This window comes from Apium graveolens, chromosome 2 (assembly GCF_009905375.1).
Source record: "Apium graveolens cultivar Ventura chromosome 2, ASM990537v1, whole genome shotgun sequence".
NCBI lineage: Eukaryota > Viridiplantae > Streptophyta > Magnoliopsida > Apiales > Apiaceae > Apium > Apium graveolens.
In genome coordinates this window covers 90359239-90431327 of record NC_133648.1, presented here as the reverse complement: position 1 = coordinate 90431327, position 72089 = coordinate 90359239, and the positions used below count along the sequence as shown (strand labels likewise).

The following is a 72089-nucleotide window of genomic DNA, read 5'->3' as shown; positions in this document are numbered from 1 at the left end:
GTCAAAGCTCTACCGACTAATGATGCAAAGGTAGTGTTGAGTTTTCTTCATAAGCAGATTTTCACAAGGTTTGGAACACCACGAGTTATCATAAGTGACGAAGGGTCACATTTCTGCAATCGTAAGTTCATTTCTATGATGCAACGCTACAATATGAATCATCGCATTGCTACTGCCTATCATCCGCAAACTAATGGTCAAGTTGAAGTGTCTAATAGAGAGATCAAGCGCATTCTAGAGAAAGTCGTTTGTCCGTCAAGGAAAGATTGGTCTTTGAAGCTCGATGAAGTTGTTTGGGCTTATAGAACAGCATACAAGACTCCACTTGGGATGTCCCCATTTCAACTTGTCTATGGTAAGGGATGTCATTTACCTGCGGAGCTTGTGCATAAGGCTTATTAGGCATTGAAGAAGTTAAACCTTGATCTAGATGTAGCTGGGAAGAAGCGAATGCTTCAGTTAAATGAATTTGATGAATTTCGACTTCAAGCGTACGAAAACAACAAAATGTACAAGGAAAATGTAAAAAGGTGGCATGACAGGAAGCTATCGCTTAAGTTATTCATACCGGGGCAATAAGTTCTTCTATTCAATTCTCGTCTCTGACTTTTTCCTGGAAAGTTGAAATCAAGGTGGTCTGGACCATTTATCGTTAAAACTGTGTTTTCACATGGAGCGGTGGAGATTTTTGAGAACGATCTGGGCCAAGCATTCAAAGTAAATGGTCAGATATTGAAGCACTATTATGGGGATATGGCAAACCGTGAAGTGGTTAGTGTCGTTTTATTGTCAACTTGATCGCATAACTCCACTTCAAGCTAATAACGTAAAAGAAGCGATTTTTGGGAGGCAACCCAAGATATGAGACCATAGGAACCTTTAGAATATAGCACTTTATTCAAAAACCCAAAAAAAATCAAAAAAAAGTTGCAAAAATTTTTTTCCAGAAGCCTAGCAGGCGCCCGCGTGCTAGGAGCGCGCGACCGCGTGCTAGCAGGCGCCCTCCTGCTGGTGCTAGGAGGCCGCGTGCGACCCTGACTTTTGAAAAATCATTTTTCAGCCTATATATAAAAAAACAAAAACAAATTTCACAGAAGCCATATCACCTATTAACCCACGAATTATCCATATACTTAGCCACAATCCCCACTCCTAATTAAATTCTAACCCTAATTTTGCCCTATAAATACATACAACCTCTACATACACATCCCACACACTTTCAAATCTATGAAATCTCTCCCACACACCAAACACAAACTCTCTAACACTTATTCTCAGTTCTCATGGCCCCAAAGAGATCACGAACTGTGGGTAGCAGCAGCACCAATCCGACTGCTACTGATTCTTCAAAGAATACTGCTGCGAGGCCCTGATTGTTGGATAGGGCTGCTAAAGAAGAGTACACCAAGCTTATGACTAAGCCTATTATGAGAGAGAGAGGTTCTTGTCATCAGGGAGGGATGGTGAGTTGCTACCGATGATTGCTGAGAAGGGATGGATTACATTCTGCGAGTTACCTGAGGCGTTACCGATGAGTGTTGTTCGCGAGTTCTATACGAACACCAAGGCTGACAGGAATGGGTTTTCTGTTGTTCGTGGGCTTACTGTTGATTATCAGCCCGAGGCGATTCGCCGGGTGATTGGACAGTGACAAAGGAAACCACAGGATGAGAACTGGAATGCAAAGGCCCTGAGGACTTTGATTTGGACTTGATTATTGCTACTCTCTGTCAGCTGGGCACAGTGTGGAAGTTCAAAAGGGGGTCCAGCGATTATCGTAGTTTCCCTGTTGTCACGATGAACAGGTATGCTCGTGCTTGGAATGCGTTTATATGTGCTAATATTCTTCCTTCTTTGCATGCACATGAGGTTACAGTGGAGAGGGTGAGGTTGTTATGGGGAATTTTGAATGATGAATATTATGTGGACCTTGGTGAGTACATCTACCAAGGGATTTTAAAGCTTTTGAGGGGGAAATCACAATACTCTATCCCGTATGCCTCTATTGTCACGAAGCTTTGCAAGGCATGTGGAGTCCAGTGGCCTTCTTATGAGCAGCTACAGATGCCGACCGCTCCTATTAATTCATCGACTTTGAATGCGATGCAGGAGTGGACGGGTGGAGAGCCCGAGTCACATGGTTTAGGGTATCGCCTTCCGGGAGGAGTTCCTGCAGCTGGTTCTGCCATGGCTAGGCCCAGTCAGGCTCAGGGAGAGGCAGGCACTTCGAGAGCTCAGGGAAGAGATGGTTCGGGATTGGCTGATGTCCAGTACAGGAGGCTTTCCAGGAGGATGTATGCGATGTATGAGTCGCAGAGTCGGTTTGCGCAGGAGCTCACCCAAGCACTTGGAACTGTATTTAGAGGCCTTGGAGCTAACATCCAGTGGCCCGTTTATGGTGAGGATCCTGCTTATCCACCTCCTGACATCCCACCCTCTGAGGGTGATGATGATGATTCGTCTGAGTAGGTATACCCTATGTTCCTTTATGTTACCTTCACTGGGGACAGTAAAGATTTTAAGCTTGGGGGTGGTAGTTAAGGAACATTTTTGTGTGTGTGTCATGTAGTTGCATTTTTATGATAGTTTAGTTCATATAGTTGCATATTTTTGCCATATAGTTTTTTTTATTTATTTTATAGCTTTATTTATCATGTCATATAGCTCATGCATATACCATGATCCCTTTGTGTTGCTTTACTGTTTAATATGTGATATTGATGCGAGTGTAGTGATAGTGTTAGAGTGATGTTGAATCTTGTTAGGTTGACATGCATGCTAGAAATACTTGTAATTTCACTAAGTCTTAGAGTATGCTTAAGGACTAGATTGTTGTCATGGTTTGATGATTTTTGAGGTTAATCTATTGCTTATACTTAGAATGCATGATAGGCTCTTAATGATAAAAGACATGAAAAGATAAAAATTGGAAAAAAAAATTGGAATTCAAATGGCTAGTAGCCGGCTCGTATTGTATACGAGTAGTCTAGGGTTGAGCAAGATGGAGCGAAACGCACTTGCTCAGAAAAAAGAAAAAAAAAGGGAAAAAAAAGGAAAAAAAGGAAAAAAAGAGAAAAAAGAAAAAGAAAAATATGGTTAATGCACAATTGATCACAAGTGAGCTCTTTGGTATTCGAGTTATTAAGTTCTTAGGGGACTTTGTGCCTAGTTACCTAAGGCTTTTATAGTCTGGGATCCGCTAACCTAACTGTAACGCCCCCAAATCCGGTGTCAGAGGATTTGATCGTCACGATGAAACCTCAATCCAAATTAACCTGTTTGATCAATAAATAAATGCCAGCGGAAGATATTTATCATTTATGAGCCCAAACTAATCCAAGATCTTTTAAGGTTACAGTTCTAGAAACAAGATATCCAAATTTCACCAATAAATTTTTCACTTTCTTTCAAAACTCTTTTCAATAATTCAAAACCTTAAAACTTAACCCGCTAGTATAACTTCGAAAAGAAGTATACTAGGCCCAAATACAATACACAACTATAATTTAATATAATATAAACAACTTTACATAATAAAACTTACACTAGTTCGCAAACCCAGGACCAACCACCTCCCAAAAGCTTCTTCTTTGCTTCCTCGAATTACGCGGCTAAACAGCGCAAGTTAATCCTCACTGGAGGTTAAATCTGAAAAATAGGCAAGTATGAGCAAAAGAAATGCTCAGCTAGATCATTGTAATATATATATGTATATGGTATTTTGATATAAAATCGACATCTACATCAGAGCAGAACATTTAAAAATCATAATTGTTGAATCGAAAAATTTAGTTAAGGAATCCCAGAATTGATTCCTCCTTAGTATTCAAAATCCTTTTGCTATTTTTTTAAGCGAAATGCTTCAGTAATACTTTGAATCTTGACGAGAATAAAACTTGTAAAATTCTGTTTACGGAAATATCGTAAACAACAATAACAAGAAGCAATGATTATGGATTGAATCATAAACTTTATTCAAAACTGGACCCTTGATATTAATACTCATGTTGTTGTCATATCAAATTAGATATCAATATGAACTTTGATGCTCACAACATCCCATACTGAAGTCAACATCAATCATCTGCACTAATACCACCTTTGATATTTAACAACAAACTAAATATCCACATCAAGCAGAAACTGAATCAAAACCGCTTTTCATCTTTTATCCAGAACAGAACAGTTGATAAATCATTTATTCTATGAATATCAAAAATGATATGATAATTTAGATTGGGATTATTCTCCGACGGACGTACTATCACATGCTGATCAGCCCGTGTGATAGCACTGAGTCATGATTCATAGAAACATGACCCCAAAACACGAGTACTCAAATAAAAAGGCAATATACCTGCCTGTGGCAAAAATTGTGTCATAATATTCCATATGACACTTAGAAATAGCCATCCGCTGGACCGTCCGTCCCGGTCACTTACACATTTATGATCCAATCTTAAAACCTTTTATTGAAACGGGGTCATAATAATCGACAACCGAAATAATTTTATTCCCCCATTTACTTAGGTAGGAATATTCGCAACCAAATCATCTTTCTCAAAATCCAAAACATTTATAAAACCAGTAATTTGATAAGTAAAATCTTAGCTATTCTGAACATAGAATAGCAGAAGAGTACTTGTATAAACAGAATCATTTAATTCAGCGATATGTAAAACATTTATCTATTCTGGGGAAAATAATACTTGCATAAGAAGATTTAAAATAAATATCTCTTGAACAATAAGTGATGATAGGAATACTTTCCTTTGGGTTTTTAGTAGTTAGTCACACTCGCAATGACACATTTATTCTGACATTCTGTCTCAAAACATCACCGTCCTTCTTTTCAACACTTTACTGATATGTTGCTCCTGCGATTGCTAGAAGCCAGATATCCGATACCATTCCATCTCATTCTTTATCCAACGTCTTGTCCTGATCAACTCGAATGATCCGTATCTATAATTAAAAGATACAGCTTTAATCGTCTAAATGATAATTAATCAACGAACTGCACGTCAAAACCCTATCGTTTACCCATACGATAGCCAACACATATATAAAATAGTCAAACACGAGACTCTTGACCCATGTACGCACGTAATTCACATAGCATGTAAACACATAACTCATGTATCATATAATTCATATAACTCATGACTTGGTTCATCAAAACATTTGACTTGGCACTTTTAGAATCGAAATCGGGTCAAAAATATGGTTTATTGATCAATAATCGACTCAGAATGACTTGTAAAACAAGTGACCTTTAGAAACAAAAGAATTTGGGTCTCGAAAGTATTTTTAATAGAAGCGGAATATTTTTCTGAGTCTAGAGGTGTTCGTTTCGTATTAAACGGACAAACGGTCTATTTATTATGAATAAAATAAGAATAAATCAAAACAAATTATAAATAATTGGAAAATAATAAAAGATAATAATTTGAAATCGAAATAAATATTTTAGAAAAAAATTCGAAATAACGTCTTTGTAAAACGGACTTTTCCCGGGGTCATAACCCCTCAAAATCAATCTCAAACCAACACAATCCAATTGTACTCTAATAAAATTTATAAATTTAAAACACACAATAATTTATATTTGCACGTATAAACACCCCAGAAACGAAAAATACAGCCAAAAGCGACTTCTACAACAAATTCTGAAAACTATGAAATAAATATGTAAACACTAACATACTATAATATACGCAAGTACGAAAGCGGAATTTCGAAATCGTTACCCAAAATAAATTCTGATCACCCCGAAGAGAATATCTGATGTTCGGAAAATATCTCCAGAAAAATCCGAAGTTAATAGCCATAGACATATACACGTTGAGATGCCATGTGGAGTAATCAACACCGCCAAACTCCTTTTCTATGCCCCGAAAATAAATTAAAATGGAAAATATGCTCCACAAATTTTCTTCTCAAAACCTCGCAATATATATACATATGCGTAGGTATCGAAGCGCTGATCGTTTATATATATATAATAATTAAAATTTGGATGAACGGTTTGTAAGATATAAATTTTTAAAAATTAAAAAATATATAAATTATACGGAAACAGGAGACCTGAGACAGAGACAGGGAAGAGTAGAGACAGGGGGAAAAGACCTAGAGAGAGAAGAGAAAAAAGAGAGAGACGAGTGAGAGAGAGGTACAGGCGAGAGAAGGATGAGGGAGTATGTTTTTGATTTTTTTTTTATCTACAACTGCCACACATAGGTTAATCAACAGGGGAGTTGACACGAATCAATACCTGTGCTATGTGTCCTTAGTCTTGACCGCAAGCCCCAAATCTGTCATGCATTTCTCAATTAACGGAAAAATCTACAGATAAAATTAACCCAAAAAATTTCCAAAATGATTTTAAAATTGCCAGAATATTTAAAAACTAATAAAATAAAATTTTCATAATTTTAAAAGCATTTTTGAATCGCGCAATGTACCCGCATTTTATGATTTAACGAACCGAGCTGCACTTGAAACAAATTCAGAAAATCACGAAAATAGTCTTAAAATGTTACAAATATCCTGAAGTTTATAAAAACATAAATTTCGTAATTTTAAAACAATTTTTGAAACGCAATTTATACCCGCTTCTAGCAATTAAACGATTCAACGCGGGTAAAATTAATCCCAAAAATTCCCAAAATAATTTTAAAATTCTCAGAATATTCCAAACTTCAATAAATATAAGTTTCGTAAATTTTGAAGAATTTTGGAATTAAATATGGATTTTACAAATAAATAAAATTAAAAAATCATACAGGGCTAAATAATTGATGAAATATTGATTTCTAAATTTTATAATATCTCAAAAATAATTATTGTAATTATAAAGTCATAAAAATAATTTAAAAGATAATTTAAATATTTATGAAATTAAATTTTCAATAAAATCACTTTTAAAGACAAAAAATAAAATGATAAGACTCAGTATTTAATAATACAAATAATACTCAATCACTATTGAGTCCCATACAATTAATATTACATACAACACATAGCACACAGAATATCCATCCAATCCCTAATATTACCAAACGAACTCAATTTACCGATATCAATAAAATGATCGGTTTTCAAATAAAATTTTGAAAATAATACATTTAAGTAAATATTTTTAGAAATTAACAAGTATCGATATAACACTTAACAATTAGCACATTACCATTTAATAACACCAACTCGTCAAACAAGAATAAATATCCACCATTTTATTCCTTCTTAATCAGAAAATCACCTAAACATATTCAAATAATAATTATTATTATAGTTCTAAGAAATATGGGATATCACACTAACGCTCGCTAAATGGGTACCATTGCATAAGTCTTTTGTGGACCTCACTCATTGCACGATCAAATAAGCATTTATTTTATGTGTTGAATAAAACATGATTCCGTAGTAAACTCCAATAATCTTGAAGTGTTATAAGTCATTTTGTGTGTAGAATATATTTTTCGTATAAGCTTGTGATTGCCTCGAGGATAATTAAGTTATGGTAATTGATCTAGTTTCGAAGCATATCTGTTAAGCATTCGCACACACCACGTTTCTAGTTGTATGTTAGCTTGCGTGATTTGATTGATCTTTAGTCGCCTAATTGCATTTGTTGATATGTCATGTGTTGGTTGGTTTAGTCATCGTGAGGGGATCGCTGCATTCATATAGTTGCATTCATGCATGTTTTATTCTGAATTTAAGTCTGTGATGCTTGAGGACAAGCATCGATTCAAGTTTGGGGGTGTGATAAATGGCATTTTATACCACTTAGAGCGTCTCATAATGGCTTGAATTGGTGTCTTGGACTTAAGTATTTTGTGTATTTGACGCGTTTTCTAGTATTTTTGCATTTCAGGGTCTAGCTTGCTTATATAGGTGGTTTTCATCAAATAAAGCTTAAGGAAGTGCTTGGAATCAGTCTAGGGGTAATGAGCGAAGAAATCAGCAAAAACTGAAGCAGAATAAAGAATTCTCCAGAAAGGGAGCAGGCGGTTGCGCGCTAGGAGCAGGCGACCGCGTGCTGGCAGGAGGCCGCATGGAAGATGCAGGCGACCGCGTGCGGCGGATTTTTAGAATCTGGATTTTATTAATTTGAGTACGATTGGGCTTCTGTTGGCGCTGGTTCTCTTGGGCTATTATATAAACCTTATGGGAAGACGTTTTCTTCATCAAAAAATCAAGAGCGAGGGCAAGAAGATTGAGAAGACCGTTTTAGTACGCAACAACGAAGAAGAGGAAGCATACATTTATCTTGTGATTCTTTTAATTCGTTGTAACTGTGGATACTAATTTTCTTTATGATTTGAACCTTAATACTCTTGTGACGTACTTCCTTATTTATTAAGTATTTTTATTAGCCTTATATTGTTGTGTTATCATCATGCTTTCATATGAACCCATGGTGACGATGAGTTCTATTATGAGCTAATCGTGATCATGGGATTCTAGCGGATTTACTACGGATTTCTTTGTTTAATTGTTTAATACCTTGGTATGTGATGATTGTATGATATCTAGGATAGGTTGTGCTTATTCGTCTTATATGCGTCGCGAACGTGTAAGATAGCCTGTTAATCTCTTGTGAAGCGATAGTGAATCTTGAGATTTAGAACTTGCCATGCTAGCATAGGTTCATGTATTGTATGCATGATTAGTGGGTAACTCTAACCGTTTTACTTGCCCTGTGTAATCATCATGAATAACTTGTGCCTAAATCGTAATATTGTCAAATTCTGTAGACATATAGGGTCTCAACATAATTGATGCATATTCAACTTCTATCTTAATTGTGGATGCTTGGTAGAATGGTATTCATACAACGAAAGTTGGCGTTTATCAGTTTCATGTTGTTTGATTAATATCATCACCATTACATGCTAAGGTTAATGAAAATAACTATTGAATGAAGTAGTAATGAAGTTAGTATCGCATGTGTGTTTAATATTGTTAATTCAAGTATTTAATTCTCGTAGTTAATATTAGTTAACCAATCTTAGTTGTTATTGTCTTGGCATTGAAGAATAATCATACATTGGTGAGTAAGTGTTAATTAAATATAATTAATCAGGGTCTCTGTGGGAACGAACTAGAAATCATTCTATATTACTTGCGAACGCGTATACTTGCGTGATTAATTTAGCGCATGCTTTGTGCCTAACAGTCCCATATTCGCGTTTTGATTTTTTTCAAAGTATTTATGAATGATCCAACCATACGGATGTCAAGATCTATATATTTTAGTGATATGATAAATTTATTAGAAAAAATAAATATATTTGGTTTGTTATTTTAGCAGTTAACCAGTAGTTTGACCAGTTTTTCTTACAAGCGTTTAGTACCATATTGATGTTTTCATTTTTTTAAAAAATATTTAAAAAATGATCCAAGCGTACGGATGTTAAGATCTATATATTTTATTGACATTAAAATTATTTTGAAAAAAAATTATTTTGTTTGTTATTTTAATAATCAACCAATTGTTTTAATAGTACTTCTAAGTTATAACTAGTGTTTTATCCCATATTCATGTTCCGATTTGTTTTAAAGTATTTATGAATGATCCAACTGTATGGATTTCAAGATCGATATATTTTAGTGATATGACAAATTTATTAGAAAAAAAATAAATATATTTTGTTTTTAAGTTTAGCAGTGAATTAGTAGCTTGACCAGTTCTTCTAATTAGCGTTTAGTACTATATTGATGTTTCGATTTTTTAAATAATATTTAAAAATGATCGTACGGATGTTAATATCTATATATTCTAGTGGAATAAAAATTATTTTAGAAAATTATAAATTGATTTTGCTTGTTATTTTAACAATCAATCAATGGTTTGAATAGTATTTCCACCCAGTGTTGAGTCTCATATTCATGTTTCAATTTTTAAAAACATATTTATGAATGATCCAACCATACGGATGTTAAGTTCAATATATTTTAATGATATGATAAAAGTTTTAGAAAAAAATAAATATATCTGGTTTGCTATTTTAAGAATCAACCAGTACTTTGACTAGATCTTCTAACTAGCATTTAGTCCTATATTGATGAGTCGATTTTTTTAAAAACTTCTATGAATGATCCAACCGTATGGATGTTAAGATATATATATCTTAGCGATATGAAAAAAAATTAGAAATAAATAAATATATTTGATTTGTTATTTTAACAGTCAACCAATAGTTTGACCAGTATTTCTTACTAGTGTTTAGTCTCATATTGATGTTTCCTTTTTTTGAAAAAAATATATAGTTATAAATGATACAACCGCACGAATATCAAGATCTATAAATTTTAGAGATATAACAAAAATTTTATAAAAAATAAAAATTTATTTTCCTTGTTATTTTAACAATCAACCAATAGTTTGAATAATACTTTCAACTATTATTCAGTCCCTGAAAGGCATATGTCATAGCCTATTTGTTTATTCGAGGATTTAACTCAACTCAAATAAGGATGTAACAAGTAAATAGTGGTTCTATCATCAAAGAAATCTCACTAAGTAACATATATCAAAGGATTAAGTAACATTGTTCATCTACAGACTTGAGGACTTAATTCACTGGAAGAAGCTCAAGAAATTGATCAAGCCTCAGTGATATAAATCAAGATTGTGGATTTAATCAAGTGACAGAGATCTCGTCAGGGTATCAAATATTTACAGGGATTTAATCTGAAGAAAATCAAGTTATTAAAGTCAAGACATGAAGAAACGTCACGGAAGTTAGTCACTCATGAACCAGACAGTACATCGAGTGTCAACATTGAAGTGTGGAATTGATTCATAATTATCAGAAGATTTTCAGAAGAATGGTTGATGTTCAAGAGTAGTATTAATTCTCTATTAATTAAGTAAGTCGTATAATTTAATTAAGAAAATAAATTATATCTGCAAAGATTAATTTATTGATTAATTGGATTAATTGATTAATTAATTCTAAATTAATATTATGCATTTTCAGAATTGATTTTGAATTTAAATTCAATATTAATTCAGCAAGACAATCTTTTGTACTAGTATGACAATCGGTATGACAATCAATAGTCATACCGAAAGTCATGCCAGTTCATTTAATTGTCTTACTGGAAGTCCTACCAGCTGTTGGGATTGTCTTGCTAGTTCATTCATTTTTCATACCGAAAGTTCTACCAGCTGTTGGGATTGTCTTGCTAGCTCAACAGATTGTCTTTCCAATTCAGTGAATTTATGTTGAATGAATATAAAAGAAAAACTCAGACAGAAGCTCATTAATTACAGAACAACAACCTGAAGAACAAATAGCAGAAGCATTTCATCTCTCTCAACTGCATTTCGAGCCTATTAATTTCTAATCATTAATGTTAAATTCAAACCACTAGAAACCATTATCTTGTTGTTGTGTAACTATCTAGCGGATCAAAATCCCTAGAACTTAATCTCAAATTGCTTCTAGCATTTGATCTTTTTATTTCAAAAATAGAAAAAGTTCATGTCGAATTTATTCTAGATTTGGAATAATTTATTTGAGATTAATCCCTTGTAAACGATATCGTTGTTGTAACACCTTTCAAGTTTAACAATAGTTTTATTTAACTTGAATTTTGTTTCACTTTTTTATTCTGCATTTTATTCAATTAAACAGTATAGTTTGTATTCAACCCCCCCTTCTACAAACATATTGGGACCTAACAATTGGTATCAGAGCCTTCTGATTAACGAATAAATTAAGATCCTAGACTTTTGTGATTCTTCCACTCCTTGAATTTTTATTTACTCAAAAATTCATAATGACTACACAAAAAGTTGGAACCGTTAAAATTCCACTGTTCGATAAAGAAAATTATATTATGTGGAAGAAGAAGATGCTCTTGTTTTTACCAGTTACAAATCCCAAATATCTGGACGTGTTAAAGAAGGGTCCAAAAATTCTGATGGTTATTGAACCAGAAGTTATAGAAGATGATGTTGTAATTACCAAAGCTAGAACCTATGTAAAAGATCCTGGGGATTTTTCTCCTGCTGAAAAAGAAGAAGCCTCCTTGGATGCAAGCCTTCAATTAATTTTAGTTGATTCCCTTGATCCCTTGATGAACAGACATGTGATGAACTGTAAAAAATTCCAAACACATCTGGGAAACTATTTAGGTGATTAATGAAGGCACATAGGAAGTTTGGGAGAACAAGTTAGAGATCCTAACCTCTGAGTATGAACATTTTATATCCAATCCAGGAGAAGGAATCACTGAAGTGTTTGAGAGGTGCAATGCATTGATCAACAACCTGAACATAAATGGAAAATATTATTCAATCAGGGAGGTCAACAAAAAGTTCCTTTTAACACTGCCAACTCATCTTGAACATAAAATCACTGCCATAAGAGAAGCGAGAGATCTGAATGAGATTTCTTTGGAAAGGCTCTATGGTGTGCTAAAAACCTATGAGTTGGAGCAGATTCAGCAGAAGGAAGTCTACGGGAAAGGAAGAGTGGTCAGCACGTCTACTGCTCTAGTAGCTGAAGAACAACAACAACAATCTCAACAGTCAGAGAGAATGGTACAGTCTTCCAAGGCTGAAGAAAATGTGATAGTAGCAGAATTTGATCCTCCTACTACAAATCAATCAGGAGATGATTTTTACTCCTTAAAAGAACTGGAGCAACTGGAAGATGAGTCAATGGCCGTGATTGTCAAGAGATTCTCCAATGTCAGATTCAAGAGGAATCCCAAGTTCAAGTACAAGTCCAACTACAACAGATTCCAGAAAGGTGGATCTTCATCCTCTAACACCAGCAGTGGGGGATACAAAATAGGGATGGTTGATCGAAGCACCATTCGATGCTTTAACTGTAATGAGTTGGGACAATTTGCCACAGAATGCAGAAAGCCAAAGCAAGTTAGGAAGAACTCTTATGATTCTAATCAGAAGAGTAAATCTGAAAGGGCTTACCTGGCAAAGGGAAGAAGCTGGGATGATACTGACAGTGAAGATGAAGAAGTTGGGAATCTTGCTCTTATGGCTAGTGATGCAAACACCTCATCGTCAAGAAAAGAGGTAAAATTTACTGATGCTGAATTAGTTTATCATCTAGGAGGCTCCTTAGATTGTGCTCGTCGTGATAATGAAATGTTAACTCAACAAATCAAAGACCTTGAGAAAGAGGTCAATGAATTAAGACTTGTGCACATTAATCAAGACAAACTAAAAGAACAAGTATCTTTTCTAGAGAATAGAGTTGACTATTATAGACAACTCGAAACTATTCTCAAAGACAAGATCACCGGTCTTGAGACTAAGGTCAAAGCTTACTTTAATTCTTGCTCTAAGGCTAAAGAGTTTTATAATAAGCAAGCTATTAATCAAACATCTGGAGTAAGTTATGATTACAATGTTGCTATTGGAGAATTAGGCATAAACTCCCCTCCTCATGTTTGTGCTAAAGGTAAGGAAGTACCACATGTGCTTAAGGGTGTTGATAAACCCCTCTATAAAAAGTCAATTGCTGAATCATTTGATGAGACCTCCTTTATTATTCAAGAAGAAATACGTGCTGAAGATCTTCCTAATGAGAAGGTTGTTTCCAAGTCAAGTGTGTCGAAAGTTCCATTCAAAGTTGTGAAAGCAACTAAGACTAACTCAGAGACACCTGAGTTGGATAACAAAAATGCCATGCCTACCATGCATAATTTGCCTATTGATAATTCCTCTCATAAAGTATGTGGTGTTCCTAATTGCATGTCTTGTGCTTTTAATTTGATGGTTGCTTATTTTAATGGTAAGCACGTTTCTAGTTATAAGACTACTCCTCGTCAGCATGTGAATAATAAGAAGCATAATAGGTCTAAGACTGATAGTCCTCCTAAAGCTAGAAAGGAGACATTTGTGCCTAAGCCTAAACAGAAATTTGTCAAGGCTGTTTACAAGGTCAAATGTCCAGTCGTTGAGAAAGTTGAGAACATAAAAGTTAAGAATGTTGTTTTGCCTGATAAAGGCCAATTCTACAAGTATGTCGGACCCAACCAAGTGTGGGTTCCGAAGAAGGTCTAATCCATTTGTATTGCAGGGCATTAAATAGGTGGAATCGGTAGTGTGGATTCTTGACAACGGATTGTCAAGACATATGACCGGAGATAGAGCCCTGCTATCAAATGTGGTTGAGAAAGCTGGCACGATGGTTACCTTTGGAGATAACAGCAAAGGTCTAACTGAGGGATATGGTTGTTTGCAAGCTGGTAATGTTATCATTGAAAATGTGTATGTTGTGCAAGGACTTGAACACAATCTGCTTAGTATTAGTCAGTTCTGTGACAACGACTACAATGTTTTATTCGACAAGCTGAAGTGTCAGATTCTGCACAAGAAAAGTGAAAAACCCTCCTTGATGGGAATTCGGAAAGGAAATCTGTTCGTAGCTGACATGAACTCTGGAAGCAATCCTGAAATCAATTGTTTCTATGCTAAGGCATCTTCAGATGAGAGTTGGCTATGGCACAAGAGACTTTCCCATCTCAATTTCAAATCAATGAATTCTCTTGTCAAGCGAGAACTGGTTAGAGGTCTGCCTCAGCTGGAATTCTCCCCAGAAGGACTGTGTGAGGCTTGCCAGAAAGGAAAGTCAAAGAAAGCAAGTCACAAAGGCACTGACACATCCTCCATAACTGGTGTTCTTCAATTATTGCACATGGATTTGTTTGGACCAGTTAATATTTTTTCGATGTCAAAGAAGTGTTACTGTCTTGTGATAGTTGATGATTATTCCAAGTATACGTGGGTTTTATTCCTTCACTCTAAGGATGAAACACCACAAGTTGTGATTGATCATATCAAGTTAATCGAGTTAGATTCTAATGTCCCTGTTAGAGCAATAAGGTCAGATAATGGAACAGAATTCAAGAATTCACTTCTCAATGGATTCTGTACAGACAAAAGGATTACCAGACAATTTTCAGCTCCTAGAACCCCTCAGCAAAATGGAGTGGTAGAAAGGAAGAATCGTACATTGATTGAAGCTGCAAGAACTATGTTAAGTGAATCAGGTCTTCTAATGTACTTTTGGGATGAAGCTGTCAATACTGCATGTTATACTCAGAATCGAACTCTAATCAACAAAGACTTCATGAAAATTCCTTATGAGATTATGAATGAACAGAAACCTTATATCAAATACTTTCATGTATTTGGTGCCAGATGCTTCGAGCTCAAGGATGGAGATGATCATCGTGGTAAATTCGAGGCAAAAGCATATGAGGGTATTTTTGTTGGATATGGAAGAAGATTATACAGGGTGTATACCATTGATCAACACAAATTAACTGAAAGTGTCAATGTTACATTTGATGACACTAAACTCCCTAGTATCCAAACTGAAGATCCTTTTGAGAAGCTGAAGTTTGATGATATGTCAGATTCAGAATCAGAACATGATCAAGAACCTGAGGTTGTTGCTGGTGAAGAACCTGTTAATCATGATGATACTCAAGGTAATGGTGATGGAAACATTGGCAACAATGGAGATACTACTGCTACTGACGAAGAATCATCAAGTCAGCCTGGCAACAACTCAAGGGGAGATGCTGAAGGATCAACTAGTAGGACACAATATCCCAATGAATTTCAAGGTGAATCATCAAGATCAAATCTCCCAAGACAGACTATCTGGAATAAAGCTCATCTTTTTGAATTGATTATTGGTGATCCAGATGTTGGAGTCAGAACTAGACGTGCTACTCAAAATGAATGTATGTTCTCAGGATTTCTTTCTTAGATGGAACCTAAGAAGATTGAAGAAGCACTGACTAATCCAGATTGGGTGATTGCTATGCAAGATGAACTCAATCAGTTTGAACATCAACAAGTTTGGAAACTGGTACCTAGACCTACACACAAGAAAGTTGTTGGTACTCGGTGGGTATTCAGGAATAAACTAGATGAAGATGGTATGGTTACAAGAAATAAAGCAAGACTGGTAGCTAAAGGATATTCTCAAGCTGAAGGCATTGATTATGATGAAACCTATGCTCCAGTAGCTAGACTAGAGGCCATCAGGATATTTCTGGCATTCGCAGTATTCTCGAACTTTAAAGTTTATCAAATGGATGTCAAGAGTGCATTTCTGAATGGAAAGCTGGATGAAGAGGTGTATGTAGAGCAACCTCCTGGTTTTGAAGATCCAGATCATTTGGATTTTGTCTACTTTCTTTTCAAGGCTATCTATGGTCTCAAACAGTCTCCGAGAAAATGGTATGACACTCTCTCTGAATTTTTTATTGAAAATAGCTTTATTAGAGGTGTCATAGACAAAACTTTCTTTTCTAAAAAGCATAAGAATGATACTATATTAGTCCAAGTCTATGTGGATGATATAATATTTGGGTCTACTAATGATAATCTCTGTAAGAGATTTGCTAAGTTAATGCACAGCAAATTTGAAATGAGCATGATGGGAGGGCTGAAGTTCTTTCTTGGATTACAAGTAAATCAAAGGTTAGATGGAACTTTTATTTGTCAATCCAAGTGTCTCAAGGAACTCCTCAAAAAGTACAATCTAGAGGATTCTGCATCAGCAAGGACTCCGTCAACTACAGCTGTCAAGCTTGGACCATGTGAAAACTCCATTAAGGTATATGTCACAAGCTACAGAGGTATGATTGGCTCGTTACTCTATCTTACTGCAAGTAGACCAGATATTATGTATGCTACATGCTTATGTGCAAGGTTCCAAGCGAATCCCAGAGATATTCATCTTGTTGCTGTTAAACGAATCTTGAAATATCTTAAGGGAACGCCAAATCTAGGTATTTGGTACCCTAAAGAATCTGGTTTTAACCTTGTTGGATATACAGATTTAGATTACGCAGGAAGTGTTGTTGATAGAAAAAGCACCTCAGGGAGTTGTCAATTCCTAGGAAGCAGACTAGTCTCATGGTACAGCAAGAAACAGCAAACAGTTTCCAATTCAACGGCCGAGGCTGAATATATTGTTGCTGGAAGCTGCTGTGCTCAGATCTTGTGGATTAGGAATCAGCTACGGGACTATGGCTCTGTATTGAACAAAATCCCTATTCTATGTGACAATACAAGTGCAATAGCCATCACCAACAACCCTGTGCAGCACACAAGGACCAAGCACATTGACATCAGGTATCATTTTATTAGAGAGCACGTCATGAATGGTACTGTTGAACTATTTTTTATTCCAACAGAAGAACAAATAGCAGATATTTTCACTAAACCACTTGCTGAATCCACATTTACCAGATTAGTTGGTAAATTGGGTATGTTGAATAGCTTTAGTGATTAAACTAGTTAATATCTGAGATTTGTTCTTGAATGAATTTACAAATGAATTTTTCATGAATGAAAAATTCATTTGCAAATTTATTTTATCATATTTACCATATTTCTTGCTTAATTCTATGTAATTGTTATTATCTTATCTTATTTATTTATTCAACTTGTTAATTTAAATATCTCAGAATATTTTATTTTATTTTCTCTAAAAATATTTTTCTATGAATTTTATTTGCTAAAATTCAACAGAAATCTGTTTTTGGAATAAAATATAATTATTTCTGAATATTTTAATTTTGTAAATATATTTTGTACGTGTAAATTCTGTTTATATTTATTTTATAACTGCAATGACAATCGACAAGACTTTTGAAATTGTCTTGCTGAAAGTCATTCCAGTTTATATGTGTTTAATTTATATTTTCAGTATAGTTTTATACTGGCAAGACAATCGGTATGACTATCAATAGTCTTGCCATTAATAAAATTTATATCATATATATTTCTTTTTATTTTGTACTAGAATAACAATCGGTATGACTATCGATTGTCTTTCTAATTTATTCGGTTAAATTCATGTATTTTATACTGGTATGACAATCGGTATGACTATCAGATTGTCATACCAGTTATTTTTATTTTCTTTAAAAAAAATCCAACCGTTTGCCTGGTATAACAATCGGTATGACAATCCCGGATTGTCATACCAGTTGTAGTACTTAGGCTATTCTATGAATAGTTTTAAAATCATTTTCAACAGCCTCCTCATTTTATTCCTTCTTCTAACCGCTGTTTGTTTTCTCTCTCTTCGATTATCAAACAGTCGCCATTATTCCTATTGCTCGAGTTTTTACTCAGCACACTTAATTGTTATATATACGTATTCGTGTGTATACATATAGTGAGGAAGTGCTGCCAATTTTTTTTTACTATTTCACTTCGTTTTTTTTTCTTTCTCAAATCAGTTTTTTTTTGGTATTTCAATTTGGTTTTGTGTCTTATGAGATTGCAAATCTGATTTTGTGAGTTAAGAACATTAACGAGATACATTTCTTTCTAAATTTTTCGGATATAATTGACTTAATTCGAATTATTAATTTTTTTTTAATTCGAATTTTCTTAATATTATTCTTAAAATTCTGAAAGTGTGTGTTTTATTATATTTTTAATGGCTCTCAATTTCCAAATTGTCTCGCATAATCATGTTGGTTATTTTAATCCAGAAAAGTGTGATGTGGAAAAATTTAAGCCGTGGATTAGATTTTTAAATGACCATTCGATTGTTAGCTCTGCTATTAAATCAAATGTGCTATTAAATGTCGATCTGCTTAGACTGATTTGCACAACCTCTACTGTGGCCGATGATTCTAAATCTTTTTCATTCACCGTGGCAAACACACAGTATGTAGTTGATGAAATAGTCATCAATCGAGCGTTAAATTTTCCAATGGACAATTTCTGTAATTTACCCTCTGAAAATGAGATTTCAAATTTTTTCCATGCCATTCACTATCAGGGGGTGATTAATTTAACCAAGCTGTCTAAATCCAATTTGGTTTCTGAATGGGATATTTTCTTCGATACACTTTCCAAAGTGATTGCCAACTGCACTAAATCCAACTTTCACAACATCACTTCCACTCTGCAGTATATTGGTCTTGTGGTTGTTTTCAATCAAAGGATCAATTTTGGCAAACTACTTTTACCCATTCTTCTGAGATGTCTCACTACAACTTTGCGTGATCATTCTAAGAATCGTAGGGTTTCGTGCTACTACGCTCGTTTTCTTATGCTTATAGCAGAACATCTTCTCACACCTGAGCATAAGGCTCTTTTTGCTAACTCATCAGTAGCTGAACCCCTTCCGGTAAGCAAAAAGATCTACACATGCCAAGACACAACCTTCAAATTCATGCAAGTTCCAGTACTTGTATCTGCTTTCATGGCCACTTTCATTCCTTTACCAATTTTCAATCTTCCCGGTCATGAACAGCAAGCTCAACCTCCAGTGGTTCAAGCCACCCAGGCACAAACATCTGATGCTCTTCCACTGCCGGTAATAATTCCTCACTCTCAAACTATTCCTACTTCTGTTGAAAGACCCCTAGTGGTTGATAGGGCTGACCATGAAGTTATAGAACCGCAGCTTCAATCCCAGGTCATAGAGCCAAACACAGAGTCACAACCTGTCTCAAACTCTCCCCCACTGTCTAAAATGTTACCGAGAAGGTTAGTAGGAAGTAGTGTATTTCTGGATGTGAATGAACCCTCGGCTCTGCCTCCTCCCAAGAAAAGAAGAACACTTACTGAGGCATCTGAAATCCCATCCTTGTCCTCCTAATAGGACATGGACTTTGAAATGGCCAATGAACAGTTACTAGAGACATTCTCTCAATGGGATGGATCTATTAAAATTCGCCATAGGGCCATAGCATCTTGTACTGAGTCAAGCACACTTCCATTACTCACAATGGAAGCATACAGACCAATAGATGATACTCAGGACACAAAGAGAGGAGTGCACATTGAGTCGGTAACAGTGCCTGCCATAGTTACGGCAGAAGAGCAGTCACATGCTTCTGAGGGAAAATCTGACTCTCAGCCACCTCTAATAGAGTCATTTTCTCCCCTCCCAGATCCAACACCTCTGGCTCCCTCACAGGATTCTCCACTCGCAGATTTATCTGGAGAAAGTGGAGGGCAACTCGGTCAATCTATCCCTGAAGCAATTCAGACATCTATTTCACATGAACAGATAGGTTTGACTGAGGATCGGGACTCACGAATTCCCATTGTACCACCACTGATCTCTCTTGAAGAGGCTAGGGTAATTTCAATTTCAGATACAGAAGACCAGCTATAGGATGGCTCCTCACGAGTACTTATATTGAGAGAAACACAAGCACGTGAGTTGAGTGAACCAAACAGGAGAGATATTCAGGTGAGCGCACACACAGACACAAACACTGAAAATCTGTTAGCTCAAATTGCTGCTCTGAAAGAACAACTTGCTAAAAGTCAGGCTGAGGCTCAAACATTCAAAGCACAAGTAGTTGAACGGTCTTCTTCTTCCACCTCTGTCAACAATCAGCTGGCATTCATTAGAAATGATATCTCAGATTTCAAGACCACTGTGATACCAAAGCTTAATTCCATTCAGGAATCTCCAACTTTATCAGCCGACGATATTGCAAACTTCTGCTCTCTCCATACTAGAATGAATTCTCTTGAAGACCTGGTTGAAATGAATCATTCACTAGACTCTTCCAGATTCGTGAAGATAGAAAAGGGCATGGAACATCTCAATGAAGGGATGAAGCACTTGTATTTCATGATAAAAAATTCTCACTGCCCTAATGAAGAATAAAGGACTTTCTTTGAAGGGTCGTCTGGTGGAGGCTCAGGCTCTGGAGGTAATGGAGGTCAGGGAGGGTCTAAAGGAAAATATGTAGAGGATTCCTCAACTAAGGGGGAGAAGCAAGGGAGAAGTGGAAAGGGTAAAGAAAAATATTCTTCTGCTGGAGACACAAGGAAGGCTGATAATGTCTACTATAGTGGAGAACAAGATGACTTTGATATTTTTAACGTTCCCACTGAACCAGTCTTGGAAGATAAAGATGGTTTCTTTGAAGCTGAGGAGGAAAGTAATTTTGAAGAATGGGAAGAGGAAGCTCAAGTGGATCATGTTTTTGAGAAAGAGTTTCAGCAGCAGCAGTCAGAGTTGAAGAGAAAAGAAGCTGAACTTAAAAAGATATCTTAGATCATTGACATGTGGAAAGACATCCAACGAACAGAAACTCTTGAAAAGCAACGTCTTCATGACATTAAAGCTAAAGAAAGAAGAAGAGATGTCAAACTGAAGATTGGTGAAAAATGGGATGAAGCAAGAAGAGTTATTGATATACCTCAACTGAGTATAAACAATGATAGGGAGTTTCTACATCTTCTCGACAGGCTGGAAATTTCTAATCCAAATAATGACGTGTACATGAGTGCTATCAAGACTGAAATCTCAAGGATCACAGCTGCTTTTGACAGATCTCTAAATGAAATGAGCATATTTATATATTGTCAGAGTGAAGGATCTTTCAAGGTATCACTTCATCTGTTTGAGAATCGTTCTTTATCAGAGATTTGGATTCTTCTCAACAAAGTCAAAAGAAGCTCAGAATTGAATGAAGTCCTTCGTGAAAGGCTAAAAGAGTTTGCTAATAGGGCTAGTCCTCAAGTGGTCAACTTGCCCTTTCAAGTAAGATTCTTTAAGTCGGACTGTCTTCAAATCTGCCAGCTCGATTCATAATCTCTTAAAGACTACTCTGCTAAGCATCTTGTCTGGATGGAACATCACTTAAGAACTGCTGGATACTCATCTGAGTTGAAAACTAAAGCTGCTGATTTGATTCAAGCTTATTGTGAAAAGAATATTAAAAGGTATAATCAGTTTAAAAATAAGCTGAAGTCAGTTGGAGTTCAACCAATTAGACTAGCCAGCTTCACTTCAGAAAAGGATCGTGTCTTTGACAAGGAGCTGCTTCAAGATTTGGAAGAAGGTGAATTCGGAAGGGAAGACAACTGAATTCAATTAGCTCAACTTAATGTAATATGCTTAGAGCTTTATGAATCAAGATAGACAAATGTAGTCATATGTTCAGTCTAGAGGAACATCTATCTTGTATTCACTTGTAAATTTCTTTCGGAATATGGAAAATGTTAAATATAATCCAGAACTTTTCTGCTATTTACTTTGCATTACTGTTTATATCTTTTTCTTATTTGTTAGTTGAGTTATCCTCTAGGTATTTGTTGTTATTGTCTAACAAACAAATAGGGGGAGATTGAAATGCATATGTCATAGCCTATTTGTTTATTCGAGGATTTAACTCAACTCAAATAAGGATGTAACAAGTAAATAGTGGTTCTATCGTCAAAGAGATCTCACTAAGTAACATATGGCAAAGGATTAAGTAACATTGTTCTACAGACTTGAGGACTTAATTCACTGGAAGAAGCTCAAGAAATTGATCAAGCCTCAGTGATATAAATCAAGATTGTGGATTTAATCAAGTGACAGAGATCTCGCCAGGGTATCAAATATTTACAGGGATTTAATCTGAAGTAAATCAAGTTATTGAAGTCAAGACATGAAGAAATGTCACGGAAGTTAGTCACTCATTAACCAGACAGTACATCGAGTGTCAACATTGAAGTGTGGAATTGATTCATAATTATCAGAAGATTTTCAGAAGAATGGTTGATGTTCAAGAGTAGTATTAATTCTCTATTAATTAAGTAAGTCGTATAATTTAATTAAGAAAATAAATTATATTTGCAAAGATTAATTTATTGATTAATTGGATTAATTGATTAATTAATTCTGAATTAATATTATGCATTTTCAGAATTGATTTTGAATTTAAATTCAATATTAATTCAGCAAGACAATCTTTTGTACTAGTATGACAATCGGTATGACAATCAATAGTCATACCGAAAGTCATGCCAGTTCATTTAATTGTCTTACTGGAAGTCCTACCAGCTGTTGGGATTGTCTTGCTAGTTCATTCATTTTTCATACCGAAAGTTCTACCAGCTGTTGGGATTGTCTTGCTAGCTCAACGGATTGTCTTGCCAATTCAGTGAATTTATGTTGAATGAATATAAAAGAAAAACTCAGACAGAAGCTCATTAATTACAGAACAACAACCTGAAGAACAAATAGCAGAAGCATTTCATCTCTCTCAACTACATTTCGAGCCTATTAATTTCTAGTCATTAATGTTAAATTCAAACCACTAGAAATCATTATATTGTTGTTGTGTAACTATCTAGCGGATCAAAATCCTTAGATATTAATCTCAAATTACTTCTAGCATTTGATCTTTTTATTTCAAAAATAGAAAAAGTTCATGTCGAATTTATTTTAGATTTGGAATAATTTATTTGAGATTAATCCCTTGTAAACGATACCGTTGTTGTAACACCTTTCAAGTTTAATGATAGTTTTATTTAACTTGAATTTTGTTTCACTTTTTTATTACGCATTTTATTCGATTAAACGGTATAGTTTGTATTCAACCCCCCCATTCTACAAACATATTGGGACCTAACAATCCCATATTCATATTTTGATTTTTATAAAAAAAATATGAAGGATCCAACTGTACGGATGTCAAGATCTATATATTCCAGTGATATGATAAAATTATTAGAAAAAAAAAGGTATTCAGTTTGCTATTTTATTAGTCAGCCAGTAGTTTAAATAGTTCTTCTTACTAGAGTTTAGTCCCACATTAATATTTTGATTTTTTTAAAAATATTTATAAATGATCCAACCATACAGATGTAAAGATCTATATATTTTTGTGACATGACAAAATGCTTTGAAAAAATAATTATTTTGTATGTTATTTTAACAATCAACCAATTGTTTGAATAGTACTTTTAACTAGTGGTTATTCCCATATTGATGTTTCGAATTTTTTTCAAAACTTTTTATGAATGATCCAACTGTACGGATATCAAGATCTATATATTTTAGTGATATGATAAATGTTTTGGAAAAAAAATAAATGTATTAGGTTTGCTATTTTTTTTGCCAGAAAGGAAATGGTTTTATTGAACTTTCAAATCATTTGCTAATACAGAAATCAAGTCTGGATGAGTATCCTTCCCCCCCCCCCAATTTACGATCAGTTATAGAACTTGAGTATCTCGCTAAATAGTGAGCTACCATGTTTGCGAACCGCTTAACAAATTTTAAAGTCACATTTCGCGACTTTAAGTCAACAAGTAATTGATTGCATTCATCTACTACCCTTCCCAGATAAGACAGGTTAACAGACGAACATCTGATGGCTTGTACCACATTTAAGCAATTTGTTTCCACTACAGCTGCTGGCCAATTCTTACTCTTCACCCAGCTTAAGGCCTCACGTATACCAATGGCCTCTGCTATTTCTGGGTTTAAACTTCCTGACATGCAACTTGATATAGCTTCCATCATTGCTCCCTCATGATCTCAGGCCACCATGGCATAACTGTAGTGATTGGATTCGTCAAAAAGAGTTGCATCAGTGTTTACCTTAACAATCCCTAGATGTGGTGATTTCCAGTGCACATCGCCATCCACTTGAGTTATGAACCCAATAGAATTATCGAAAGACTTGTCTTGTGCACTCTCCCGGTTGTTAAGTACCTGTAAAGCTGATGATACTATTTCAACGTACTCCTTGCCTTTTTGTTGCCAAACAATATCATTTATGTTGTTCCATGTAGCCCATGCTACCTTGAAAACTTTGTTAATAAGGTTTCTTCTGCTGTGTTGTAACATCTCAGTTGTCCATTCTTCCAAGCTCATATTTGTGTGTGTATCAAATATATAACCCAGGTGCTGCCAGCAGAGAGCTGCAATTTGATAGGAGACTAGGACATGAAATGTTGTCTCTGCAGCTGTATTACAAACTGGGCATCTTGTATCAACTTCGACCATTCTGCTGATCAACATTTCTTTGGTAGGCAAACATTCTCTAACAGCTCTCCATATGAAGTGTTTAACTTTTAACGGTCTCTTCAAGTTCCAGATTTTGTTCCAGAAACCAGAGCTGGTGCTTGAGTGATTGTTTGTAATGCCATCACGGATTGCAGCATATGCACTTTTAACTGCGTATTGGCCAAGCTTGTCTTTCCTCCAGAACCACGAATTATTCTCTCTTCTTTGAAGTGGAATTGATAGAATCAGAAGTGCGTCCCTTGCAGAGAAAATATCTCCCACCAAATATGTATCCCAGCTATCACTGTTCGTTGTCATGAGGGATGAAACTTTATTTCCTTGTAAAGCTTCATGATATGTATGAACAAATGGATCGTTATCACAAGGCAGCTAAGGATCTCTTTTGATGTCGATAGTGCATCCATTACCAACACGAAGAGTAGCACCTGATTTTACAAGGTCCTGAGATTGAAGAATACTTCTCCAAACGTAACTTGGGTTGGAACCCAGTTTAGCAGTCAAAAAATTACCATCTGGAAAATATCGAGCTCTATAAATCTTGCTGACCATGCTATCTTTTCTTGTGATTAGCCTCCAAGCATGCTTCCCAAGTAGTGCTATATTGAAGTCATATAATTTTCTGAATCCCAGACCACCCTCAGATTTTTTCATGCACATACGATCCCAGGACATCCAATGAATACCTTTGGGCTTGTTTGCTGATGCTCGCCACCAGTATTTGCACATTAAGCTTTTCAGGTCGCTACACAAATGCTTTGGCAACAGAAAAACGCTCATTGCGTATGTTGGTAAAGCTTGTGACACCGTTTTGATGAGTAATTCCTTACCGCCCTTTGATAAATACTTTTTGTCCCAACCTTCAATTCCGTTCTGCATTCTACTTTTGAGATAACCAAAAATTGCCTTCTTATTGCGTTCTACACTACTAGGATGTCCCAAATATGTAGTGCATTCACTTGCTTCTGGGAAATCAAAAGTATTGCATATTGAATCCCTCGCATCCGGAAATGTGTTAGAGCTGAAATGTATAGAAGATTTGCCTTTATTTATTTGCTGACCAGAAGCTTGTTCAAAAACTTGCAATATATAATTCACATGGGCTGCAGAATCCTCACTAGCTTTGTAATACACATACGAGTCGTCTACAAAGAATAGATGGGATAGACTCAGAGGACCCCTTGCAACTCTAATACCAGATAGGAGTTTTTTGCGTTCATAATCCTGAATTAATGTTGTGAGTCCCTCCATGCACACGAGAAACAAGTAGGATCCCTGCCTGATGCCCCTACTCAGAATAATTAGGCCAAACTCTTTTCCTGAATGTGATATTTTATAACGAGCTGAGGTGACACATTCCAACAAGAGCTGAATAAGCTTATTATCAAAACCCATCTTATTTAACATTGCTCTCAGAAAACTCCATTCCACACGATCATATGCCTTACTCATATCTAACTTTAAAGCCATCCATCCCACTTTTCCACTCACTTTCCATTTCATAAAATGCATGACTTCATATGAAAGCATTATATTGTCCGCAATCAGCCTCCCAGGGATGAACGCGCGCATTATATTGCCCGCAATCAGCCTCCCAGGGATGAACGCGCTCTGAGATTCTGATATTATGTCATCCATAATACCTTTCAACCTATCCTCCAACACTTTCGACACTATTTTGTAAACTACATTACATAGTGAAATAGGTCGAAGATCTGTCATAGTTAACAGGTCATGCTTTTTTGGTATTAGAACAATGTTGGTATCAGTTATATTATTCTCAAACTTACCAGTGGTAAAGAACTGTTGGGTCATTTGAACAATATTACCTTCAACCACTTTCCAATACTTTTGATAGAACCCTGGGCTCATGCCATTTAGACCGGGAGATTTGTCAGGATGCATACTAAACAAAGCCGCTTTTACTTCTTTGGGTTGCACTGGAGCTAGCAAATTAGAGTTGTGATCTGCATTAACTCGAGTAGGTACATAATTGATTACCTCTGACCAGTTGGTGTTAATGGCTGCAAATAAGTTTGAGAAGTAATTCACCATGGTTTCTTCCAAGCCTGAGTCACGTCCAACTAATTCACCACTTTCATTTGACAAAGTAGAGATCTTGTTTTGTCTTCGTCGAGTCTTTGTAGCTGCATGAAAGTATTTACTATTCCTATCCCCCTATTGAAGCCACAATTATTTACATCTTTGACACCATAAAACCTCTTGTTCACTGTAGATTTCCATCAACTTTTTAGCACTCTCTTGATAAAGTTGGATTGAAAAATTATCCTTTCTTCCCTTTGTACGTTGCATGATTTTCTTTAAGTGTTGTATGCGTGATTTAAAGATCCCTGTAATTTCCTTTCCCCATTTTCCAACACATACGATGTAAAACTAATTTTCCCTGTCATTGATTTTCCTTGGCTCAGGCGCCATGATTGCTCAACGATTTTACCACACATAGGGTCTCTCAACCAAGCGTTCTCAAATCGGAATCGTTTCACCTTAACGGGGGATGTTCTCGTGAATGGTTCCAAAAGAATGAGGTTGTGATCTGAAGTGGAGATTTTCATGTTGGTTAGCTTAGCATCGACAAACTGATTCATGAAGCTGTTTGACACCAATGCTCTGTCTAGTCTAGTTTCTATCCACTTTGTTGTACCGTACCCCATTTCCCATATAAATGGGTATCCCTCCAACTCTAGGTCATGCGACTCGCATTCCTCTACACACTTCTGAAAACCTTGAATGAGCCATGTCGGGTATTGTCTTCCTCCACTTGTATCCTCATGACGAAGAATGTTATTCATGTCTCCTATCAGCACCCAGGGAATATTTGCCTGCCTATGCAATCTACTTATTAACTCTCAAGTCTCCTTTCTTTTAGCTCGATCAGGTTCTCCGTATATGCCCGTTAATGTGTATTGATTCCATCCTTCCGACTCCACCACCACATCAATATGATTCTTGTTAAATGACCTCACCGTAATCTCATTCTTATTCCTCCATAACAGAGTTATTCCCCCACTATTTCCTTGAGAGTCGATTGTGAAGGCACCTTCAAAACCTATATTATTTTTGACATTTTCTACTTTATCTGCTTTACACAAAATTTCACTAAGAAAAACAAAGTCTGGGCTCTTTTGGAGTATAGACTCCTTTAGGAATTGTAGAGCCCATGGGTCCCAAACCCATGGCAATTTCAACTTAACGTACTCATAATGTCTGGCGAACCCCCTTTACGAGGCCCGCCAATTTCACGTTTTCTGGATCGGTTGCATTTGTTGGGTTATCCTGCTCCATGCTCATTGTATTTTCCTCATCCGGGCCCATATCCAACTCAGTATTATTTATCGTATCTTCAGTATGGCCCAATCAATTATCAGTCCTCCATTTTTTATTCTCTATTATTGTCACTCCTTTCTTCACGGGATTTGATTGGCTGTTTTCCATCCTTATCGTGTTGTCATTTGAAAATCATGTATTTGCGCCGCTATCCCTTGATTAGTTTGTTGTCGTTCCTTCATTCTCTCCACCTGATCCCTGATTTGGTGGGATATCATTTATCCTTCCGTTTTTGTTCCAAGACCCATTTTCCGGTGAATTTTGTCCATCACCATTGTCGTTGCGCAGCCATTTAGCCCCAATCAACTTCGTCTGTCTTCGTAATGGTGCACGCATCCACGAGCCGTAAGGTTTCACAATTTCACTTTCTTGAGCTTCAAAATGATGACTGCAAAATTTGTCGGAGTGCCCCATTATTCCACAGATGAAGCAGAAAGTTGGAACATTTTCATATTTAAATACGAGCCAAAACCATTCATTTCCAACTCGTCGGATCTTCATGCGCCTCTTTAGTGGTTTTTTCAGATCGACTTTAACTCGGACTCTCAAATATTCACGCCACACGCCTGTGAAATTGGTCGGACATGAGTCAACGAAAGTTCCAATGTAGTTTCCCACTTCCTTTACTATATTTTCGGTCATGAAGCCTGCACGTAAATCATGAATTTGGACCCATAAATCCATAGTATTCAGATTCATAGCACGTGGGATATCTCCTTCTTTCATCCTCGCAATTACCAGAGCTTTACGGTTGAATGACCACGGGCTACCTTTTATGACTCTTCTCATATCCACCATATGATAAAATTGAAACAAGTATAGATTAATATCGACCTCTTTAATGAATAATCCTTTCCCTGGTCTCCATAGTGCAGCCATGGTCTGTTGCATTGCTGGAAAGTCGATTACTCCGTCAACCAGAAAATGGCCCACCAAGCATAAGTCTGTATTAATCTCTTGATTGCCATCCAAGTACTGTTCCCCTGATTCCACCTCGAAATCAAGGCCCTCATCTTCTTCTTCATCTAATGTAATCTTATTCATAGCGTCAATGATGTTACTAGTTGAAGCCATTTGAGATAGATAATACGATAATACAGTAAACAGAACTGACAGAAACAAACGAATTCACAAGAGAACCCCTGAATATATCAAAAATAGACTACCATGTTAGATGACAAGACTTAAATATAATTATTTTTAAGATTCATACATATTATATTTTGAATTTCCGTTTTTTGTGTAACTTATTCCTAGTAACTTTGACAATACAAGTATTATGCTTCTGCTAACACAAAGTTGAGAAATTTCACTTTTCTGACCCCATCATAGCATATTGCTTCATTATTTGGTTTGCTATTTTAATAGTGAACCAGTAGTTTAACTAATCATCTTTACAAGTGTTTAGTCTTATATTGATATTTCAATTTTTTTTAATATTTAATTTAATTCTTAATAATTGTACTTGCACTAAAAATTCAAAAAAAAATCGTTAAATCCCATTAACTACCTATATTTGTTGTAGTTTCATGAAAATTTTAAACATGAAAGAAAAATCAAAATTTTTAAATTTGGAGGGAAACCCAAAATTTCAAAAAAAAAACTATCCAACTCAAAACCTACCAATATTGGTAGGAAATGAACTTTAGTTTCACAAAATTTCAAACATGAAGCCAAAACCAAAAATTTCAAATATGGAGGCAAAATCAAAAATTCAAAATTTTCGCCAAATTCAAAACCTACCAATATTGGTAGGAAATGAACCTTAATTTCATAAAAAATTCAAATGCGGAGCCAAAATCAAAAATGAAAATTTCAAATACGGAGCCAAAATTAAACCCAAAATTTTGAAAATTGCGCCTGAACCCATATCCTATCAATATTGGTAGGAAATAGGTGATTTGAACCTATAAACCACTATCTTCCTCTTTTCACTTTTAATTTTATCTACTCCACCAAGATTTCATTTCACAATTTTTCCTTCTTCTTTTCTTTTGGTAAATATCTTCATCTTCTTCATTTTAACCATCTCTTATATTTATATGCATTTAAATATTTTTAACATAATTTTAATCTTGATTTATTTATGTAATTACTTCTTTATTTTTTATTATATATATTAATTGTTCATGTGTGTTAATGACTACTATAGATTTTATTCACTCGAGACCAAGAAATGAAAGAAGCAAAACGAAAATGGAAAAATCACAAAGACTGTAGACAAATGATTCAACAACGATAATGAAGAAATTACAAAGAATGAAGGCAAATGATTCAACAATGATGAGAACTTGAAGATGATTAGTCTAAATTTTTTAAAACATATATTAATTGTTGTAATGAATTATTATTTATTATATGTAATTATAATGGAGATGTAATTTTTCTTGTCATGTTATAATGGTGATATGTCCGGATTGTGATTTATAATGAATTTTTCAATTTTGGTTATTGTTATATGCTTATGATTTAGCTATTAATTTATGTACAAATTGTTCTACATTGATATCAATGAAATAATTTTAAAAAAAAACTGTCCAACATTTCCTACCACATTCAAGCCATTTCCTACCACATTCAAAGTATTTCCTACCACATTCAAGCTAAACAGTGGCAGGAAATAATTGGTAGGAAATGATGATATTCATGTCTTCTGACATAAAACCTACCATTCGTCAATCAAAACCTACCAATTATGGTAGAAAATACTAACTCAAAACCTACCATTTCTGGTAGAAAAAAGGTCTTTTATGTGTCAATTGCCATATGGCAGGACACGTGGATGGGTCCTACATGCCAACTCATCAACCTGACCCCAATTTGTATGACGTGGCCGTTGACATGGCAGGTGACGTGGCTGACCATATGGCACGCCACATGGGCAGCCATTTCGCAAGTGGGACCATTTGAGATACAAGCATCAATTTCTACCAAGTAGCAATTCTGACATGAGCATTTCCCACCAAGCGCGTTGGTAGGAATTGACCCTTTTTCCCAGATTTGGGCCATTTCCTACCAAAACGCTGATAGGAAATGATCGTTTTTCTTGTAATGATAATGGGATGACAGCTTGTGCATATATGCATGGGTCTTTCCTTGAGAACACTCTTATATTATATTAAAAACTTTAATTCTATTATAAAATTTTATCAAATTCGTTATTAATGTAGAATAATAATTATTTTTAAATATAATAAAATGTTTAACAATTACAATTTGAAAAAAAAAATTATTTAATTTGATTCTACTATAAAATAATTTTGGATAAGGTGATTTTATGTGATTTTATTACAGAATGACTTTAAATTATTTAATCAAATTTCAAAGATTTTTTAGATAAAAAAATTGTGTAACTTAATTTTAATTTATTAATTAAAATTTATAACTATGACAAAAAATGAAATAAATTATTTATTTATATTTTCTAAATAATTATTCTCTACGAACCCTATGTGAGTCCTCCATGAGCTATCCACAAATTAAAACGTCATGTCATTTGTAAACGGGAGAAATTTGAAGACAGATTGGAACTAGTATATTATTTTCGGTCAAACTTGGCTAAAGTGAATATAAATTGAGATCAGTATAGAGTATTAAACGCAAGAAACAATGTAATCCTAACGGACGAGAAGAAGAAGAAACTTATTTCATGATTGGGAATACATTTATATTTCAAGTTTTCAATATACGACTTCTTTATGAAAGTGATTTTGGTTTCCATTTCAAAGCAAGCCCAATTTCGACATTTATTTTATTATTATTATTATTATTATTATTATTATTATTATTATTATTATTATGACAAGTTTGATTGGTAACGTACAGTCTATCAATTTTTAAGATTTTATAATAATAAGACAAATCAGTACTATTAATTAATGTGTGATTATGTTCCTTTTCAATATCAAGACTTTATGTTTGAAAATTTGATAATTCATACCGACACTAACTATATATATAAAGTTATAAATTGCTCTAGAAAAATATAATATATTATTATCAAATAAATACAAAAGGAAAAAAATATAAAATTCTATTTAGTTATTGAAGGATGTTGATATTTAAAACTTTGGGTATGATACAGGTTGGTTAAAATTTTAAATTAGCATTATTTTAAGTTAATATAAATAGAAATGTTTTATTTTGATATATCAAGATTCAAGTGGCATTTTGTTATATAAGTAGTCAATAAATTTGTACTGCATGGACATTCCTCTATTCACTCACTCATAATCATATTATATACTCCTATATTGTTTGAAGAGTATTACAGAGCTAAAAATAATGGGAGGAGGAAGAAATGGGAGTAATGATGGTAACGTTATGCCGCATCATGTTTTGCTAAGAGGAGGAAAACGAGAGAGTGGTTATAGCCATGGCTTTTCTTTATCTCAAATTCAAACACTCTCTTCTATCTTTCAAGCTTTTATGCCTTTTCACCTCTCCTCCACCAACTCTACTGGACCTCAGCCTCCCCTTGCAGATGAGGTATTTATTCTTCAAGATAATTAAGAATACCCTTTTGAATTTCATTTCTGCGTGTGTGTGTGCGCGCTGTGAATGAGAGAGAGAGAGAGAGGGACTGAGTGTGTGTGAGAGAGGGGAGGAAGGGAGGGAGGAGAGAGAGAGAGAGAGAGAGAGAGAGAGAGAGAGAGAGAGAGAGAGAGAGAGAGAGAGAGAGAGAGAGAGAGAGAGAGAGAGAGAGAGAGAGAGAGAGAGAGAGAGAGAGGTGTTTGTGTGTTGTGCACTGTATGCAGCATGTCATGTTTACTTTTCAATATTAGGGGTCTAATCTTAAGGTCATGTATTGTCAAAAGTTATATATTTTGTTTTGCTTTTGAGTAAAAGTTGTTATCATGCACGACGGTGGGATGTGTAGGTAGCGGAGACAATGAAGAAGACACTATTACCACAAGCTACGATCTTGATAAAATTAACACTCAGCTTGCTTTCAACAAGACTGGGAACTTTATTGCTCTGTGGATTTGTGTGTCTGGACCGGAGTTGGCCATTCATTATCAGGTTTTCCGAATTACCATTGAAGAAAAGAGAGGAGATTCTCTTGAAATGGTCATCGCAAACCAATTTTCCGCTGCCACTGCGCTTGGTATTTGCCCTGTTAAAGGCCTTCTGCTGCTACACTGCTTTCTCTTGGGTACGCAATTTTCACTGCTTATATTTTACTTGCTCGTTTTACCGTTTTTTCTCAAAATATCAAATTTTGTCGTTCTAAAATTTATTGAAACTTGTTGCATATGATACGATGATGAAGTTGTATTCTTGTTGTTGTTAAATTACGTTGTTCAAATTATGCATAAACTTATAAGTAAATTAATACTTAGGAGATGTGGATTAATGGAGTTGTATTCTTGTCGTATTCGGGTTTTGTTTGTGTCAATTATGGGCTCAAAATCATTATGGACGAGATGTATAAAAGAGAAAACAAGTTAAGAAACACTTGGCTGCCCTCCACCCACGTCATGATAATGATGCCTTTGTCTTGTTTGTCCGATGCTATGGAACTTTGTGGTAACCACCTAAGTAAGCCTCTAACTCCCCATGTTTCTACTCTTTTGGACATGAGTGAACTCATGGATCAACTTACATACTAGGGGCCAGGGGGGACAAACATATCCGGCATGCCTAATACTCCACTCTCTTAAATTTGGATTCTTCAGTTATGATTTAAGCATTTAACACACGCCGGCCAGGATTATCTAAATTCACAATGTAGAATTTTTAAAATAACATATCTCCAACCAAATCATATGTTGTGTTCAATTAACTGAGAAAACAAAACTACTTCTGTTTTTTGTGATTGGCCTCAAAGTGATTCTAATATTATTATACCACATAAATTGTTTCTAAGTCCGTAGTTAAGGGAGTTATATGAGTACTAGGAGCATTATCTTTGTAAAGAAATTGTCTCATGTTCAACTAATTACATGCTTAATTATAAAATTATTACAGATCTCAATTATGTAGTTCTTTCACACAAGTTAAAGAGTATTTCTTTTGTTTTTTTAACCGGGACATTAATTTGTTGCAGACCGATGAAAATTCCAAAAATCCAGCATATGAGGCAATTGGATACCATGTAGGTAATGAAGAAAATGTAACCAGCACACAAAAGGAGAGACCTCTTGAAAATGGTATTATAGAATCCAAGGATTGTAATGGCTCAAGTTTCTTGGAGTCTCTTAAACAGAAAGACCTAGAAGTGACTGAAGACGCAACGTCGTTTCGGATCAAATGTGATGTTGTGATTGTAGGTTCTGGTTGTGGAGGAGGAGTTGCAGCTGCACTGCTTGCAAGTTCTGGTCAAAAGGTAGTGGTTCTTGAAAAAGGGAACTATTTTGTGGCTCAAGACTACTCTCTGATGGAAGGACCATCAAATAATGAGCTATATGTAAAGGGAGGTTTGTTATCATCAGATGATGGTAGAGTTGTTATAAAAGCAGGATCAACAGTTGGAGGTGGGACAGCTGTGAATTGGTGCGCTACTCTTAGGACACCGGATGATGTGCTTAAGGATTGGTCCGAGTCTCAGAAGCTTCCATTGTTTGGAAGCTCCGAGTATCAAGATGCAATGGATGTTGTGAGTAAGAGGCTTGGTGTGACATATGGTTGTCCAGAGGAAGGGTTTTCAAATAAAGTTATTCGAAAAGGGTGTGAAAATCTTGGGTTGAAGGTTGAGAGGATTCCTAGAAATTCACCAGAAGATCATTATTGTGGTTCTTGTTCTTATGGTTGTACGAAAGGACTTAAAAGGGGGGCCGATACTACATGGCTTGTGGATGCTGTTCAAAATGGTGCAGTGATTTTAACTGGTGTAAAAGCTGAGAGATTTGTATTAGGGGAAGACAATAATGGTGGTGGTAAAAAGAGATGCTCAGGAGTCATGGCCAATGTTGTTGGCAAGAACATAACTAAGAAACTGCAAATTGAGGCTCGCATAACAGTTTCTTCTTGTGGAGCTCTTTCAACACCACCGCTGATGATTTCAAGTGGATTGAAAAACAAAAATATTGGTAGGAATCTTCATCTTCATCCTGTCATATTTGCTTGGGGCTATTTCCCGGAACATACTTCAACAATTGGAGGGAAGAGTTATGAAGGCGGGATTCTTACTACACTTCACAAGGTGGAGTCTGCGGATTCCAAAGTTCAATCTATCATTGAAGCTGCTGCAACAGGACCTGCAACATTTGCTGCAATATATCCTTGGACTTCCGGGCTTGACATGAAAGATAAGATGGAAAAATTTGCAAGAACTGCAGTTTTATTCAGTCTAGTGAGGGATCAAAGTTCAGGGGAAGTGAGATCAGAAGGTAGGGTTTCGTATGATATTAACGAGCAGGATGAAGAAAATCTTAAACAAGGACTGCGACGAGTCTTAAGAATTATGATTGAAGCAGGAGCTGTTGAAGTAGGCACTTTTCGGAATGATGGGCAGAGGATGAAATGTGAAGGGATTAAAAGTGAAGATGTGGAGGAGTTCCTGGATGGCGTGGCAGCGGACGGAGGGCCAAAGTCGAACAGAGAACATTGGGCTGTATATGCATCTGCACATCAAATGGGGAGTTGCAAAATGGGTGCCAATGATGAAGTAGGTGCAGTCGATGAATATGGAGAAAGTTGGGAAGCAAAGGGCTTGTTTGTTATTGATGGAAGTGTATTGCCAAGTGCAGTTGGAGTTAATCCTATGCTTACTATTTATTCTACTGCTTACTGCATCTCTAAAAAGCTGGCGGAGTCGATGAAGAAAGAAGAAACGATAATATAATTTAAATAATTTATTTCTTTTTGTATAACAGAGCAAGTTGTGTCATTAAACGGATGCTAAATAAGTCAGTGTAATAAAATAAATAATCAGTCCTACATTTCATTGTCATTTTATGAAAAACTTCACACTGACCAGTCATCCTACATATTAAGAGCTGACTTGTATTTTAATTTTCGACCTATATACAGAACAGAGGTGTTAAATTGAAATCCAAAATAGATCTTAAACGACCCGTGTTTGGTTACAAATTAATTAGTTATAGTGGACCTACATAAATTCCACCAATTAAAACATTCTAAATTTTCAAGTCACCAATAACACTTTGGGACCAAATTTTGGTATCTATTTGGTACATCTAGCACTACTATATACATACATATGTAACATTTCCGCCTTATACAGTGAAATAAACGAATATTTAATTGGTGAAAGAAAGAATTAAATCAGTCGTGGTTATATCATGATGCCCTGTAATTTAGAAAATAGGCAAGTCAGAAGAATGAAACGGTTTTACATTTAGCTATACTTGAACTTCGAAAATGAGAGGTTTTCAAGTTTCTTGACAAGCAGTAACTTCAGCATCGGGCTACTAGTAACACTCTGGATACGTGGAATACATAAATGTTTGGACACTAATTTATCTGTTTTATTTCACTGACTGGTAAACCTATCACAATCAATTTTTCAACTGAATTCAACAGCATCCAGTAAAAAAGGGGACCACAGATAATTGGAGTTTAGTCAGGCAAGAAAACACATTTGCTCATGGTATATTTTTAATGTTATTAAACATTGGCACGCAAGAGTCTTCTAATTATCTAGGTAATAAATTCACAAAAATGTTCCAAATCGAGCAGATAATTAATGGGATTCACAGAACTCAACTAGCAGATGCTTTAACTGCCTTTTCAGCTGCATCATCCAAATCCTCTGCTGTGATCAATGTCATACCACTTTCCTGAAGAAATCAAGAAAACTTGTATTAATTGGTTTTAATTTTACTTCCTTTTTTAGGATGATACTGGCAGCCCAGTTTCAGTTATCTCGGAAATCATTGAATAATATTACCTTCAGAATCCTCTTTCCTTGGTCAACGTTGGTGCCCTCAAGACGAACAACAACTGGTACCTTCAAAGAAACCTTTTAACAAAAAACACATGAATCAAGTAGAGTACCAAGTGAGCGATGAAGAATACAGGATTACAATTTAAACTATTAAAATTATAAAAAGCATGATGTGGAAGCACAGAACGACAATAACAGTTCTTGTAAGCATACAGTAATTTACAAATATTATGTCATTTATTAAGACTGTAGATTCTAATTCAAGTGTGAAAGCTTTCTCTAATAGAAGTCTGTCATATAATAATTAATTGTTACAAGTAAAACACTAAAGTAGGAACATCACCATAAAGGTCAAATTTCCATTCATATTGAAATAATACTTCGGCCAACTTAGTTAACAAATTATTAATGACGGTAACAAGTATTGAAACACGATTAGAAAACATATGCTGTAAACTCTAATGACATAAAGAAGTGAATAATACATTATAAAAAAATTTAGTATGTCCGCCAAAATCAATGTCATTCAACACACACCTGTTTAGCAGCGTTGACAATTCCACTTGCTATAACATCACACTTCATTATTCCTCCAAATATATTGACCAAAATTGCTTTAACTTTGTCATCTGCTGTCAATATTTTAAAAGCCTCCACAACCTACCCAAAAGAATCAGAAAGGTCAAGCAAAAATAGATATGGCTGGTAAGAATGACAGCAAATATTCAACTAAGCGAAACTTAAGATGACCCAAAAAAATTTAAGACATCAGAGCTAGATGCATTTTTCTCCAGCCTACAGAGAGTACATGGCTTACTCACATACGAAGCGAAAAGTACCAATTACCTGGTTTTCGGAAGCATTCCCTCCTACATCAAGAAAATTGGCAGGGGTTCCACCATGTAACTTAATTATATCCATAGTTGCCATAGCAAGACCAGCACCATTCACCATGCAGCCAATTTGTCCATCTAAACCAATGTAGTTCAGATCTGCTTTTGCGGCAGCAACCTTCCCAGAAGAAATAAAAGCATTTTCAGTTTCATGACAGTCAATACAAACTGTAAAATAACATTTCCAATGCTATTAAGCAGGGGAACAGAGATGTTGATTTTACAATCTTGTATAAGCATAAGCTACAACAAATAAATGAACATAAAATATAACTTATCCACTTATTTCTAATACAATCATGCATTAGGCACATAAGATACATATGTTCAAGGGAATGTTAACACTATACCTCACGGGGATCTTCCTGAGATGGATCACGAAGAGCAAAAATCTCCTTCTGCCGGAAGTAAGCATTGTCATCAAAGTTCAGTTTGGCATCAGCAGCTACCAACTTGTTATCTGAAGTCTCGGCAAGGGGATTAATCTGTCAATATATTACTGGCTTAGTAACATAATTCAATAAAAAAAATTCATATCAATCATGAGTACTGCAAACAAAATGCATACTTCCAACATTGTGCAGTCACAATCACAAAAGAGTTGATATAACTTTTTCACTTGCTCCATGGATTCCTTTTTGTCAGAAACTTTGGGAGCCAAGCCATCTACAACTTTGGCAGCATCTTCATCTGTGATTCCTTTAAAAACATCAATAGGTACCTGCATACCAAATAGCAACATACATCAAGTCCAAGATAAAACAACACGAAAACAAGATACCTGTATATAGAGATAGAGATGCAGAAATGGTAAAAGGACCTTTATTATCATATCTGGAAATTTCTCAGCAAGGTCTTCAATGCTGGTTCCTCCTTTTTGACATGCAATTATAAGCTGAAGAAAAAATTCCCATGATTGACCTTTGTTAGCAAATTGAGCCACACATGTTGAACTTTTAAATAAGCAACAAGCAAAGAGTGAGTACACATAATGAATATACTAAATGATTCAATGATACATAATCTAACCCAAGGATACAAATCTAACCCAGAAAGAAGAGAAAATTTAATGTCACTAATAAGTACGAGAGCAGTAATGGATACTTCAAGGCAGGAACTGTATACAAAGACATTTTTTTACTACGAAAAAATACACTACAAAATATGTTATGAGAGTCTTGAAAAACTAATTCATGTGAATAGAGAAACCTCAGATGGAGTAAAACTATGTTCATGAACCACTTCAACCACAAAGACTCTGCTAAACCAAGTGAAACATTGCATTAATTCTACATGACAGGCCGAAATTTACATTCAACAGTTCGTCACTTTACAATTACAACAACGCATAGCAGCCTAATTTTTTATATAGGAAAAAATGCAACAAGGTAATAGATGAATGATGTCGTTCAAAAAATTGCCCACCTAAAACCTACAGTTTATAGTAATTTGTATTTAACGAATATAGGGTATTATCTTAATCATATGGTATGCCAAAAGCAACTTCCTAGCAAACCTTGACTATGCTACAGACTATAGTGCATTACTGATTCCGCAGCTATTTCTCACAAGCCTATACAGAAATTTAAATTTTCCACATTCCTGGAACCTGATATATGCTAGTGCAAAGTACATCTTTGAAAACCACCATAACAAAGACATCAAAGACGTATAAATGCACATTCTCCATCATCAGGATTCAAGGGTAACCAACTCCGTATAATACATAACAAGTATGGACTCTTCATGGAGTGAAGAAAGGCATAAACAATGCTAAGATAAAGTATAGATATATAAACCCTTAAAACTTATATGCACTAAAAAGCTTCTTTATAATCGAATTATGTGATAAGGAAGCTTACAGGACCGGCAGTAGTGCGGTCAAGCATGATAGCAAAGTACATCTCATTCACAAGGGACACCTTTTCACACAAGTAGATCTGCACAAGAAAGCAGTAATAATCATATATATAGGTTATTAATTATACCATTGAGTTCTAGTATCTCCTTTCAGGACATTTGAATATAGAAATTAAAAAGGACAGAAACTTCTTTTTACAGAATCACTGCAAGACTTAAGCTGCCTTGGGACTGAAATCATATAGAGTGCATGATGCCATAGAATTGTATTGATCCATTGCATCAGAACTTTATGCTTGCATCAAATTGTCAGAAGCATACTATTGTACAACTCACCAATAACTAGATACTTGGATGTTGGATTTCAATGAAAGGTCAGTTTCCATTTTGCTTAGTGAACTTAATACAATCATAATCCAAAATTATAGTGAACTGAAATTACTCCAGCACATTAATTAAAAAATATATATAAAGATATAAGAAAATTTGGATTGACCTAATTTTAAGAATCCAAAGTCTCCGTGAATTTCAATCACAAGCGTGCTTAAATATAATGATTAGATTCAAATTCATGAGCACAAAAAAGTAAATCATGGATCTCTATACGAATGATAAAAATGCAAGCATAGCATTTGCAACGCAAAAAGTTAAAGTACAGCTAAAGAGTAAGAATTACCTGGTTGACAACTTTGCCTTGTGGGCCAGTTTGTTTAGTAACGAGTGTTTGGCCAAGCATCTTCCCTATAAAGAACAAAAATTAACCAAGTCACACACACTAATCTATCAATATACTAAAGAATCCCATGCATTGTCAATGACTCCAGATATATATCAAAATAGGCCTCTAATTCTCAATAATTTTATAGAGGGTTATGCATGTTAGGAAATCCATTCACCCAACAAAAATGTGTACAAGAACAAAATTGCAAATGCGTCCTGAATTGCACAAAAAGCTGTAATTATGATTTTCCTTGTGCCTAGATAACCTAATTATATTATGAAACAGCATTCTTCATAAGGATTTCTTGTTTAAAGGGGATAATAGTCAATACCAGCTGTTTCTTCAACCTTGTCGGCCTTTACGATGTGAACTCCGCCCTGAAAGCCATTTTTAAAAGTTCCAAGGCCCCTTCCACCAGCAAGGATTTGACTTTTAACAACCAACTGCATCATCGACAAAGTTAATATTAGATCTCAGATTTACATAATTCAGAAAAAAAACTCATGTAAAATGACAATAAACTTTAGTAGGAATACAAAGTAACAACCTGAGACCAATAAAAACAGAAAAATAAAAAATAAAAAAAGACGAACAATTCAAGAACTTCAGCTTCATATTGGCTTCTCAGCTATTTTAATCAGTCAAAACATGTCTAGCTATTCCCACAGCTTAAACATTCCGACTTCGTAGTTTCCAATTCAACATAAACATTAAAGATTGCAAATTAAGACCCACACAATACACACCTTTTACATCCCAATTTTTCCTACACAAATAAGTGAATTACTAAATATGAGTGTACACAATTCTAAATTTGAAGTAAGGAGTTTGATGATACCTCGCTTTTGTTGGGGAACATATCCTTGACAACCTTTTTAACTTCCTCGATCGAGGAAGCAGCAGCACCTCTGGGAACATTCACTCCATGTTTCCCCATTAATTCAGCACCCTGTTAATCCATACAATAAAATCTCCATTAATTACTACTTTTCTCCTGTGTCACAATTTAACAGATACAATGTATTTTTTATTAGAAAATAAAATAAAAATTTCGGTCCAAATGTTATAAATTCGATGTGTTTTTACTGCATACATGAATCAATATGCGTATATACGCTGAATAGATCTATTCAAACAATATGAAAATGGACATCAGTGATATGTATAGAGAGAGAGAGGGAGAGGGAGGGCGATGGGAGATACCTGATATTCGTGAATATTGAGACGGCGGAGCTGCTGTTGCTGCCATCTTCCGGCGACGGAGAGAGATTTCGAGGCGAGCTTGTTGAGTAATCCTCGCACCATCGTGTGTTTAAGTGTTAGTGCGATGCGAAACGAATGAATTGAAAACCCTAGACGACGATCTGCGAATATATAATAGGTACAGATCCTATATGTATCATTCAATTTCTTTCTTCATTTTATAAGCAAGAGAATAATACATTTACATAAGGATCTGTTTGGAATTGCTCTCCTGTTAGAAAAAAGTGCTGCTAAAAAAAGTGTTGTTGTAAAAATCAGATGACTGTTTGGTAATTTTTTTGATACGTATATGTGTTGATGCAAAAAATTAAAAATAATGATGCTTTTGGTAAGGTTTGACGGTAAAATCAGCATCTGCTTCCCGCAACAGCTGAAAAGCAGCTTTTTCTAAAAGCAGGGGGACTTACTTTCTCTAACAGCATCTTTTAGGCCAAAAGCACTTTTCCGAAAAGCAGCTTTTAAATTTTACCAAACATTTTTTTAACTGTTTTTCAGCAAAAAACTGTTGTTGCTGTCTGCAACAGCAATACCAAACATACCCTAAATTATGATTTGTCCGACTTTCTAAGTCTGACTATTCAAATCAAATTATTATTAATAATAAAATGATACTACTCTTTTGTGAAAAATTAAAATTAAGTTTGTAAAAACTTATAGTTTTGTTTACTATAAATATAAAAATTAAAAAGCTATTTAGTGAAAATAAATTATAAAAATAACTAGTTTAATGAGCCGCGCTTTGCAGCGGCCTTGTAAAATAATTTTTCGCCAACTTTTTGTTTTCTTATCTAATCTTGATCATTTGAAAATTATGAATAATAAATAAATACAATAAATTAATAAGTTTCATTAATTTTAGGAAAATATTACAAACAGTGATAGTATATTTATGAGAATATAAGTTAATTATAATTTTTGATATTTATTAACTTTATAATTTGAGAAAATTAAAAAAATTGAATGAGACGATCTCAGATGCGCCAATTAAACGTCCGCGTCTTCTCCTTTATATAAGTATATTGATGATAACTCACCAACGCCATTAACGTAATGAATTGAAAAAATATGTTTTCGAGCAATAAATAAGATTGTGCAACTCCAACTCTAAAATTATTGAGTAATTTACCTTTTGTATCTCTCTTATTTTATGTTTTTACATTCATGATTCAATTATTTTGTGATCATTTCTCCATAGTTGAGGTCTGCAACCTTTTACACACTGATGCTCATTTCTTAAAATAAACTATTAACTTCAATTTTTAGGATAAAATCGGTATGACATATTTGAACCATAATATTTTATTCATATGTGTGTATATATTACATTGGCGAATGTAAATTGAATATCTCGACTTTGTTTCAAGTTTTACGTTAAATTCAGTCCATTCTACATGACTGAGTAGTGTTTTTGTCAAAAATGGGTTGTCGAACAAATTGCTTGGACATTAGCAAATGTTGGTAGATGTTTTGCGGCTTATATCACACGTAGGTGTCATTTTTTTGTGGATAGATGTTTCTATTTATGCTCGAGATCAAGCCATAATCCCAAATTTGATTAGAATGATTCATCGACTTGAAGCAGAGAAATGTAGAATGGAACGCAAGATTCCGGAGTTTTAACTTGAAACAAAAAATAGTTGTATCTTGGGTATTTTGAGTGTTCTTACACGATGGTTATGCTAGTTTTAACCTGGAGTGTGTTCTTCAATTTACTTTTTTCGAACAAAAATAAGGTCTTGAAAATATGTCTATGAAGATGATATAATTGTTAGTGTTTGTGTGTGTGCGTGTTGTTGTTGTTGAATGGAGTCTATATTTATTTTCTATGTAATTTTATTGTTGAAATTAAGGTTATATCGTGCCATTTATTATAACTAGCTCTATAGCCCGTGCAATACACGGGCATGCTCTATATTGCGTTAATTCAATTTTATTTTATAATGGTAATTGCTAACAGTATATTTATGTTATTTTTTGATGGATAAATGATATATTTATTTGTGTATGTGAGCATGAGTATTTGTGGTATGATTACAATGTTGTTGCGATTATTTGTTTTAATTATAATTATTGACAGTATATGCATGTCGTTGCCCGGTGGATTGAGTACGTATTTGTTTGAATATATATGAGTTATTTTTTGGATATGGTGATATTTGGATTGAACGTATTCTTGAAAATTTGACTGAAACAATATAGGTAAGAAGTGATATTTCCTATTGTCCACTGCTAATGGCGATCCATGTGGGTTGTTTTAAAAATATTTGTGGTATTTCTTGTTATCCACTGCTAAAGGTGATCCATAGGGGTTGTTGTAAAAGTGTTTGTGCTTATTTGAGAATACTGCAAAAAATAGTAGTTTGTACATTTATAATTTTATTTTTGATTGTTGTTTGAATATGTATTTTTGACTTCAATAACTTTTCACATCTCTCATTCAATATTAACAAATACATAGTTCTGAACATGTTAGGCTTCTTCTGGTTTCATTTGATACAAAAAACATTACTAAGATTATCTGTTTCAGTCGATGTCATTCTTTCAAGTTGTGACGTGTAAGGTCGCAACTAAACATCAATATAAACTAACACGATCATATGTTTAATGAAGGCTATAAGCTAAAACTTATATGTGTGTCTGTATTCATTTTCTACCATACATTTAAAAGAAAACAACACATGAGAAATAGAATGGTATATAACTCACTTTGGACGATTAAAGAAAATAATAACAAGATATCTTGGAGGTCGATTACTTATACATAACACAATCTTTAGCCAGTATGATGCACGGGCATTCTCTAAATATGTATAAAATATTGATTTGTTTATAATTATTCAATTTGTTTGTATGTTAAAAATGTGATTAAGAATATTTTATGTATTTGATATGTTAAAAATGTGATTGATTAATGATACAACACTTAGTGTCAATACAAGTTTGAATTGTACTTACATATATATACATATATATATATATATGAAAGTTCCTTAATCTTTGTTTAAATTCGAATTTATTTGTATCATAAAAATATAATAGTTAAAGTGACAATAATATACATAATTTATCCAATTAGATGCATAAATAGTTCAATGCACATATGTATGTTCGATACATAGTTTTTTCAGTTGACATCTAACTCATATGTTATTAATTATCAAATTTATAATATGAATACATGAATTATAAATGTTAATATTTAGAATTTTAAATTTCACTGAAATATCAAAAAGTACTTAATTTGAATTAGGTTTATGCTTGATATGTTTCTCACGTATAAGTATTGGATGATATATTATTATGAATAATATTATTGACAAAATATATGTATATTTGGACTTATTACTCAAACATAAATCTAAATCAAAATAAGTAGTTTTTGATATATATTTCAGTGATATTTAAAAATATAAATATTAATGGTGCATTAATTGAAAAAATAAATTTGAAATAAATATCATTAAATTATGAACGGACATGAAAATATGTATACTTTGTTGATTTTTTTAGATTTTTTTATGTGTTTATATTTTAATTGCAGTTAGATTATTTTTTGTGTCAAAAATGTGATTGATGAGTAAAAATTAGTAGCCCGATCAAGTATTCAATTCGAGTATTCGCTTTTAAAATGCTAGTCTGGTTCGAATAAGTACATATACATGTGTGTGTGTGTGTATGTATGTATATATCTATGTATATATATATATATATATATGAATACTAATCATATAAAATTAATAAATTTTAACAAATGATTATTTAGTTAAATAAATTTTACATTTACGTTAATGTATATATAAAGTACACAATGATGAAGCATATTAATGATGCGTCAATTAATATATATTAATTATAAGTAACAAATATTATATAAGTATTAATAGTTAACTAATAAATATTAATTGCGAGAATAAATGTAAAATAAATATTATATAGATATTAAGTAGGAGCATAATAGTCATATAAATTAATTTACTCAACAAACTCGCTTATTGTTGTATTATACTGATTGGGCCTGTATAAATTAATTAGCTATTAAGTATATTTTAATAAAATTTAGTTATTAATGCGTAGAGAATTAAATATCTTATAATAATGGAGGTATTAATACAAAATAAATAAGATGGGGTTAAAATGTCTTTTTACACCTTAAGGGGTATAACAGTCATTTTACTTGATTAAATTGTCTCATTGAAACCCTCACTTGCACTATTATATATATAATATATTGTGATTATATGATCTTATTTAATGATGTTGCAACATATTTTGTAATCAAATAGATAAAGAAACTGTAAGTAGAAGTAATGACAAGTAGACATTAAGAGCATCATACATTACAGTTTTCATAATCATATCAAATTATCCAAAAGAACAACTACCAAACCATGTTTAAATTATTCAAAAGAGCAACCGCCATAAAGTTACAACTTGTTCGACCACAAAATATAATTAAAATACTAATAGTACACAGTAAATGACATTTATCGATGGTTGTTGCAACCGCAATAGCATTAAAGGCCTTCACATGGTCTATAATGCTTTTTTTCCTTTTATCTTTTTAACCTTGCAGCCTTCAAATTTTTCACTGATGTAATATCTTGTCCTAATAGACCTTTAAATGATTCAGCATGAACACTAAGAGGTCTTACCTTTAAGGGGGCTTAAAATGTCTTATGATCCCTTCATGTGAAAAATTTAAATATGATGTAGTAGTATATATTGTAGTGGCATTGGTTTTGTTACTTAGTTCTTGCTCTTTTTTAGCACATACTTTAATTTTTTTTAGTCTCCAAATCAACCATATGAAAATGGCATAAACATTGATTAATGCACTAAAAATAGGATAAAGATATAAATACAAGATTTTAACATATTAAACATAGTGTTATTTTTTTCTTAAATTATGTCCATGTTCATTGCAATAAGAGTTCTAGGTATGTTATATTGTTATACTTCAACAGATTCTTTTCCCACCTAATCTTTCTACAATAACAAAAATATTATAAGTCTTTATAACATAATACACAAGTAAGGTGTGAATAAAAATTGCACATATTTTTTGCAGGTCCTTTTATTATGTGCTTACTCCCCATAATTTCCATATTTGAGAGATGTTCTTTTCCCCTTGTGAATTAAGGGATAATTTTTCCTTAATCATTTTATTTTGTCTGACTTCTTAAGTGGTTCAAGTTCTTGTTTTTACACTTTAGTATCTTGTTCAATTTCAGATTTTTCTTTGTTAACTGAATTTTTAGGGGTCTTAGGTAATTCCTCTATCTTTTTTCTTTCTTTCTCCTCAACAAGCATCCTCTCATGGATCAACAGGCTAAATTCATCCAATGGTTATGAAATAGGTAAAATGAACAATGGAAATTCTACATATTTGACAACATATGGTACCTTTTTGTTGCAAAAGTTGTTGTCTCTGAAATACCAAAATGTTTCTTACCATCTTTCCTAAAATAATCAAGCCATATAGCAAACTTTTTGCCTAGTTGTTGATTATCTATTATCCATCTATTCACTTTAGCAGAATTTTGTAAGGCCATTAAATTAAGATCTAGATCAACTATTTAATTCCTAACAATGGCTTCAATTTCAGCACTGCATTTAACCTTATTCTCTAAGTACTCATTCTTTTATTTAAAATTGGCTAATGACACTACAACTAATTCTAGTTCTTCATTTTTTAATTTAAGATTTTTAATTTTTAGAATTAAATTAGCATTCTTAGTTTTATATGCTAACATGTTTGTTTGTACATTAAACAGTTCTATAGAAATTTCATGCACATTATATTTGTACTCAGATTCAGACATGTAAATATTGGTAAGAGTGAGAATCTGGAATAATTGCGGTGATTCCTCTAAAGAGCCTACTATAAGCGCAAGATTTCCATACTCGTCATCTTCATTTGAATTAGTATCATCCTAACTTTTATCTTCATCTTTGTATGCTTTCCTAGTCTGCTAAACCACTAATGCATTCAATTTCTATTTCAGCTTCTCGTTCTGTCTCTTCAAATATTCGTAAGTCTTTTTCCTTTCATAGGAGTCCTTTCCTTTTTCTTGTTTATGCTTCCTGCAGTTAAAGGCAAAATGCCCTAATTCATTGCAGTTGTAACATCTTGTTTTATTTCTCTCAGCCCAGCTTGACTTGAATTCTTCTCTTGAGCTAGATCCTAAAAAATAGCTTCCTTTCTGAAATCTGCATGTTGAACTATTGGACTTGTAGTTAGCCTTTTTTTTAGAATTTCACGTGATCAAATATAGATGCCATGTATGATATAAAATTATCTTTCAACTATTCAAGTTCCTTCAAAGTGTAGAACTCACTCATATCTTCTTCAGGGTAATCAACTGAAATTTCTACTATCACAATCTCCTTTCCAGCTGTAGAGGGTGAAACTTTAACTTCGGAAGTTTCAGGTTCATAGATCGATCACAAGTGCAGTGGTCTTTGCAAGTGCCAAACTTTTGTTGTCTACGGAACCATATCCATAGATAATAGCCTTTTGTTCATGTTCAAGCTCATACGTTTTCAATTTGCCATAAATGACATCAAGGGCAAAGTCACAAAGTCAATTCTTTCCCTGTTAGATGTATTCTTTTGGTCGAGGTAGAAAAGTAAAGTCAACATAAACTTCCTGTCTAATGAAGAGGATAAATCTTTCCCTTTAATTTCAACTCGCTTAAATGTTTTGTATATCTCTAAAAAACCGAGGACATCATTTCTCTCAGTTAAAAAGTTAAAGGCTTCGTATCAAGACGTTAGGATATCCACCCGATTTTTCTTCATATGTGCAGTACCTTTCATTAACAGCTCAATTATTTCCCACATTTCCTTTGCCATTTTATTACTCATGATTTGGTGACTCATATCATTGTCGATCGATTCCACTATAATTAGTTGAAAGCTTGTATCTAAACGCATTAATTTCTTGTCACCATCAATAATTTTGGAATGATCCATTGGAGTAGATTCTGAGGGAATTCTACCTTGAGTGGCTGAAGTTGATTCAAGAATTACATCTTGCTAGGTCCAAAAGGTAAATACAAAGGGTGGGGTGAATGTATGTTCATCATTTTAAGACTATTAATGTAGGGTAAATTGAAACTTTAAAATGAAATAAATAAACACACGAGATTTCACGGAGTAATTCTTATATTAAGAAATTAAACCGCAAAGGGCGGCTTATACCATTGAACAAATATTCAAAGTTACAAAAAGATAGAGCCAATACAATTATAAGTTATCAAAAAAATGGCTTCTATCTATCACTCTAAAATCTATAACTCTTATCAAATAATTAACAATACAATCAAAGAAGCTATAAATGATGAGTGTATCTAGATGTGTAAGTATTTAATGGTGAGTAAACAGGTGGGCATGATCTCGCATTGTCAAATCAAGCTTTTTGGGTGCTGAGAATAATTTACAATAGCTTCGCACTTTTCAATATTGGAGAGATCTAATTTCTGATCTACTTCTTTTTGATTATATAGGTTGGTAGATGGGGAGAGAGAAAGTGGATACGTGCCAAGCTAATAGCCAAGTAAATTAAGTTACAGCTTGCATATGTTTGTGCAACTTGCGCCTATATACCTATATTTTTAATGACTTGCGCCTAGAAAAATGATCTATACTTAGTTTTCCATGTCACTTGCGCCATCAAGGAAGGGAACCAAGAGCACTTGCGCCTATAAAGCCTTTCACTTGTCTTTTGGAGCTTGTTGCGCCTCCAAGGAGTGGTATAGAGGTCACTTGCGCCTACTAGCATGCAAGGACACTCTTACTTGCGCCAACTAGCTTCTAGAAAGGCATTTACCTTAGAAAAAACCTCACTTGTGCCTCCTAGATACCAGAGTAATGCACTTGCGCTTACAAGCATCCAAGCAAGTAGTTTTCCTTAATTTTTTTAATCAACTTGAACCAACAAGGCTCTACAATACTCTAGTTGCGCCTACTAGCATCTATGAATGGTTTTAACTTAGAAATTGAAGGCTAGTTGCGCCTAGAGGGGCTTCAAGGAAGGCTTAGTTGCGCCTAGAGTGATAAAGCCCCACTTCTGAGATAGTTTATTTCCCATTTCTTCACTATTACTTCTACTAGATCAAAACCAACTCTGATACTTCATTTTTGAGCTATAATTTAAGGTACTTGCTCCTACTAGGCAATAGAGTGGTTATGGTGACTCTAACTACAAGGTAGTGATCACTTTGACTTAGTTTCTGTAGAACGCTTTAACCCTTATAATGTCCCGTCTTCGTGTCTTCAATCCGAGTCTTCGTATAAACTATATAACCTTCATATTCAGATACAAATCCTCACTTAACGATCCTTTGAATGATAGTACTTAGTTTCCTTTCACGAATCACTAACGTCTAGTGCAATGGTCTAGTTCACAAGCGACTAGTTCCGCTCTCAACCTTCATACTATATTCTTTCCATAACATTGTCAAGTCTTCTACCAGATACAATCACTTCACATAGATTCCTTTATGTCTTCACACTAATCCTAATAACCACTTCAAATGACTTCAACCTTATTCATCCACTGTTTAAACATATTAATGAACTTCATACGGATTTCTATTAACGTCTTCTTCACTGCAGCTACCAAGATTATCATGTACATACCCAATAATCAATATGTACCGATTTCAGTGAAACATAGATTATTTCTAAGTCCTTTGTTCTATGTTGAGTTATCCAAACTAGCATTGTTGAGTTATACATACAACTTCAATCTTGCTCAACAATCTCCCCCTATTACGCCTAGCAACCAAATAATAATAGAGAAGCAACAATTTGGAAGATAACTGAACTAACTCCAAAAATAGATCTCTAATCAGCTTTCAAAATTCAGTTCTGTACTGGTAAATAATACTATCTTATACCTTCTACATCTTCTATACACCTTCAACTTCAACAGAGAACTGATTCTTCTTTCCCTTATATAAAGTTACAGATAGATACGTCTTCCAAATCATGTCTTCAATCTTTAGATCTTCTCAAAGAGCACATAAAAACATTTTGGAGCTTAGAACCAATAACCTCTCCCCCTAAGATGAAGAACATCCTCATTAGTACAATAACGGTAGAAACTCTCTTCCTTATAATAAGAAAGACTATTTCCTGTATAATTTCTCCCCCTTAGTCGAGTAATCCTTCATAAATTATCAGAGCAGGGGGTAGGACCACACAAATAAGTGATGAGATTATAGGTGATAACCATTTCCTCACAGTGCAAGTGTGTGATTTCTGTTTAGCGATCTCATAATGTGCTTCACTCTACTCCTACACTCAAGTGTTTGTCACTCAGTCTCACAGTGTGTCACTCACTCAAAGCTCCAAACATCCAAGTGTACCTGCATGAAAATCCTTTTCACTAGAAAAGTTACCTTCCACCTTCAAGGATGGAAACTCTCAGTCAAGAGATTCAAAAATATTCCTTTTGAGAGGGAAAATTAGGATTCTTGTAAGTGGCATAATTCCTAATATCCTTCAACTTTCATGAAGAAGTATACCTCATAAACTCGTTAGATAATATCTGAGTCCTCATTTATAAGTTGCAATTTTGACTAAAGTAAAAATCATTTCCATAGTTGAATTCTGGGAAGATAATTAGTGATCAATAATATGCCATTGGGGATCAAAGATTTCTTCTAAAGTTTGTGAAGACTTATCAAAGATAATTGTTGGGTAATGAATACAACACAGGGGGTGAATGTGTTTTGGATAATTTTAAGCTTTTTGAACTGTTATGGATGTGGTGAACAAAGTAATCTAACTTGTAGAGATAATATGTTTTTTACATAAATAATAAAACATGCACATGAACACACAATCTTCAAAACTCGCTTAATTTTATATTAAAATCAAGTATGTCTTGCTACAAAATTTATGGGTTCTTTGTTGATAAAGAACTCAGCTTCTTTCTTGAGAGAGTTACAAGATTTTTAGATCTATTTGTTATAACTGAAAACAAAGCATCCAGTGTTTACTTTATAGAATAGTAAACATAGGTTTTACACAATATGCAATAACATGTACTAAACCCTACTTTAAGTTAACTAAAACTTTCTATTTCTAGCTTAGTGTATCTTTGCAAATCGTGCATGTCTGTGAATTTACTTTGTCAGTTAATCTTGACCTTTGATCTTGTACTCTTCAAGCTGCTTTTGTAGACTTTTCAAATCAGTGATTGATATGTTTGTTGATTGATAATCTTGAATATCTAATTGGTCTGCACTTTGTACTTTGAGTTTTACCTCAAGATCTCCAGTTTGTTATATAGAGAACTCGACATCTTGATAAGGATAATGGCTTATCGAGATCTATTAGTAGTCTATAGTTATTTTGACTTATCGAAGTCTCTGAGTTCTCTATAAGATAGTTTGTCTTTTCGAGATCTCTGAATTTATGCATGTAGAAAAGACTTGTCAATATCTCCGAAATCTCCATAGGCAAATTTACTTATCGATATCTCTGAGATCTCTAATGAGAGTTTGACTTGTCAATATCTCCAATCTTCACATCTTCATTTTGGCTTGTCGATATCTCTGAGTTCTCTAATGCAGAAATGACTTGTCGATATCTCAGAGATCTTTATATACATTTTGACTTGTCAATATCTCTGAGATCTTTAATGATAATTTGACTTATCGATATCTCCAATCTTCATATCTTCATTTGGCTTGTCAATATCTCTGAGACTTCTCTATAAACTTTTCTTGACTTCTCGATAAGTCATTCTAGAGTTCTCAAATGACTTCTCTATATGACTTGATCCGTGACTTGTAGATTTCTTGACTTATAATATTTTTCTTAAAATAGATTTATTCAACTCCAAGCTTCTTCACACTTTCTCTAAGGCATGATCTTCATGATCTTCTTCCAGAGTTTATTATTAGGCTTGAGACTGTTTACAGAAAAATACCTCAGTATAATCTATTTACACTTTTACAGACTCAAGTAATACAATACAAAATACAAACTTAGATTATCATACAACTTACTTAGGACTGTCAATTTGACTTAGTCTTGGTATAGCACAGACATGTCTTATACAACAATCTCCCCCAATTTGTGAGAAGATTTTTTATCGCAAATTCATGCCTGGTAACAAGACTAACCCCAAGATAAAATGAACAATTAAACTTTATATACAAATTGACAAAAGTACAACATTTATACATAAAGAACTTCTTGAGTTTGACAGATACATTCATTAGTCAAATTTCTCATCTCCTGTTTCTTTTCTAATGAGGTCATTTAACTTTACAAGAATTTCCAGTTCCTATATGATAGGTTTCCCTCTTAGAGCTTCTAAAAGTTTGAGTTTATCAGCTAATGGATAACTATCCAAGAAACCAACCCTTATTTCTGAGAATCTGCCAGCTTTGATGTTTAGGAATTGTCTATCCTTGGTCACTCTGCTCATCCCCTTTGCCTTAAGATCTTCAGATTTTTGAATATAGATGTCTATCTCCTCAACATACTTTCTTTTCCTCTCCTCACTTTCAGTCTTGTATCTTGCTCTTCTTTCTTCCCTTTCTACCAACCTTTCAGCCAAAAACAGATCTCCATGCCTTAGTTGTAGAATCCTTATCCTTCAATAAGCTTATCACTCTTTTGATTTATGTGGGTGAAAATATGTCCATTAAATGTTTGCCAAGAAATGTGAAGGTTCCTTCCTGATAGTAGATTCTTACTTCCTTTAATGATACAATCCAAACTCTGACCATTTCTTCAGCTAATTGTTAAAAGTAGTCTTAATCTGAGATGCACCAATTTAGAGGTAGAAAATCACTTTGTTTATAACAAATTTAGATGGCCCTCTCAGTAACTTGCATTTTCTTTGGTTTTCTCCCAACAGATTTGTACCGATGTTTGGTTGGTGGCTTAACAGAAGGTAGGTTAGAGATTTTCTTTAGAAATATTTGGTATTTTTAGAAGGGTGTTAGCAGTTTGTTTGTACAAAAATTTGGGCTTTGAGGTTTTAGGTGGTTTGGTATTTGAGTTTGTTGGCTTAGAAGGTTGAGCTTGATTGATTTGGATTTTTAGGGTTTGTTGTTGTTGTTGTGGTTCTGAGTTTTCTTCCTTCTTCTCCCTTCTTCTATCTTCTCTTCTTATCATCCTGCTTCTTGTCTTTGCTACCAGTTGCTCTAGAGGATTGACTTGGATTTGAGCCAGAAGGAGGTTGATTGTCTTGCTTCTGCTCATCATCATCCTTGTCATCCTTCATGTTGTATTGTGAGTTTGGTAACACGGTGTCAGCATTCACAAGGTACCTTTCAAGGATTCTGATCATCTCTTCATCGTCAGTTTTCTTGAGCTTCTTGCATTTCGGATCAGATTGAAGAGTCATTATTAACCTCATATTTCCTCTAACACAATTTTTAGGAATTGGGAAGAGTTTGCATTTCTTTGACTGAGGACAAATGTAGGCCACACCCTTGCTTGGATAGAGATAGGCTTCAGGAAAAGCATCTATCTGAGCCTTCTTGAGCTCATGCAACAATTGTGTGTCCTCTGGAATAACTGTATGTACTTTTTCAATCACCACATCTAGCTCAGATGCTCTCAACTTTTGAATGTTGGAGAGAGACACCTGTAGACACCTATCCAATCCACAATCATTCACATTAGCTACAATCCTCTTCTCCAGAAAGTTGTCAACTTTGACAATCACCAATCTAACAAAGTTGATGTTGTTGGCCAATGCTCTTTTGTAAGTGAAGTAGTTGTTCTAGAGAGACACCCTCAAGCCTGCTAGAAGTTCATTGAATTCTTGATCTTGACAGGGTCCTTCTGTAGCTTTTAGAAGTTGTTAGTCGCTAAACATGCGCTAATAATACACGCAAGTATACGCGTTCACAAGTAGTATAGAATCTTTTCTAGTTCATTCCCACAAAGACTGTATTGGTTAACTAATTAATTCACGCACTTAAGCAACAATGTATGGTTATTATTCAATGCTAAGACGATAATAAATTGAGGTTGTTTATAACTAAGAATTAAACTAACAATTATAACTAAGAGAATAAGATTGATTAAATTAATATATATGACAAACATGGGATTCTAACTTCATTAAATACTTCATTCAATAGCCTTATTTTTCTCAACCTTAGCATGCAATGGTGATGACACTAATCAGACAACACGAAACTGATACACGCAAACTTCCGTTGCACGAGTACCATACTACCATACATCCACAAAAGAGATAGAAGCTGAATAGACACCAATTATATTGAGACCCTATATGTCTAAAGAATTTGACAACATAATGGTTTAAGCACAAGTTATTTATCTTGATTACACAGGGCAAGTAAGATGGTTAAAATTACCTACGAATCATGCATAACAATACATGAACCTATGCTAGCATGGCAAGTTCTAAATCCCTAAATTCACTGTCACTTCATTAAGAATTAACACGCTATCTTATAAGTTCGCGACGCTCATAAGACGAATACGCAAAACCAATACTAGGCTATCAGTCAATCAACACATACTAAGGCATCGAAACAATTTAACTAAAGAAATCCATAAATAAATCCGCTATAACCCCATGATAACGATTAGCCCATAATCAGACTCATCATCAACGTGGGTTCCGATGAAAGTATGGTATAACAAACGTAGTGTTTATAACGAATAAATAAAACCAAGTACAAAACAAGAGTAAGGTTCACAAGTAAGAAAACTAGCATCCAAATACAACTTAAAACAAAGATTCACAAGTAAAACAAGATCTTCTTCGTCTTCGTTGAATTGTGCTAAAAACGGTCTTCTTACGGCTCTCATTGCGCTGTGGTACGTCTCTCTCATGAAAACGTTCTTATTTGAATATATATAGCAGCCCTTTGCAATATGGAAGTCTCCCCACTTAGAATCAAAATAGAATCAAGATTCATATTTTTCGCACCGGCGCGGCCGCGCGCTATCACAGCGCGGGCGCGCTGCCTTTCTGGAATCCTGGCGCGGGCGCGCCATCCTTCTGGGAAAAACTTAAATTTCATCTTTTTCCTTGATGCTTCGAACCGACTTTCCACGAGCTTTTATTCCAACACTATCTTGACACCAAATTAGCACCAAAACAATGCTAATTCACCTGATCCACAGATTAATACCTGAAATGCAAAAATACTAGAAAACACGTTAAAACACTTAACAACTTGAGTACAAATGCATCAATTCAAAGCTTATTAGAGTATTATAAAGTGTCATAAATGTCACTCAACATACCCTCAAACTTGAATTGATGCTTGTCCTCAAGCATAAACAGACTCAAAGAACAAGAAAATAAAAATGCATGAATACAACTAATAGGAATGCAACGATCCCAATAGAATAACTAAACCAATCAACGAGCAACACATCAACAAATGCAGCTACTCACATAAAGACCAATTAAATCTTACAAATCAACTTACAAACTAGAGACGTACATGTGTGCAAATGCTTACAGATATACTATCGCAACTAGATCAACAATCATGACTCACTACTTATCAAGACAATCGCAAGTTTATAAACAAAATAAAAGCTAGACTCAAAATAATTCAAAACACTTCCATTTTTATATCAGAGATTTATATGGATTCATGCTTTTATTCAAAACAAAACAAACACATATGCTTATTTGATCGTGCAATGAGTGAGGTCCACAAAAGACTTATACAATAGTACCAATGTAGCGAGCATTAGGTTAACTGATCCCAGACTATAAAAGCCTTAGGTCACTAGGCACAAAGTCCCCTAAGAACTCAATAACTCGATTACTAAAGAGCCCACTCGTGATCAATTATACATAACACTTATTTTTTTTCTTGTTTTTCTTTTTTTTGTTAACGAATTTCTGAATGAGTGTGTTTCGCTCCATCTCATTCAACCCTAGACTACTCATATAAATATGAGCCGGCTACTAGCCATTTGACACCTAACCACACTAGCAATGAAATCCAATTTTCCTCCAATTTTTTAAATATCCATGTCTTTTATTATTAAGAGAATATCCTAAATTCTAAATATAAACAAGCGATTAAACCTCGACAAACCAACAAACCATGACTAAGATCTAGCACTCTAGTAACCTATAAGACTTAGTGAAATACAAGTGTCTCTAGCATGCAAGTACGACATCACTACACTAGCATCAATATCACAAGTCAATCGGAAAATCATCAAAGGGATCATGTTATAATGCAAATGCATGAAAACTATATGAACAAAATAACATAAAACTATAAAAATAAAAACAAAAACTATATGGCAAAATATGCAAACTATATGAACTAAACTATCATGAATATGCAAACTATATGAGACTCTCACAAAAACATATTCCTTCATCTACTACCCCCAAACTTAAAATATTCACTATCCTCAGTGAAGGTAATAGTAAGGAATTCAGGCATACATAATCAGAATCAGGCTCCTCACCCTCAACGGGTGGAGTGTCGGGTGTGTCTGGAGGCGGATACACGGAATCCTCACCAAAAACTGGTCACTGGATATCAACACCGGTGGCTCTGAAAGCTGTCCCAAGTGCCTAGGTGGGATCACGTGTGAACCTTCTATGGATGTCATGCATCGCATCCATCCTCCATGCCAGATGCCTGTACTACGTCATGCTCATGCCAGCTCCTTCTTCCTCCTCATGCTCCTGCTGCGATGGCCCTGCCTCATCTCCTAGCTGAGATCTCCATGCAGTCCTGCTCGCCTGAGTGGCCCCAGCTGCTGGCCTCCCACGGGTAGGTGGTCAAAAGTATAACCAAGCCCCTTCAGATCGGGCTTGCTTCCATCCCATTCTTGTATCGTAGCCAAAGTAGTGATGTCAATAGGAGCACTCAGAATCTGCAACTGCTCGTGTGAGGGTCAATGAACACCAACTGCCACGCACAACTTCGTCACCACGGACGCATATGGAATAGACCCAGTAGTACTCCCCCTCAAGAACTTCAGAATCCCTTGATAAATCACCATCCCCAAATCTATATAATCGCCCTGAAGAATGCCCCATAACAACCATGCACGCTCCACAATAATCTCATGCACATGCGAAGATGGCATGATGTTAGCGCATATAAAAGCGTTCCATGCACGGGCAAACCTATTCATTCTGGAAGCCGGGAACGTAGAATACTCGGTTGTGCCCCTCTTGATCTTTCAGTGAGTATCGGGCTGGCACAGAGTAGAAATAATAAGATCCAGATCAAAGTCCTCTAGAGTCTTATCATTCCAGGTGTCCTGACCGGGTTTCCTCGCGCGCTGTTCAATCACAATTCTGATAGCCTCTGCACTATACTCCACCGTCCTCCCTTGAACCACTGTGAAGCCATTCTTCTCGGCCTTGGCGTTCACATAGAATCACGAACAACACTCATGGGCACAGCAGTGGGTGCCTCGCAAATAGAAATCCAGCCCATCTCAAGAATCATCTCCAACAGCTGACCATCCTTCCCTGATGGCAGAAAACCTCGAACCTTGATTATTGGTTTCGAAAGAAGCCTAGTATACTCCGCTTCAGCCTCGGGAGGAGAGAACCTTGGCCTTACACCACCCACACTTGATGAATCAATGGTGTTGCTGTCGATTTGTGTTCTTTGTCTCTTGGGTGCCATTGGAAGCGAGTAGAGAGAATAAAAGTAGTGTTTAAGAGAGAATTTGTGAATTGGTGGAGAAGTTTGTGTATAAGGTGTATGTATATATAGGTGGTGAAAAGAGAATTATATATGGAATATAAGTGGGATTTGATTATGGGAATAATGGGAGTAATGGGTTTGATTTGGAGAGGGAATTATGGGATGTGGGAGAGTAAAAATCGGTTTGGAATTGATTTTTGACTAACTAAAAATCCCGATTTTCTCCTGAAACAGATGTTTTGTTTTTTTTCTTGAGTCAGGACACGGCGCGGGCACGCGCTACTTCTGCCAAATTGGCGTGGCCACGCGCTGTAACAGCACGGGCGCACCATGTTTCTGTTAAATCAGCACGGTCGTGCGCTAGGACAGCGGGGGCGCGCCAAGCTTCTGAAGTGAGCCCTGAATTTTTTTTCTTGATCTGATTTTTTTGTGATTTTCTCTTTTCTTCTTGATTCTTCTACTTACTAATATACAACAAACTTGGGTTACCTTCCAAGAAGCGCTTCTTTTACGTCGCTAGCTCGACGTAGAACCTTGAGCTTAAACGGATAATAGAATGGCAATAACCACCTCGCGGTTTGCCGTGTCACCATAGTGATGCTTCAACCTCTGACCATTTACCTTCAATGCCTGGCCCGGATCATTCTCAAAAATTTCCACCGCTCCATGTGGAAACACAGTTTTGACAATAAACGGCCTTGACCATCTTGACTTCAACTTTCCAGGAAAAAGACGGAGACGAGAGTTGAACAATAGAACTTGTTGCCCCGACACAAATGATTTGAGCACTAGACCCCGATCATGCCATCTCTTGACCTTCTCCTTATACATTTTATTGTTCTCATAAGCTTGAAGTCGAAACTCATCGAGTTCATTTAATTGAAGCATCCTCTTCTTTCCAGCCGCATCCAAATCCATATTCAAGTTCTTCAAAGCCCAGCATACTTTATGCTCGAGCTCCACAGGCAAATGACACCCCTTACCATAAACCAACTGAAACGGCGACATTCCCAATGGAGTCTTATATGTTATTATATAAGCCCAAACAGCTTCATCAAGCTTCAAAGACCAATCTTTCATTGATGGACATACGACTTTCTCTAAAATGCGCTTGATCTCTCTGTTAGATACCTCAGCTTAACCATTCATCTGAGGATGATAAGCCGTAGCAATGCGATGATTCACATTATACCTTTTCATCATAACAGTGAACTTGCAATTGCAAAAATGCGACCCCTCATCACTGATTATGACTCTTGGAGTTCCAAACCTTGTGAATATCTGCTTGTGAAGAAAATTAAGCACCACTTTTGCCTCGTTCATTGGCAACGCCTTAACTTCAACCCATTTCGACACGTAATCAACCGCCAACAAGATATACTGATTGTTACAAGATGAGACAAATGGACCCATAAAGTCAATTCCCCAAACATCGAAAACCTCAACCTCGAGAAGCATATTAAGAGGCATCTCATCCCTCTTAGACATATTACCCACATGTTGACATTGATCAAATTTCAAAATGAACTGGTGAGTATCTTTAAATAATGTCGGCCAAAAGGAACCTACTTGAAGAACGCGTGCTGTTGTCTTTTCTCCACCATAATGTCCTCCATAAGCCGTTGAGTGGCAATCTCGCAAGATCCCCCCGTTTCGCTGTAAGGAATACATCTCCTGATGATTTGGTCAGCCCCTTGTCAAAAAAGAAATGGCTCATCCCACATATACCACTTCACTTCATATAGAAACTTCTTCCTTTGAGCATAAGATAAGTCGGGAGGCATGATATTACTCATAAGGTAGTTCACAATGTCTGCAAACCACGGTTCTTCTTCTTACACTCCAAACAGCTGCTCGTCAGGAAAAGACTCATTTATCAATGTCTTATCCAATAAAGTAGCATTAGGATTTTCTAAACGCGAGAGATGATCATCGACTTGATTTTCAGTTCTTTTTTTATCCTTGATCTCTAGTTCAAATTCTTGAAGCAAAAGAACCCATCTAATCAATCTAAACTTTGAGTCCTTCTTTGAGACAAGATATCGAATTGCAGCGTGATCAGTGAAAACTGTCACCTTAGTCCCGAGTAGATAAGATCGAAATTTCTCAAAAATATAGACAATAGCCAAAAGCTCTTTCTCCATAGTAGTATAATTCACTTGAGCACCATTTAGGGTTTTATTAGCGTAGTAGACCACATGAAATATATTGTTCTTCCTCTGCCCAAGAACTGCTCCAACTGCATAGTCGTTTGCATCGCACATCATCTCAAAAGGTTCATGCCAATCAGGCGCAGTTATGACTGGTGCCGTGATTAAACTCTTATTTAATGTCTCAAAAGCTACAAGGCACTCATCATCAAACTTGAAAGGAACATCTTTCTCTAGCAAACTGCACAATGGCTTTGAAATCTCAGATAAGTCTTTGATGAAATGCCTGTAGAAACCCGCATGACCAAGAAAACTGCGAATTCCCTTAACAGAAATAGGTGGAGGAAGATTCTTAATGACCCCCACCTTGGCCTTATCTACCTCAAGACCCTTACTAGAAACCATATGCCCAAGAATAATGCCCTATCGTACCATAAAGTGACATTTCTCCCAATTAAGAACCAGACTGGTCGCAACACACCTCTTAAGAACGTGTCCAAGATTTTGCAAGCACTTATCAAATGAATCACCAAAGACTGAGAAGTCGTCCATGAACACTTCCACATTCTGGCCAATCATGTTAGAAAAGATGGCCATCATACATCTCTGAAATGTGGCTGGCACACCACACAGACCAAAAGAAACTCATCTGAAGGTGAAAGTACTAAATGGACAAGTGAAGGTAGTTTTCTCCTGATCTTCTGGAGCGATACAAATTTAATTATAACCCGAATAACCATCCAGAAGATAATAGTAGTCATGACCAGCCAACCTATTGAGCATCTGATCAATGAATGGTAAATGGAAGTGATCCTTCCTAGTGGCTTTATTCAGCTTCCTGTAGTCCATGCAAAATCTCCACCCCGTGACTGTTCTAGTAGGAATAAGCTCATTCTTCTCATTTGCTACCACGGTAATTCCACCTTTCTTTGGCATATATTGAATCGGGCTTACCCATGAACTGTTAGAAATAGGGTAGATGATCCCTGCATCTAGCCACTTAAGAATTTCACTACCTCCTTCATGATTGGATTAAGTCTTCTTTGCTTCTCGACCGTAGGCTTGCTACCTTTCTCTAGTAGAATTTTATGCATGCAGTACGAAGGGCTGATTCCCTTGATATCTGCTATAGTCCATCCAATTGCCGATTTGAACTCTCTCAAAATTCTCAAAAGCTTTTCCTCATCACTACCTGAAAGGTCAGATGTAATAATAACAGGCAGAGTAGATGCATCACCTAAAAATGCATACCTCAAATGCTCAGGTAAAGGCTTAAGCTCAAGAGTGAGAGCTTCCTCAATAGATGGCTTGATGCGTTTAGGAGCTTTGTTCAATTCCTTCATTCACAGAGATTCAAAAGGCATATCAATCTTCCTCTTCCAAGGAAAAGCATTCAAATATTGTAATTATTCTTCACCTTCGTCATCTTCACTATCTGAATTTCTCAACAAGGCTTTTTCTAAGGCACCGGACCTTAGCAATTGATCAAGTTCCGATGTAACCACCGAATTGACCAACTCCACTTTTAAGCACTCCTTATTATCTGTAGGAAATTTCATAGCATTGAACACATTAAAAGTAACATCCTGATCCAGAACTCGCATTGTGAGCTCACCCTTCTGCACATCTATCAAGGTTCGGCCAGTTGCCAAGAAAGGTCTTCCCAATATTATGGGAATCTTCTTATCCTCCTCGAAATCAATAATTACGAAATCGGCAGGGAAGATGAGTTTATCAACCTTGACCAAGACATCCTCCACAATACCTCACGGATATGTAATAGAACGGTCAGCTAACTGCAAGGTCATATAAGTCGGTTTGGGATCAGGTAAGTCAAACTGCTTGAAAATTGACAAAGGCACCAGATTGATGCTAGCTCCCAAGTCACATAAGCATCTGTCAAAAGACACTTTTCCAATAGTACATGGAATAGTGAAACTTCCTGGGTCTTTAAGCTTCAGAGGCAACTTCTGTTGCAGCACAACACTACATTCCTCCGTGAGAGCGACAATCTCTAAATCATCTAGCTTCACTTTTCGAGAAAGAATACATTTCATAAGCTTTGCATAACTAGGCATATGCTCAAGAGCCTCAGCAAAAGCTATGTTGATATGAAGTTTCTTGAACACCTCCAGAAACTTCTCAAATTGCTTGTCCAGCTTCTTCTTCTGCAACCGCTTAGGAAAAGGCGGTGGAGGATAGATCTATTTTTTCCCTGTATTACCCTCAAGAGGAGTGTGCTCAACAGTGGTCTTCCTTGGTTCCACTTCTTCATCATGCTGCTATACTTCTTTCTCAGCCCCAGCTTCTTCAGTCAACTCTTGAGTTTGTTCGAGATTCGCAACCTTTTCAGACCTCAAAGTGATTGCCTTTACCTGCTCCTTAGCTTCCCTCTTGCCTGAAACTTCAGTGTCACTGGGTAGTGTACCAGGCTGATGATTTAGCAAGGCATTGACAATTTGCCTAATTTGATTTTTCAAGGTCTTGATAGAAACAACTTGACTTTTGCACATAAGCTTTAACCCTTATAATTCAGATTTTTCATTAGCTTGTTACAGCTGGAATTGTTGTCTTGGTGCATACTACGGTTGCTGAAAACCAGGGGGTTGTACTTCTTAGCTGGATACTGCTGATAAGGCTGTTGAACCGCATTCTGGGTGTTGCTCCAATTGAAATTAGGATGATTACAATTGTTGGGATGATAGGTGGCTGGCACTAGTTGCTATGATCGCTGGAAGTTGCTCACAAACTGAGCTGATTCACTAGAAATTGCACACTGATCAGTCTCATGGGCACCAGCACAAAGCTCACAGACACTAGTGATTTGATTAACTCCATAATTAGCCAAAGTCTCCACCTTCATCGTCAAAGCCTTAAGTTGGGCAGCGATAGTAGTTACTGCGTCCAACTCCAGAATTCCTGTGACTTTTCCTTGAGTCAGCCTCTGGGAAGGATTCTAGTACTCATTAGCAGCCATCAGTTCAATAAGTTCTTAAACTTCATCGTAGCTCTTAGCCCACAAGGCTCCTCCTGATGCTGCATCAAGCATAGGTCTAGAAGTAGCACCCAATCCATTGTAGAAACAGTTGATAATCATCCAATCAGGCATGCCATGGTGTGGGCACTTCCTTAGTATCTCCTTATATTGATCCCAAGCCTCAAACATAGATTTTCCTGTTTGCTGAGCAAACTGAGTAAGAGCATTCCTGATTGCAGCAGTCTTCGCCATAGGGAAGAATTTAGTAAGAAACTTTTGAGCAAGATCTTTCCAAGTGGTGATAGACCCTGCTGGTAGAGAATGTAACCAACACTTAGCCTTGTCCCTTAGAGAGAATGGGAAGAGTCACAGCTTGATAGCATCTTTAGTCACATCATTGAACTTGAAAGTGTCGCAGATCTCGATGAAATCCCTGATGTGCATGTTGGGGTCCTTAGTAGGAGAACCCCCAAACTGAACTGAGTTATGTATCATCTGAATCGTGCTTGACTTGATCTCAAAAGTGTTAGCCCTGATGGCTGGTCTGATGATGCTTGACTGAATGTCATTAATCTTAGGCTGAGAATAGTCCATCAAAGCCTTCGGATTTTCCGCTTGATCACCCATCTCTACCAAAGCTGGTTCCTCGACTTTCTCTTCTTCTACCTTCTTTTATTCCTCAAAAACTTCCTTACGAACCACTATCGCTTCCTTTTCGGCTTGATCCAGATTTCTCTTACGAGTACGCGAACGCGTATGCATACACCCCCGCTAGCGTACCTGAAATAAAATAAGGAAACAACTAAGTAACAATGTCCGAGTCAATGAACTTTAACGACCACTGATGGAAAATACATAAATAAATATTTAACACTGTAATCCCCGGCAGCGGCGCCAAAAACTTGTTAGTCACTAAACACGCGTTAATAATACACGCAAGTATACGTGTTCGCAAGTAGTATAGAATTTTTTCTAGTTCGTTTCCACAAAGATTGTATTGGTTAACTATTTAATGCACACACTTAAGCAACAATGCATGGTTATTATTCAATGCTAAGACGATAACAAATTGAGGTTGTTTATAACTAAGAATTAAACTAACAATTATAACTAAGAGAATAAGATTGATTAAATTAATATATATGACAAACATGGGATTCTAACTTCATTAAATACTTCATTCAATAGCCTTATTGTTCTCAACCTTAGCATGCAATGGTGATGACACTAATCGGACAACACGAAACTAATAAACGCCAACTTTCGTAGCACGAGTACCATACTACCAGGCATCCACAAAAGAGATAGAAGCTGAATAGACACCAATTATATTGAGACCCTATATGTCTATGGAATTTGACAACATAATGGTTTAAGCACAAGTTATCTATCTTGATTACACAAGGCAAGTAAGATGGTTAAAATTACCTACGAATCATGCATAATAATACATGAACCTATGCTAGCATGGCAAGTTCTAAATCCTTAAATTCACTATCGCTTCATTAAGAATTAACACGCTATCTTATAAGTTCGCGACACTCATAAGACGAATACACACAACCAATACTAGGCTATCAATCAATCACCACATACTAAGGCATCGAAACAATTTAACTAAAGAAATCCATAAATAAATTCTCTTGAACCCCAGGATAATGATTAGCCCATAACTGGACTCATCATCAATGTGGGTTCCGATGAAAGCATGGTATAACAAACGTAGTCTTTATAACGAATAAATAAAACCAAGTACAAAACAAGAGTAAGGTTCACAAGTAAGAAAACTAGCATCCAAAATACAACTTAAAATAAAGATTCACAAGTAAAACAAGATCTTCTTCGTCTTCATAGAATCGTGCTAAAAACGGTCTTCTTATGGCTTTCCTTGCGCTCTGGTACATCTATCTCATAAAAAAGTTCTTATTTGAATATATATAGCAGCCCTTTGCAATATGGAAGTCTCCCCACTCAGAATCGAAATAGAATCAAGATTCATATTTTTCGCACCGGCGCGGCCGCGCACTATCACAGCGCGGGCGCGCTGCCTTTCTGGAATCCTGGCGTGGCCGCGTGCTACCACAACGCGGGCGCGCCGTCCTACTGGGAAAAACTCAGATTTCATCTTTTTCCTTGCTGCTTCGAGCCGGCTTTCCACGAGGTTTTATTCCAACACTACCTTGACACCAAATTAGCACCAAAATAATGCTAATTCACCTGATCCACAGATTAATGCTTGAAATGCAAAAACACTAGAAAACACGTTAAAACACTGAACAACTTGAGTACAAATGCATCAATTCAAAGCTTATTAGAGCATTATAAAGTGTCATAAATGCCACTCAACAGAAGTCTTTCATTCCCAACATCTTTAGAGATTTAACCTTTTGAAGAGCTTTTATAATATCCGGGATATATCGTGTAATTATTTTTGCTATTAAATAATTATTATGTGTGTTCAGTATCTATTCTGTGAGTTAATTGTTATGCATTATCTGTACTTGGATATTTAAAAGTAATATTAATTGAGTATTTTAATTTTTATATGTCCAAAATAAAATATAGATGACTGTTATATCTTCCTAATTATTTTTATGTTGATTTATGGATTTATAAGGATCATATGAAATTTATAAAATCTTTTTCCGAGTATTTAAAATCTATTTTTATAAAAATGAGAACCAACCGATGTCACCCGTTGTTACGTTTTTGGAACCCGAAACTCTTCCGAGAACTCCTTCCTAACCTAATTGTAATATTACGAGCATATTCCATGTTTCGACTTTTTCGATCCGGTGTACGATTTGTCCTGCGCGGGTCCCGGCGCAACATTTTCGATACAATATTCGTTTCGGTAAATCTATAAAACCCGTATTTCCGATAAACGGGAGCTTTTTATTAAACTATCCCAATTATCACTTCGTAGTACGTGTAACTAGGCGCTGAGACCAAGACCGCAGTACAAATTGTACTGATTTGGATTATTATCCCGAAAACCGATACCGTTTGGATCAGTTTTTACAAATAAACGTACCGTTTTATATCCGGAATGATCCAACGGGATACTAATTTTCCGTAAATATAAATAGCCTTTTTCCGTATTTTATTTCGTATCAAAATCATTTGCAGACAGATAAATATATAATTTTACAGAAAAAAATCCTATATTCATAGCCTGTTTCAAGAATCAAACCAACTTTTGAAGGTGTTATTGATCTTTATTTGAAAAGCTCGAGTACTGGATTTGAAGGTCTTGAGAAGCTCTATCAGAATCTGTAATCCATACACCTGCAGAATCAAAGGTTTAATTTCTAAAAATTTATTTATTTTCGAATTATTTTTATGAAAAATATGAATTTTTGTTCAGATGATTGTTTGTATGATTTGATGATTGCATGTTATAGAGCTTGTTTTCCTGATGATTTTGGTATATTATACGTCTGATTTGGAGTTCAATAACATGTTCAAATTTGAGTTTGATTTTCGAATTTCAAAATTAGGGTTTATAACCCGTATGAATGTTCTTAATTGAAATTTGGGGGTTTCTTATTCTGGAATAGATTGATGTTGTGATATAGTGGATTGTATTCTCTGTGAAATTTGCAATCTAGTCGTATAAGTTTCATGAATCACCGAGGTCTGTAGAGAAGGGAGTTGTGTTTTAAAGATTTACGATGTTCGCCGGAAACCGCCGATGTTCTTGGCCAATTTCCGGCCAAGTCTGGGGTTATTGATGAATTTTGATTGCAGATATAGATTCCTGGTGTTGTGTAGTATTGATCTGGAGCTTGTGGTGGTGGGAGGATGCCGGAGTCGAGTTCTCCGGCCACCCCCGACGTTTTCCGGCGACTGGACTGTAATATTTGCAGTCTGGTCCCTGAACTTTTGGGGACGATAAAGTTAGGTCCCTGAAGTTTCCAGACTTTGCAAATTTAGGATTCCTGTTTATAAAATGTTTAAAAATCATATTTCCTATTTATTTTTATTATAAAAATTCATTTTTAATTTCTGAAAATTCTAAAAATTATTATTTTAATTCCGAAAATTATTTTTAATTCACAAATAAATCTGAATTAATTAGTTAATTAGTTTTAGTTAATTTTTAATTGATTATTTGGTCAATTAATTCAAAATTAATTTATTAATTGATTTAATTAATTATTAATTGATTTTAATTAATTATTTAATTATTTAAAAATGATTTAAAAATTCCGAAAAATAGTTTGGAGCTTTAAATTATTATTTTAAATTATTTCCAAGGCTCGATAATTATTCTAAAATTATTTCGGAGCCAGAATTGGCCAACCGAACCCTGTTTATTAACCCGAAATTGATCCAACGAGCCGTTTTAATTCTGAAAAATGTTTTAAAAATCATTTTAAATACCAGAAAGCCTATTTATGACCCGAAATGTCTTTATAAATGATATGTCATTGATTATGTGACGTATTATGTGTTATATGTGATATGTTGGTTGATTGTCGGTTTATATATTCGATGTTTACTGATTATTGTGTAACTTTCAATCCGTTAATCGGATTTGGGTAAATCGAAGGGTAGATAGAAGTATGTGTTGAATAGAATTTTATGAGTCGATTATTGATAGATGCTTATGATATGTGAGCAGAAGAGGCAAGGCGTAGAAAAGGGAAACAGATAGTTGAGGAGTAAGACGGTTGTAATTGGAAGCGAGTGCAGTGTAGTAAGCTAATACCAGGCAAGTGTTCTGAACTTTCTCGAGATATTGTAGTACTTGATAGTCTTGTTGATATTGCAAGTGCTTTGAAGCACTGAAACCCAAACCCTGATTCCAGTTATTGTTCTTGAGCCATGAACCTTATTCTTTCTAGACCATTGATTGTTCTGTACCCAAACACGAATCTCAAGCATACAATACTACTCTACAAATACATGCAAACAAAATCCCAAACACTGAACTGAATTACTTGTATACTCAATCATTGCATCCTATGCTTTGAAAGCCCAAATCTTTGAAACCCTGAAATGTTGATTCCTTTGTTATCCAATTCTTTCATATCCCAGCATCCAAGCTTTTAAATTGACTTATTGATCCTAACAAGGATTGAAACCCTTTCATTGTTAAACACTTATTGTTGTTATTGATTCTGTTTATTGTTTATTGTTACATATTCTGTTATTATGTTAGAATTGGACTGTTTTTATAAAATTATGGACCAGATTCGTGGTCAGACCATATAATGGTCAAGTTAGGCCAATGTGTGCCTTGGATCCAGTAGTTAGAGCAATGCTGTGTGCCTTGCTCGGGGTTAGTGCGTGACTGATCAGCAGCCTAACCTTGGTTTTTAAATTAAAAGTATAATATCCAATTCTAAATCATAATCCATTGTTCACTTGATATCATAATCATGTTCACTTGATGATCATTATTCTCAGTTTTGTCATTGTGACTTGCTGAGCTAGTTAGCTCATTTGTGCAATGTTGTTGATATTCTTTCCAATTAAAAAGGAACCAGTTGGTAAAGAGGATCCCCAGTCCAGCGCGAGAGCTAGGGGTTCAGGTTGAGGAAGCTGAGCTAGTAGGCTTCTTTTGGAATAATTTAAGTCTGTAAAAGGTTGTAATAATGTTTAATACTCGGTTTGAGTTTGGAATAGTTGGGATTTGAACGGTTTGTAATATATTAGTGTGCTTGGCTTGTGTGCATACTTTAACCTGTTGCGATCCGTGGTAGTTAGTAAATAGGGTCATTGCATATTATTATTATCTTTAATATTGTTATAAGCAGGTTTTAAATAAGGTGTGTGTGGACCCCAAACTTCTGACCCGGGTTTGGAGGGCGCCACAGGTTTGGTATCAGAGCTACAGGTTATAAGTCACTGACACAAGCCTAGGTTGACGGGAATGGGTAGAGGATTAGGATTAGAAGTAAGGAATAGAAAGATAGAACGTCGAGAGGTTGAGTGCTTTGGTATAACCGGTATTAGTATAGTTTGCGTTATGGTACGAGATTCTTATATTGCGGTATGATTTCAGATAGCAGAGATGGCCGACTCTTTTATTCCCGTATCAGCTGATCACTCAGAGCCTTCAGTTGGAGTGCCGTCTTCGGATCCACGTCCTGTTATTCCACCCGTGTTGGCTATACTATCTCCACATGTGTTGCAGCCCGTACCATTGCAGGTTATTCCACCTCCAGGCATGAGGCCACCGGTTAGAAAACCCCCACCTGCTGATTCAGGCTTTACTAGTCATTCAGTCACAGGAGTACCTTTCCAGTTCTCTTCCTATCCTGTCCCATATCATTAGTTTGAGGCTTGCCTTATGGAGCAGCGATTCCTACAGGGTCAGATCCAGGAGTTATTGCATATCATGCGTACCAGAGAGATGGGGAGTGGTGAGAGGCGACTTAGGGAGAGGCTCCAGGCGTTTCGTAGAGCAGCTGCTGTGAGGATTGCTGAGGCTACATATGAGGACATCACCCCTGATTTCCTAGTAGAGTGGGCTAAGTGGGTTCTAGAGGAGCTTGAGGAGATAGGAGGTCCAGATTTGCCATAAGCCAGAGATTCAGAGATGGAGATTCTGAGCAGTGTTGTTGTGATTGTATAGTATGTACAGTAGTGTGTAGTGTGTATTAGTAGATTTTTGAGTTGTATTTATAGACTAGCTATGCTGACTAGTGAGTAGGTTGTTGTACCCTTTTTGCTTTTACTTCCGAAACGTCTTTACGCTTGTACTACCTAAAACTTTTGATCTATATATATGAGTACCTTTTTCCTTCCCAGCACTGTTATTTACTTTATTGCACTTGTTTTACCTTACCTTATTTACTGCACCAGTTATACCCTGTGATACCATGTACCCTGTTTTCCATAACTATTTATATTCTGTAAAGAAGCATGCAATTTAATTAGTTACAACTGTTTTCAAAAAAGAGATATTCCTGTTTTACAAAACTTTTCCTTTATGCAAAGATTTGATTCAAAAGCTAAATAAATTGATTGATTCTTTACAGAAAATGCCTCCCAGAAGAAATACCCGCACCAACACCCAAAATGAAGAAACCAACAATAACAACCAAGATGATACAAACCCGAATGTGAACCCAGGACCCATGGACCCAGCAATAGCCCAGATTCTTCAAATTTTGGCCCAATAAACAGTTCACATGGCACAACAACAACAAAGACAGACCAAACCCCAGGTAACTTTTAAAACTTTTCAGGCAGTAAACCCACCAGAATTCAAGGGTTCCTTAGAACCAATTGAAGCAAATGTTTGGTTAAAGGAAATAGAGAAGGCATTTGTCTTAGTGAAAGTAAAGGAAGAACAGAAGGTTGAGTTTGCAAGTTACTATCTGAAGAATGAGGCCACCTATTGGTGGGAAATGGTGAAGACATTGGAAGGCACAGATGTTATTACTTGGGAAAGGTTTAAGGAGTTGTTTTTAGAAAAGTATTTTCCTCAGTTTGTTCAGGATCAAATGGAGCTGAAGTTTTTAGAATTAAAGCAAGGGAGCATGTCGGTAACAGATTATGAGGGTAAGTTTGAGGAATTATCAAGGTATGTACCGTCGTATGTGGATACTGATAGAAAGAAAGCTAAAAGATTCCAGCAAGGTTTGAAACCATGGATCAGAGGGAAGGTAGCCATTTTTGAATTGGATACCTATGCAGGAGTAGTACAGAAGGCTATGATCGCAGAGACAGAGAGTGAGATGTTCCAGAAGGAAAAGGAAAGCAAGAAAAGGAAAGTTGAGGGAAGTGAGGGTCAGTCACAACCAGGGAAGTTTCCAAACTTTAAGAAGGGCAAGTTCCAGCCAGGGAGAAATTTTAATTTTAGGAGACAAAATGCAGGAGACGGAGGCCAGGGCAACCGTCCAGCTAATGTGAATCAGCCGAATCATTTGAGATTAACTTTTCCAGATTGTCAAGTTTGTGGAAAGAAGCATGGAGGAGTTTGTAACAAGTTGAATGTGGTATGTTTTAGATACAACCAGAAAGGGCACTATTCGAGGGAGTGCCGAAATCAGCCAGCTAGAGAGCCAGCAAATAAGGATCAGCCTATCCGGAATCCAGCAGTGAAGGTTCCAGCCATTGGATTTACATGCTTCAAATGTGGAAAGCCAGGATATATGGCCAGGGATTGCAAGACATCAGCCCCAGTCAGTAATGCCTTGAGGATCATGGGATCTACCCCAACAGTAAATGAGACTCCAAGGGCTAGAGTTTTCGACATGTCGGTGAAGGATGCGATCCAGGATACGGATGTTGTGGCAGGTACGCTTAATGTTAATTCTTTATGTGCCAAAGTGTTAATAGATTCGGGAGCAACTCGATCGTTTGTTTCACAAGATTTTGTTAGTAAGTTAAATTGTCCAGTTGGGTATTTAAATGAAATAATGACTGTGGAGTTAGCAAATCAAGAACGTGTAACTGTGAATCAAGTTTGTGGAAATTGTGAGGTTGAGATTTCTGGTAGTAAGTTTTGTGTAGATTTGATACCATTTAAGTTAGGAGAATTTGACGTTATATTAGGGATGGATTGGTTATCTAAGAATGATGCCCAGATAGATTGTCGAAATA

General features: G+C 35.4%; 2 protein-coding genes and 1 non-coding gene across 3 annotated transcripts; 2 read left to right on the top strand and 1 right to left on the bottom strand.

Annotated features, from left to right (window-relative positions):
* Window positions 1-32354: 32354 nt before the first annotated feature.
* On the top strand, window positions 32355-36071 carry LOC141707641 (long-chain-alcohol oxidase FAO2). Its single transcript, XM_074510926.1, has 3 exons — window positions 32355-32639; window positions 33031-33306; window positions 34201-36071. The coding sequence occupies exons 1-3, from the start codon at window positions 32436-32438 to the stop codon at window positions 35935-35937; spliced, it is 2217 nt and encodes a 738-aa protein (XP_074367027.1). The 5' UTR covers window positions 32355-32435; the 3' UTR covers window positions 35938-36071.
* Window positions 36072-36681: 610 nt separating this feature from the next.
* On the bottom strand, window positions 36682-41887 carry LOC141707642 (succinate--CoA ligase [ADP-forming] subunit beta, mitochondrial). Its single transcript, XM_074510927.1, has 12 exons — window positions 41680-41887; window positions 41315-41425; window positions 40808-40919; window positions 40432-40496; window positions 39758-39835; window positions 38716-38790; window positions 38464-38616; window positions 38246-38380; window positions 37849-38013; window positions 37540-37662; window positions 37006-37077; window positions 36682-36895 (listed from the first exon to the last, which is right to left on the bottom strand). The coding sequence occupies exons 1-12, from the start codon at window positions 41779-41781 to the stop codon at window positions 36818-36820; spliced, it is 1269 nt and encodes a 422-aa protein (XP_074367028.1). The 5' UTR covers window positions 41782-41887; the 3' UTR covers window positions 36682-36817.
* Window positions 41888-63657: 21770 nt separating this feature from the next.
* LOC141710408 (small nucleolar RNA R71) lies at window positions 63658-63764 on the top strand. Its single transcript, XR_012570930.1, has one exon. It is a non-coding gene; the product is annotated as a small nucleolar RNA R71 (small nucleolar RNA).
* Window positions 63765-72089: the final 8325 nt, after the last annotated feature.

What these genes read in the sequence shown, in the direction of transcription:
- LOC141707642 (XM_074510927.1), bottom strand. Translation starts at nt 41,781, where the DNA reads ATGGTGCGAGGATTACTCAACAAGCTCGCCTCGAAATCTCTCTCCGTC. An exon ending in TTGTCAACGCTGCTAAACAG is followed by an intron (nt 37,078 to 37,539) that starts GTGTGTGTTGAA and finishes TTTTGTTAAAAG; the next exon opens with GTTTCTTTGAAGGTACCAGT. An exon ending in AAGGAAAGAGGATTCTGAAG is followed by an intron (nt 36,896 to 37,005) that starts GTAATATTATTC and finishes TGATTTCTTCAG; the next exon opens with GAAAGTGGTATGACATTGAT.
- LOC141707641 (XM_074510926.1), top strand. Translation starts at nt 32,436, where the DNA reads ATGGGAGGAGGAAGAAATGGGAGTAATGATGGTAACGTTATGCCGCAT. An exon ending in AGCCTCCCCTTGCAGATGAG is followed by an intron (nt 32,640 to 33,030) that starts GTATTTATTCTT and finishes TGGGATGTGTAG; the next exon opens with GTAGCGGAGACAATGAAGAA. An exon ending in GCTACACTGCTTTCTCTTGG is followed by an intron (nt 33,307 to 34,200) that starts GTACGCAATTTT and finishes AATTTGTTGCAG; the next exon opens with ACCGATGAAAATTCCAAAAA.